General features: G+C 49.2%; 21 protein-coding genes across 23 annotated transcripts; 11 read left to right on the forward strand and 10 right to left on the reverse strand.

The window, feature by feature from the left end:
* Window positions 1–1,576: 1,576 nt before the first annotated feature.
* On the reverse strand, window positions 1,577–2,937 carry L3040_008232 (uncharacterized protein; the record flags this gene model as incomplete). The annotated part of the gene is made up of 6 exons (XM_007295463.2): window positions 1,577–1,617; window positions 1,665–1,793; window positions 1,888–2,010; window positions 2,100–2,591; window positions 2,662–2,739; window positions 2,799–2,937. 6 exons carry the CDS (start codon window positions 2,935–2,937, stop codon window positions 1,577–1,579), a joined length of 1,002 nt encoding a protein of 333 aa, XP_007295525.2.
* A 940-nt stretch (window positions 2,938–3,877) lies between these two features.
* L3040_008233 (uncharacterized protein) lies at window positions 3,878–4,589 on the reverse strand (the record flags this gene model as incomplete). The annotated part of the gene is made up of 3 exons (XM_066153944.1): window positions 3,878–4,178; window positions 4,230–4,277; window positions 4,387–4,589. 3 exons carry the CDS (start codon window positions 4,587–4,589, stop codon window positions 3,878–3,880), a joined length of 552 nt encoding a protein of 183 aa, XP_066010492.1.
* A 2,263-nt stretch (window positions 4,590–6,852) lies between these two features.
* Window positions 6,853–7,851, forward strand: L3040_008234 (uncharacterized protein; the record flags this gene model as incomplete). Its single annotated transcript, XM_007295462.2, has 1 exon — window positions 6,853–7,851. The coding sequence occupies one exon, from the start codon at window positions 6,853–6,855 to the stop codon at window positions 7,849–7,851; it is 999 nt and encodes a 332-aa protein (XP_007295524.1).
* Window positions 7,852–8,577: 726 nt separating this feature from the next.
* L3040_008235 (uncharacterized protein) lies at window positions 8,578–9,047 on the reverse strand (the record flags this gene model as incomplete). The annotated part of the gene is made up of 2 exons (XM_007295461.2): window positions 8,578–8,930; window positions 9,023–9,047. The coding sequence occupies 2 exons, from the start codon at window positions 9,045–9,047 to the stop codon at window positions 8,578–8,580; spliced, it is 378 nt and encodes a 125-aa protein (XP_007295523.2).
* An 811-nt stretch (window positions 9,048–9,858) lies between these two features.
* L3040_008236 (uncharacterized protein) lies at window positions 9,859–12,010 on the forward strand (the record flags this gene model as incomplete). Its single annotated transcript, XM_007295460.2, has 5 exons — window positions 9,859–9,893; window positions 9,976–10,055; window positions 10,105–10,200; window positions 10,249–10,544; window positions 10,592–12,010. 5 exons carry the CDS (start codon window positions 9,859–9,861, stop codon window positions 12,008–12,010), a joined length of 1,926 nt encoding a protein of 641 aa, XP_007295522.2.
* Window positions 12,011–14,038: 2,028 nt separating this feature from the next.
* On the forward strand, window positions 14,039–14,635 carry L3040_008237 (uncharacterized protein; the record flags this gene model as incomplete). The annotated part of the gene is made up of 2 exons (XM_007295459.1): window positions 14,039–14,194; window positions 14,303–14,635. 2 exons carry the CDS (start codon window positions 14,039–14,041, stop codon window positions 14,633–14,635), a joined length of 489 nt encoding a protein of 162 aa, XP_007295521.1.
* Window positions 14,636–17,065: 2,430 nt separating this feature from the next.
* L3040_008238 (uncharacterized protein) lies at window positions 17,066–18,730 on the forward strand (the record flags this gene model as incomplete). The annotated part of the gene is made up of 3 exons (XM_007295458.1): window positions 17,066–17,285; window positions 17,651–17,795; window positions 18,070–18,730. The coding sequence occupies 3 exons, from the start codon at window positions 17,066–17,068 to the stop codon at window positions 18,728–18,730; spliced, it is 1,026 nt and encodes a 341-aa protein (XP_007295520.1).
* Window positions 18,731–19,627: 897 nt separating this feature from the next.
* L3040_008239 (uncharacterized protein) lies at window positions 19,628–21,015 on the reverse strand (the record flags this gene model as incomplete). The annotated part of the gene is made up of 3 exons (XM_066153945.1): window positions 19,628–20,043; window positions 20,141–20,624; window positions 20,839–21,015. The coding sequence occupies 3 exons, from the start codon at window positions 21,013–21,015 to the stop codon at window positions 19,628–19,630; spliced, it is 1,077 nt and encodes a 358-aa protein (XP_066010493.1).
* A 2,787-nt stretch (window positions 21,016–23,802) lies between these two features.
* On the forward strand, window positions 23,803–25,393 carry L3040_008240 (uncharacterized protein; the record flags this gene model as incomplete). Its single annotated transcript, XM_007295456.2, has 2 exons — window positions 23,803–24,919; window positions 24,975–25,393. The coding sequence occupies 2 exons, from the start codon at window positions 23,803–23,805 to the stop codon at window positions 25,391–25,393; spliced, it is 1,536 nt and encodes a 511-aa protein (XP_007295518.2).
* Window positions 25,394–26,311: 918 nt separating this feature from the next.
* Window positions 26,312–27,915, forward strand: L3040_008241 (uncharacterized protein; the record flags this gene model as incomplete). The annotated part of the gene is made up of 4 exons (XM_066153946.1): window positions 26,312–26,386; window positions 26,447–26,502; window positions 26,550–26,708; window positions 26,763–27,915. The coding sequence occupies 4 exons, from the start codon at window positions 26,312–26,314 to the stop codon at window positions 27,913–27,915; spliced, it is 1,443 nt and encodes a 480-aa protein (XP_066010494.1).
* Window positions 27,916–33,672: 5,757 nt separating this feature from the next.
* Window positions 33,673–35,703, forward strand: L3040_008242 (uncharacterized protein; the record flags this gene model as incomplete). The annotated part of the gene is made up of 1 exon (XM_007295454.2): window positions 33,673–35,703. The coding sequence occupies one exon, from the start codon at window positions 33,673–33,675 to the stop codon at window positions 35,701–35,703; it is 2,031 nt and encodes a 676-aa protein (XP_007295516.2).
* A 5,294-nt stretch (window positions 35,704–40,997) lies between these two features.
* On the forward strand, window positions 40,998–41,764 carry L3040_008243 (uncharacterized protein; the record flags this gene model as incomplete). Its single annotated transcript, XM_007295453.2, has 3 exons — window positions 40,998–41,120; window positions 41,188–41,275; window positions 41,331–41,764. The coding sequence occupies 3 exons, from the start codon at window positions 40,998–41,000 to the stop codon at window positions 41,762–41,764; spliced, it is 645 nt and encodes a 214-aa protein (XP_007295515.2).
* Window positions 41,765–41,983: 219 nt separating this feature from the next.
* L3040_008244 (uncharacterized protein) lies at window positions 41,984–42,313 on the reverse strand (the record flags this gene model as incomplete). Its single annotated transcript, XM_066153947.1, has 3 exons — window positions 41,984–42,041; window positions 42,109–42,215; window positions 42,269–42,313. The coding sequence occupies 3 exons, from the start codon at window positions 42,311–42,313 to the stop codon at window positions 41,984–41,986; spliced, it is 210 nt and encodes a 69-aa protein (XP_066010495.1).
* A 1,578-nt stretch (window positions 42,314–43,891) lies between these two features.
* On the forward strand, window positions 43,892–45,686 carry L3040_008245 (uncharacterized protein; the record flags this gene model as incomplete). The annotated part of the gene is made up of 5 exons (XM_066153948.1): window positions 43,892–44,032; window positions 44,110–44,178; window positions 44,237–44,391; window positions 44,435–44,725; window positions 44,774–45,686. The coding sequence occupies 5 exons, from the start codon at window positions 43,892–43,894 to the stop codon at window positions 45,684–45,686; spliced, it is 1,569 nt and encodes a 522-aa protein (XP_066010496.1).
* A 996-nt stretch (window positions 45,687–46,682) lies between these two features.
* Window positions 46,683–48,423, reverse strand: L3040_008246 (uncharacterized protein; the record flags this gene model as incomplete). Its single annotated transcript, XM_007295451.2, has 4 exons — window positions 46,683–46,709; window positions 46,782–47,130; window positions 47,206–47,833; window positions 47,889–48,423. 4 exons carry the CDS (start codon window positions 48,421–48,423, stop codon window positions 46,683–46,685), a joined length of 1,539 nt encoding a protein of 512 aa, XP_007295513.2.
* A 2,258-nt stretch (window positions 48,424–50,681) lies between these two features.
* Window positions 50,682–51,373, forward strand: L3040_008247 (uncharacterized protein; the record flags this gene model as incomplete). Its single annotated transcript, XM_007295450.2, has 2 exons — window positions 50,682–50,819; window positions 50,951–51,373. The coding sequence occupies 2 exons, from the start codon at window positions 50,682–50,684 to the stop codon at window positions 51,371–51,373; spliced, it is 561 nt and encodes a 186-aa protein (XP_007295512.2).
* An 847-nt stretch (window positions 51,374–52,220) lies between these two features.
* Window positions 52,221–52,923, reverse strand: L3040_008248 (uncharacterized protein; the record flags this gene model as incomplete). Its single annotated transcript, XM_007295449.2, has 2 exons — window positions 52,221–52,574; window positions 52,684–52,923. The coding sequence occupies 2 exons, from the start codon at window positions 52,921–52,923 to the stop codon at window positions 52,221–52,223; spliced, it is 594 nt and encodes a 197-aa protein (XP_007295511.2).
* Window positions 52,924–54,486: 1,563 nt separating this feature from the next.
* On the reverse strand, window positions 54,487–55,244 carry L3040_008249 (uncharacterized protein; the record flags this gene model as incomplete). The annotated part of the gene is made up of 2 exons (XM_066153949.1): window positions 54,487–54,551; window positions 54,671–55,244. 2 exons carry the CDS (start codon window positions 55,242–55,244, stop codon window positions 54,487–54,489), a joined length of 639 nt encoding a protein of 212 aa, XP_066010497.1.
* A 2,144-nt stretch (window positions 55,245–57,388) lies between these two features.
* Window positions 57,389–58,876, reverse strand: L3040_008250 (uncharacterized protein; the record flags this gene model as incomplete). 2 transcript variants are annotated; one of them, XM_066153951.1, is made up of 4 exons in its annotated part: window positions 57,389–57,496; window positions 57,554–57,667; window positions 57,760–58,641; window positions 58,802–58,876. In XM_066153951.1, the coding sequence occupies 4 exons, from the start codon at window positions 58,874–58,876 to the stop codon at window positions 57,389–57,391; spliced, it is 1,179 nt and encodes a 392-aa protein (XP_066010499.1). The 2 variants fall into 2 exon arrangements, with proteins under 2 accessions (XP_066010499.1, XP_066010498.1); XM_066153950.1 differs by having other exon boundaries at window positions 57,389–57,499.
* Window positions 58,877–60,927: 2,051 nt separating this feature from the next.
* On the reverse strand, window positions 60,928–63,709 carry L3040_008251 (uncharacterized protein; the record flags this gene model as incomplete). Of its 2 annotated transcripts, none has more annotated exons than XM_066153952.1 (7): window positions 60,928–61,087; window positions 61,148–61,165; window positions 61,334–61,846; window positions 61,902–62,136; window positions 62,187–62,305; window positions 62,359–63,545; window positions 63,620–63,709. In XM_066153952.1, 7 exons carry the CDS (start codon window positions 63,707–63,709, stop codon window positions 60,928–60,930), a joined length of 2,322 nt encoding a protein of 773 aa, XP_066010500.1. The 2 variants fall into 2 exon arrangements, with proteins under 2 accessions (XP_066010500.1, XP_007295508.2); XM_007295446.2 differs by lacking the exon at window positions 63,620–63,709 and adding an exon at window positions 63,597–63,617.
* A 1,553-nt stretch (window positions 63,710–65,262) lies between these two features.
* L3040_008252 (uncharacterized protein) lies at window positions 65,263–65,633 on the forward strand (the record flags this gene model as incomplete). The annotated part of the gene is made up of 2 exons (XM_066153953.1): window positions 65,263–65,548; window positions 65,623–65,633. 2 exons carry the CDS (start codon window positions 65,263–65,265, stop codon window positions 65,631–65,633), a joined length of 297 nt encoding a protein of 98 aa, XP_066010501.1.
* Between the last annotated feature and the right edge of the window lie 745 nt (window positions 65,634–66,378).

Here is a 66,378-nt window from a genome sequence, read left to right on the forward strand (position 1 = left end):
GAGGTAGTTTCCTAGCCTCGATGACCAAGGCCAGCCCGCGCCGCAAGCAGAAGATTGTGAGCCCCAAGATCGCCTCAACTCTTGGTGATCGAACTCAACCTGCTGAATGAGCCATGCTTGTCGAGGCTAGGGTCTTCCGAAAATTGCCCCCGGAGCTCAGATGCATGGTGGTAAGGGATTGGTTTCCCGCACGCAACTCTTTCGAAGCTCTATATCCCTCTTGATCTGCTAAAGAATTTGCTGACTGTGTATTCTTCAGGGGAAAGAAGCATCCTTCGAGACTAGGAACCGCTGATATTAGTAAGTATCCAAGAAGAGCCGCATGCTGCCGCCGGGGCCATACAAGACAGGATACACGGCATCGATCCACATTCCTACCGCAGCCGCACATCCCCGCCGCCGCGACTCCACACATGCCCGCGAGTCGAGAACCGAAGGACTCCGTTGGTTGGGACAGTCTCAGCTTCGGCGTGAGCCTCTCCGCCAACAACATCGTTTTCGATTTGCGCCACCCCTACGAATCTACTTCGACTGGGAGAGCGACCGTGTGTGCTGGATGTCGACCTTGAAGTCCCGTTTGAACGTGGATGGAGCCACCATGAAGTTCCAGGAGTACTGTATCTCGCTTCAAAGAATCTGCGCCGCTTGGCAATCAACAGGCTTCATCGTCGTCTCTTCAATTATTTCCTTCCCGTGATGCATGCATGCATGCGTGCAGTCGCTGTGACCTCTACTCCCCACCCTTAAGCTCTACATACCTCACTTCTCAAACAGCTCTTCCATTTCTTTCCCGTTCCTTCCTCGCCTCACCTTGGCTCGGCTCGCTGGGCTGGGTTCAGAATGGATCCCGTATCCCAGGTGCACACAACAAGGAGTATACTATTGATTTTTTTTTTTTCGCTTAACGACCCAATTGCGTACCAGCATCAGCTGTCTCCTCTCTCTCCTCTTCTTCTACTACATAGGTATCTGCCTTGCAATTTCCAACCAAGATGAGAGAGATGAGAGAGACGCCTGCAGCTCTGAAATGCTGACCTCCTGATAATTCTGCGATGGGCATAGAATTCTCGCCAGAGGAATACCTATACCGAAGAGGGCTGTTGGAGCAACAGATTGCGTGGGTGATCGTCGTTGACGCATACGTATATACATACATACATATACATATATATACATACATATACATACATATACATACATATATCCCATCTAACAAAATAAAAAAACGCACATTTGGAACCGATTACAAAAATAAAACTTCTCTCTCCTCTAGCTGTGAGTGCATAAACAAAGACCACTCGGAAAAGGGAGGAGGGCATGTACGTCTGCCTCCGAGCAAACTATGTCCTCCCTATTGCTCCAAAAGCAGTCCGTGAACGCTCTACTCACAATAGCAAGACCGAGATCTGTGCTATACCTAGGGCGAGATCGGCTGATAGCATACGTGAGACGCATATCGCCAGCGAGTCCCGTGCATCCAGGAGTGATAGTGTTGAAGAGGAGAAGTTCTTGTATTGTGTTTGGACGGGGAGACGTCCACCAAGGCTCTGGAGTCTGGATGGATACAAGGAAGTTCTCAAAGAGGTTTTGCTAGTTGGGTGGTTTGCTCTTGTCTATCTAGTCCATGTTACAGCAGTGTTTGCCTCTTGACGACGCGATCTTACCCCGAGGCTTCACGGTTGGAGAGACGGGGGGTTGGCGAGTATCGGATGGGTGAGCAGGGTTGGTCTCTGACATAGGTGTTGAGGCGTTGTTGTTTGAGAGGAGGTTTCTTGGTTGGTCTTTGGACAGAGCTGTGATGGTCTGTTAGCATGCATCCGTCCATCCATCTTTCCTTAGGGTTCTTAGGAAGAAAGAGAAGGGAAGTTGGGGAAAGTAGGCAGGTACCTTTTGAAGATGAGCCTTTGATGGCGCTAGGTGATGTAGTATCGTCGTTGATCTCGGTATCATCACTTGTCTTCGTAACAACATTTGTCTCCGTATGAATACCATCCGGCACCCGCCCCAGTCCTGAGCGACACACAAGAGACGGTTAGAACCTATTTAACCTCCGGATCGATGCTCGTAACTCAGCAGAACAGAGCAGGAGACCGACTTACCTTCTAGCGACAGCTCCTCGGCCTCGGCCTCGGCCTCAAACCCATAGTAGCCATAGTAATGCGGAGCCCACAGACGCGCCATCGCAGCCCTCTGCGCCCACTCCTCCGCCGACGTGTTGTGCGCATGCGCCAGGACGCGGTCGTGCTCCGAGCGCCGATCGGCCTCCGCACAGCAGTAGCCCGCGGTAAGGGGGTCGACGTCGAACACGGAGTGGCAGGTCCGGCGGACGTGGGAGCGGCCGCAGTTGCCGGGGCAGTCCTCGCGGTAGGGGTTGCAGACGGGCTGGAGGGTGCAGCCGGGGGCGCAGGAGCGGGCGTTACGGGAGTAGGTGCCGTGGAAGGAGATAGGGCAGACTTGGGCGAATTGGCAGGCTTGGGCGAGGTAGTAGGATGTCAGGGCCGGGTCGGTGAGGGGGGGGGTTGGGCCGTGGATTCGGGTGATTTGGTGGACGTTGGGGTAGGTGGTTGTTGGGTTGTAGAAGGGCTGGGCTTCTGGGGTATTTGATGGTCAGTTGCCTAGGCATGTGGAAGTTGGCTTGAGAGAGAGATTGACAACTCTCACCTTGGGATGTGGAGATGGTGCAGGTGTCGATCGTATCCTTTCCCTTCTGGCCTTGGGCTTCTTCGGCCTCCTCCCTTGCTGCGAAGCGTTAGAGTTACGATACGATGAACTAGATTGTTGAAGGTTCGAATGCTTACCACCTTCCGATCTCTCCTCAGAGTACAAATCTTCCTGCTCAAAGCTTCCTGCATTAAAGTCGCAACCGGAATCATTCTCAAGCAAATTGCTCGAAGGAGTTTGGCAGGTCATCTTAGGAGAGGCCGACAAAGACTCCATCTTCAAAATCTGCCTTGTGATACCGAACTACGGCGCTGTGCCGCTCTCAAAGATCGGTGAGGTGTTGACGTTCATTCGTGTGTTTTGTTCGGGCTGCGATATTGATACTGGCAAATGCAGATTAAGCGGTAGCGCCAAATAGAGCCGAACAAAAAGAAACAACCTGATTTTGTATAGAGAACCAGTATCTCGTTGTCAGCTTATGTAGATACTTTTTACAAGATAAAGTATGAGAACAGACATGTATACAATGATTGTAGGAGATCCATTCTCAAAGCCCTTTTTTTTTAAATACCAAATTGACGTTATTAACTTTTATACACTCACCATTACCAAATTGGGTGAATGTTTCTTTGGCGCTGTCGCGCCTATCATCCGCAAAAGACGCGCGAGGAGCTCGATCTTGCGTAACAGTTGACTCCAACTCCAGTTCTGTTTCCAAATCCATATACTCACAATAGTCATTGGAATATATTCCTTGCCGTTCACGAATTCCCTTTTCTAGTTGGAGTGATCATGCCAAAATCCTGTGTCAAGAGGGAAACACGATGTGGTCTCACCAACAGACTAATCAGAGCGGATAGATCCCAGACCTGCAAGTCGGCACACTTTCTTAAAACGAGGTTGACGGCTCGATCTGTGGAGAGCTATTGACAGTTATCCTTCTGACCAAGTTGATCACAGATTGGAGATATTGGATGAATGGATACAAATACAAATAATCTGCGGCTCGCGCTTCCATAACCCGGGCATTTCGTTATAATCATTATCTCCAAAGCACTCCAGAGTACTCCAGAGTACACCAAAGCCCAAAAACTCCAAGGGGAAACCATCCCCCCCCCAAAAAAAAAAAAAAAAAAAAAACTCCCCCAACTCCGTCATCTTCTCCCCACTACCCACAAACAGAAAGACTGACTCCAAGAGACGCCCCTGTTTGAGCTTAAACCATTCCCTCATACGCTCTCACTGGCTTCCTTGCCGTCACCTCAATCTCAATCCTCATCTCGTCGTTCATCAGATCAGCCTGAATCATCGTAGCAGCCGGTCGAATGTTGCCAAACACACTCCTCAGCGTCGGCCATATCAGGGAGAACTCTCGCTTGTCAGGGAGGATGTACCGCACGCGCACGACATCTCGGAGCGAGGAACCTGCCTGTTCGAGCGCTGACGCAATGTTGATGAAAGCTTGTTCTGTTTGCTCGACGACAGAGCCTGAGATGAAGCCGGTGTCGTAGTGAACACTGGAAATGTCAGCTGAAAAGGTCGTTGAAAGCGAGACGTGAGTGGCATACCCTGTGGTTCCGGATACCTCGATCCAAGATCCTGTGACGACGGCCCGACTTTACTTTTCGTTAGAACCGGCTGCTTCTAATGGAGCTTGGCATGTCTTTTCTCGCAGTCTCTGCTTCGAGTGACGGGAAAGGGAGGAGATGAATGGAATCAGCTGACCTGTACCCGATCACGGCTTCAAACTCGGAGTGTGAGGATATAAGCTTCCTCCCGTTATCCGCACTTAGCTCGCCGATCGTTGGACGCGGCAGGTTGTGTGACTCCCGCCGCTTTGCGATGAATGATTTGAATTTGCTGGGTTTGGGAGAGTTCGTCTGCAGCAGGCCATCCTTCATCACATCATCTTTCGGGGAAACAGACATCGGGTCGTGCTTAAGGATGGTGATGATGACTGATGATGACTGATAATGACTGATAATGAAAATAATAATAATAATAATAATATCGCGTTAAGATCTTTTCCTTCGTCGCGGGAGGTTTTTTTTTTTTTTTTGCGGAAGGTCGTTGCCCAGAGAGCCCAAACCAACATATATGGCGCTCTGATGTCTAATGTCTGATGTCTAATACCTGATGCCTGCTGACGGGACGGGTCACGGGACAGTGTGAAACAAGAATGGGAGCGAGTCATCACACGGAGCCCTTGGCGGGTTCCGAGAGCCATATGGAGCGCCGACGATGGGACGAGGCAGATGAGTGAGTGAGTGTCTGGGCACAGCCGTTATTATCAGCCTTGTTCAAGTGTTCAAGTGTTCAAGTGTTCAAGTGTTCAAGTGTTCAAGTGTTCAAGGAGTCTTGATGTCGTCTTATTTGGTGGTTTGGGTAATTGTTGCGGTTTGGGATATTTTATCCTATCTCTTGCAATATCTCTTGCAATATCTCTTGCAAAGCTGCGAATTGACCAGCCCAAAGGAGTGAGTGAATCCGAGTGGCCCATGCATCATCACATATCATGGCAGAGGTTCAGCATCCGGAACAAGCATCGAGCAGGATCCGGGGAAAAGTTGGGGTCGGCAGGGCTGTGGTTTGGAAAAATGAAACTGCATTGCATTTATTGTTTAGGCTTTAGCGAGCGTCCCGAGGCTGAGGAGCTGGGATCGGATTTGAAACTAAAGGACAACCAACGTGACTCGTTAATGAATCATCACCAGAGCCAGAGCCAGAGCCGAAACTTATCCTGTGATATCAACTTTAACTTCGCTTTCCATGTCGATACGTGACTTGTTCCTCTTCTTCTCCTTTACCGGAGATCCGGAAGAAAAGGCAAGCATTTCACTCCTATGCCGGCAGGAGGAATTTGGTCGTCGATAATCATGTGACCAGAGACATGGAGAAGCTTAGGGTGTGTATGGCTCGCAGTTGCACGTCCGTGCAACTAGGCAGTTGAGTTGATCCTAAATAGGATCAACTCAACTTGACAGTTGAAGTTGCACGTTCCAAGGCCTGTATGGCTCGCAACTAGCAAATTTTGCAACTTAAGAATTTTTTTTTTTTTTTTTTTTTGTATAACATTAATTATTTTTTCGTAATAATCGTCGGTTACTTGGAATTTATTTGTAAAAAATCCCGACCTAGCGGGACAGTAGAATTTGCTCCTTTTTAATAAATAAAAAATCAACCAACTATTATATAATAATTATCTTTGTATAAAAAGATGCGCCGTACTAAGTTTGATGTTAATCAATTAATTGAATTTTAATTACAAGTTGTTATTCTTTTATTGTGTTGAGTTAAAGTAATAAAAATAGTACTTTTGATATATACTTTTCGATTTTGATAATGCGTATATATCAGAATTGCCGCGTATATATTAGAATTAGCGAGGAACACGAAAATCGGACTTCTATTTAAATCTATTAAAAAAATACGTGCATCACTACTAACTTTGATTTAATAATTAATACGTTTAGTAATATAATATATTAAATCATTTATTTTCGATCTATATAACGTTTTATTGAATTAAGGTTATGGTTATTAAAATATTTGTAATAAACAAGTAAATTGTATAAATTAAATCCAAGGTAACCGACGATTATTAAGGCGGGATAGTAAATTTTGCTTCTTTTTAATAAATAGAAAATCAATTAATTAATATATCGTAATTATTTTTGTATAAAAAGATGCACCTTACTAAGTTTAATATTAATTAATTAATCGAAATTTAATTTCAATTTTTTATTCTTTTATTATGTTGAGTTAAAGGGGGGTAAGGGGCGAAGGAATAGCTTGCAACTTGAGCTTGCAACTTAGGAGTTAGAGCTTTTTGCTGCAACTTCGATTTGTATGGTGCAACTGCAGTTGCAAGGTCAGATGCACACTTTGCAAGATTTACGTGCACGAGCCATACAGATTGCTCAATTCTTGCATCTTGACGTGCAACTTGGAGATGCAAGAATATTTTGGTGGTGCAACTTGGCTTGCATCTGCGAGCCATACACACCCTTATAGCGACTTGTTCGCGTCCGTCATTCATAATTCAACATCAGAAAACCACAACGGGAACAAATACCCACGACACTACAATACTAAATACAGTATCAAGGTCCTCAATCGCAAGGTCAGGACTCAAAATCGGAATGTACTTTTTAGTGTTCATATAACGCGCCTGTCTCGACCGTATCGACGATGCTCCGCTCCTCGCTGTGGAGGAACGTGACAGCCCGAATCTCCAACCGCATCCCTCCCCAGTCTCCATTCAGGAGATACGCAACACAAGAACACCAAGCGCATCAACCCAGACTTCATCCAGTGAGAATCCTCGGGCCAACGCTCTGGGCCCTTGCTGCATCGGGGTCCATCTACCTAGGCTGCGCAGCCTATGAAGTCTATCAAGATGTCCAGCAATTCAAGGGACAAGTAGGCACAGTCAGCTACAACAGCATTGATGCCACGAGGCAGATTCAGGGAGTGCTTCGATCGCCTGCAACCGCCAGGTTCTCGGTTTCGGACATCTTCACAACCCCATGGGCACGCCTCAACAGCGCAGAGGCGATGCTCGTGACGACCGGTGGACTGAACTTTGCTGCCTTCGGACTCCAGCGCCTCAGCAGCAGTACTTTCATGTTCTTTGCACACGTACCAATGTACGCTCGCAACTTCACCCTCTTGACCTCCATGTTCGGCCACTCCGGGTACCTCCACATCGGCTTCAACATGCTAGCCCTCTCGTCCTTCGGGCCCGCGCTCGCAGCCACGGCGACCTTCCAGTCCAGCGGTGCCCATCTCGCAGCGTTCTACCTCACCGGTGGCCTCTTTTCCAGTCTGGCGCACCATATCAGCTGCGCATCGCCTATAGCTAGGATGGCTGCAGGTCGCATGTCGCCTGGGCTGGGGGCCAGCGGTGCGATTTATGCCATGGTAGCAGCCTATGTGCTCAGCTACCCAAATGTCAAAATCGGTATCATGTTCGTACCGGTGCCTGCTGTTCCCGCGCTCTGGTCCCTTGTTGCATTTGAGACTTGGGGGACATTCTTCGGGTGGGGCGGCTTAAGACTTGCCCATGCAGCGCATCTCGGAGGGCTGCTTCTTGGGGCGGGATATGTGCACTTTGATGGCAGGAAGAGGATCTGGCAGCCGACGAGGAAATTTGCATTCAACGTGATGCGCAGGATGGAGATTGTTTGAGGGCAATCGGAAAAGGAGAGTGTTAACTAGGGACGTGCAAGCTGCGGTTTCGTGTATCTTGAGGTACGTGGAAACGAGAATGCCTTCTTTCACTTAGCCGAGAAGGGAGTTGCTTAGATACCCAAGTACCTACCTACCTAGAAGGCTTGACTTTTTGGTGACGAGCCTGGATGGCTAGCAGTGCCTAGTCCCAAGAAGGACAGTTCCAAGAGCTTCCAAGTTCTCGCTTCTTCGAGAACCGAGTGTTCAGAATTCGAGTACTTGCGGAGGGGAGACCACCCGAGGAAAGTTGATATCTAGGGAAGGGATAGAAAGATGTGCCCGGCAGAATCACTTCTTGAGGCTTACACGCGTGAGGAGAAAATGTCGTCACAAGGAAGCTAGTCACACAGCTCATCAGCTCACTTCACAAGTCTGCAATTCTCGTTTCGATAACGCTCTTCATTCCCATGTCTAGCGAGTGCACCCAAGTGGAAGTCCTGGGGCTCGAATATCGTATCAGTCTTGAGCGGCTAGTCCTATGATATGCGCCCAAACGCCACCCATGCAATGACACCTTCCAAAGCAGGTTCCATAATATACACACCTCATATATCCATTTCTCTCCCCATTCATGGCCATTTCCTGGCTCAATATGCCCTAGGACATCCAGGCACATATCGAGGGCCACAAGGCCGACACCTCCCACCACAATTCCCCCACTCCCTCCCAATCATCCCCAAACCCTCACAGCCCTTTCCTAAACTTCTCATTCTCCACCTCCCTCCAATCTCTCGGCTCCTCCCCATCGCCATCCGTACTCTTGACCGTCCCCGCAAAAGCCGGCTTCCCGGCATACAGCTGGCCCCCGCCCGCACTCTCGCCGCCCTCCAGCTCCTTGCTCACGGAAATGGGCTGGTTGCCCCGGAAGCGCTTGCGCATGTCGACCATGCCGCGCTTGCACTCGCCGAGCCCCTTCTTGAGCTGTTGGCACTTGGTCGGCATGGTGTCGATGAGGGGGGGGCGGAGGCAGTCGCCGGGCTTGTTGCGCTGGATCATGACGCAGTCGGATTCTTGCAGGCATTGCGCGAGCGCTTTTCCTGTTTTGGTTCTCTTGGTTAGTGTTGTTAGAGGAGGGTTTGAGGTGGAGAGAAAAGGGGGAGGGGGGGAGGGGGGGCAAGCAAGGTCGTACGGATATCTTTGCACGAGCTCGGCATCTTTGATTCCGCTCTAAAATATTCTCCAGGGTCAGTCCCTCCCGTCTCAATTCGACAGCAGCGACTGTTGGATATTCGCGCCACCTGTGTCGTGTCTTGTTGCTAGTACATGTCTTTAGCAGTGCTGTTGCGATACTGTTGTCGTTGGCAGGCAAATGAAGCTTCCGTCGGAGCTTGTCTGGGCTTGTATCGGGGAAATGTTCTTCCAGTCCGGGTGTTTACGGTTACGATCAGAAGCTTGTCTGAATTGTTAACGTTCCAGCTGGCTGTGATCGTCACCTGCATTATTTACCTGGCCTAGCATTAGGTAAGTAAATATAGGAAGAAACCTTTCGCAGATCATTTTTATTTCTCATTAGCATATATATATAGATGTATTCGTATATTCATGCCCTTCTTCTGTTTGGCCAAACGCTAATCATACCTGTTTGTTATTTGATACCAACAGTCTGACCCTGGACCCTGAATTTTGTGTTGTTTAGCTTTGCTGCACGGGCAGGCCTGAGCAGCCTGTCAAAGACCCGCACCACATGTGATCTACTGACTATCTGTATTGACATCATCTTGGACAGGACAGCCTCCAGGCCGCCGCCGCAATGATGTGTCGCCACGAGACAAGAAAGCAACGCCGGCACTCTTCATAGATCTAGATATCCGGATGTTAGCGGCGCGATCAAGGGAGTGCCTTTCCTTCAATCTTTCATTCACAGAATCGGTTGGCGCAGGGAAGTCAACAACCAGCACAATCAGAGTCTCGATTCTACATACACCCACCCGCGCCTTTTCCTTACATTGATATTGATCTCGAGAGATGGGGTCGATTCCTTTTCTTGGCCGCTTGGGCATGTGTGTATACTCTCTCTCTCCTCCCTCCTGCGATGCTGCTGGCATGGTCCCTTTCGAATTAGCCACTGACACCGCATTGCAGGGCCGAGTATATTGCGCTGGTGGGATCTTTCTTTCTGGTCGGACTCGAAGCTCTTGCACGGGTCGTAACACTTGCGCTTCGTATGGCTCATCCCCTACCCAGTCTGCAAGGCGTGCTGATAATATGCAGCTTCTTCGGTCATCAACCTCTGCTACCGAGCTTCGAGACGACTGTTCAATCGCTTCGCCTCCCCCGCTACAAAGGAAGCCCAGTCGAAGAAGAGTGGTATGTTGGGAACCAAGGAGAGGGAATGGCAGATGCTGATTGGAATAGATATCTCAAAGAAAATTCGAAATGCCTCCGACTTCGTGGATCTTTGTGCTGTCTTTGGGTATACCGCTGAAGAACATGTCGTGCAGACTAGGGACGGCTACTTGCTAGGTCTACATCGATTGGCATATCGTAAGGGGGAGGAAGACCAGAAGATCAATCGTGGCAATAATTGTGTGCGGAAGCCTGTGGTGTACTTGCATCACGGATTGATGATGAATAGTGAGGTTTGGGTATGCTTGACGGAAGAAGAGAGATGCTTGCCGTTCCAGCTGGTTCAGAAGGGATACGATGTTTGGGTAAGTGTGGAAATCCTTGCTACAGGAAGATGTGCTGACTGTGTAAGCTCGGCAACAATAGAGGAAATAAGTACTCCAAGAAGTCTATCCATCACTCCCCTGCGGATATCTCGTTTTGGAACTTTTCGATGGACGAGTTTGCGTTCCATGACATCCCCGACAGCATCGCATATATCCTCGAAACAACCTCAGCACCCTCATTATCCTATATCGGGTTCTCCCAAGGAACAGCACAAGCTTTCGCTTCTTTGGCAGTCCACCCACGACTCAACGAGCAAGTCAATGTTTTCATCGCCCTAGCACCAGCCATGTCACCTGCCGGCCTCTCAAACGGCATAGTCGATGCTCTCATCAAAGCCTCCCCCCAAGTTCTCTTCCTCATGTTTGGGCGCCACTCCATACTCAGCTCAGTAACAATGTGGGAATCCATCCTCTACCCACCCATCTTCGTCCGCCTCGTCGATACGGGGCTCTCGTTCCTCTTCGGCTGGCACGTCCGCAATATTTCCACGTCCCAGAAGCTGGCCGCTTACCGGCACCTCTACTCATTTTCCAGCGTGAAGAGCGTGGTGCACTGGTTCCAGATCATCCGCACCAAGAGTTTTCAGATGTATGATGATGACGTCCAGCCGGCTCTTTCACTGAGCACTGTCAACAGATACACCAAAGTTGCCAAATTTCCCACCCGCAACATCAAGACCCCCGTGATACTCGTATACGGCGGTTGCGATTCGTTTATGGACATTGATGTTATGCTCCGCGAACTTCCCATGCACACAGTGGCTATCCGAATCCCGCACTTTGAACATCTCGATTTCCTTTGGGCCCGCGAGGTCAACAACCTCGTCTTCCCGCACGTCTTCGACGCATTAGAAAGCTTCTACGACGCAGAGCACTCCAAGGAAGAATACGAGCACTACAGGAGGGTACGACGCGCAAGCTTAGCATCGAACACGCACCAGTTACACACGCGGCCTCTAGGCGAAGATGGCTCTCCAACATACGCCGACAAGGCCGCTACGCTAACAAATGGCGACTCCAACGCTCTCGTCGTCCGGCCAAACGATGATGGCACCGGCAACGGAGTGGTATCAGAAGCAGACGTCTCGCTACCTACAGCGAGTATGCGTAAACGCGCACGAAACCAGCACAAGGCTGTCGAGGATTCCTCTGAAAGGGGGTCTTCGCCTACCCCGAACCGCCACATCAAAACTGTCTCAGTTGACGACGAATCCGGCTCTGGATCAGGAGAAGGAAGATCGAGCCCGAAGCACACGCACGGCAGAAGAAGGAGCAGTATTGGCAGTAACATCAGTTTTGCGAGTCTGACGGGGGATCGGCAGAGAGGGATCAGTCTCGGAGTGGGCAGGGCAGTGAGTGCGGTTAGTAAGGCGGGTATGGAGATCTCGAGGAGCAGTGATGAGGGGAGTCCCGGAGCGAAGAGGAAGGGGAACGGCGTGAGATGATCTTGAGGGGGCTCAGGTGAAGACGGGAAGGGACAGAGTAGCGTGGACAGATTAGCCAATACCCACCAATTGCTTTCTTTAAGTGCAGGCCCGGCGGCAGGTTCATCTGTTGCTGTGCTCACACTTGCACCGTGACCAGCGCGACGCTCGTGCCACGGTCCCGCCAGAACTGTCCGTAGGCTCTCGAACAGATGGCCGACATCCTTTCCATCATGGACCGAACAGCAAGGGTCTCACGCCACCTGTCGTCTGCAGTCGAACGTTTATGACCGACCATTCACATTCAGAATGAGAATGGGAGTAATGACGACGGGGCGATAAGAGGCGATGAATGGATGGGAGAATCACAATCGGTCGGTCGGGTCGGTCGGTGGGTGGGTCGGTGGGTCGGTGGGTACCTTACCTGATTGATCAGCTATTTGAGGAGTTTATATAGGTACGTATATTTATGGATGTTGATATTGACATGTAATGATATTGATGTGTATGTATATGTATGTATATGTGTATGTGTATGTATGTGTATGTGAATGTGTGTGTGTATGTGTTGATATTGATATGCAAGCGCAACAGCGATGGTTTTTCTTTCCGTGTCGTGTCTTGCCTGTGTTGTGATGTGATGGGCTGGGCTGCTGTTGGGAGAGGGTGGAAGGTTTGGTGTAGGGTAGGTGAGGTAGGTTTGTATGGTACCGCCGCTAGGTTTGGAGGTGGTGGGTTTTAGGATGGTGGGGTTTAGGTGGTGGGTTTGGAGATTTGGGATATCCTCTGCTTGGAAGTGATGGGATACTGTATATACATGCGGTACGTATGGGTTGCGAAGAAGAAGAAGGGGAAGAAGAAGGGGGAAAGATAAGAAAGAAGAAAAATGAAGAAGAAAAAAAAAGGATGAATGATTGAATGAATGAATGAATGAATGATTGATTGATTGATTGATTGATTAAATAGATAGAATACGGTAACGGGTCCGGTCGGGGTTTCTACCTACTCTGTCCTTACAGTAGGTACTGTATGAGAGTGAGTAAGGTCAGATTAGATAAGGTAGGTATGAAGTACGCATTTAACTGTTTGGACAGTGGGACTCTCCTCCTCCTCTGGGATGGTTTTGAGGCTGGATCACTCTTATCCGATACTCAGGTGATCAAATCGCGTAGCGTACCTACCTTAAGTACCCGGTACCGTACCGTACCGTACTACTCGGTAGCTGATTGGAGCGTTTGCTTTGGTTTTGGTTTGGTGTGAGAGGGCGACGACGTCATTTGTACGTCGTAGGACCGGTACCTTGGCTAGCGAGCCCCTCCTGCTGTAAGTACTGGAAGTACCGGTACTGGAGTGGAAGGGAAAGTAAGAGTAGAAGTAGAAGGATGTGAGGGAGGGAAATCTTGGGGGGGGAAAAGGCTAAAAAAAAAAACAAAAATAAAAAAAAGATTGAAAAAAAGGAAGATTGGAAGATATGATAGGTGGGTAGGTAGGTACTTATCTGTGAAGAAAGGGGGGGAGGGAAGGCGGGGGTGGGGGTGGGTGGAGTTGAATTGGATTGGATTGAACGAATGGATTGAATGGGTTGAATGGGTTGAATGGGTTGAATGGGTTGAATGGGTTGAATGAATGAATCATCTTTTGTTGACTGGGGTAGGACTGGGTTACCTAGCTACGGACTTTTTATAAGTGAGTGAGTGAGTGAGTGAGTGGGTAGGTGACTGAGGTGATTCAATGCCACAGCAGCATTTCAGCATTTCAGCGTTCAGCAAGCACAATCATAATCACACACACATCCGGTATGCCTACCACACGGGAAGGAGAGGAGGTACCGTCCTACTTACCTTAAATACGCAGCGGGTTGCGCCTCCTGCGAGTCGAGTCAAGTCAAGTCGAGCACGGGAGTAGGGAGAGAAAAGGAAGGCAGCACGTCGCGATAAGTACTTGCCTACCTGAACTCGATACTCGATACTCGATACTCGAGACAACACAACACAGCACAGCCCGCCACCACATCGACGTCCATCCACACGAGCGAGCGAAGATCTAAACATGCCCGTCGTCCGCGGCGTCGAGCTCGCGCCCTCCTACATCGCGCACTCGGTCTTCCGCGTCGTGCAGATGGCCCTCGCGCTGACCGTCTGCGGCCTGTACGGCGTGGACCTGAACCGCGCGCGGCAGGCTGGGAAGTACAGTGATGGGAAATGGGTACGTTTCTTTCTTTCTTTCTTTCTTTCCTCCTCTTTCTTCTCCCTCCTTCTCCTCCTCCCTCCCGCCTCGAGCGTACGCCGCCATCCAGCTAACGGACTCCCGCAGGTCTATGCCGAAGTCACCGGGGCCCTCGCCGCCGCCACGGCCGTCGCCTACCTGATCCCTCTGGCGTCGCGGGTGCCCTTCGCCTTCGTCTGGGACAGCGTGCTCTTCGTGCTGTGGATCGCGCTGTTCGGCCTCTTTGGCAAGATGTACCTCGACGAGGACCCGGAAGGGAACGCCGACCTGCGGCGCATGAAGCATGCCGTGTGGGTGGATCTGGTGAATGCGCTGCTGTGGCTGCTGAGTGCCGTTGGTATGGCGGTGTTCTGGTGGACGGCGCGGAGTGTTGTTGAGTTGGGGCCGCGGACGAGGTGGACTGGGAGGGCGAAGGCTTAGGTGGTGGGGGGAGGCGGGGAAGGGAGGGGAGGCGGGGAGGGGGGGTAACCGATGGTGATGATGATCATGATGATGTTTGCATGAAAGGAAGGGGAAGAAGGACGGGGGTGGTGTTTGGGGGATGATGTGCTTACAGGATGGGCTGGGATGGGACGAGACGAGATGAAATGAGCTTCTCGAGAGGGAGGGAGATCCCCGGCCGCGGAAGAGCGATATCATTTTGCGAGTTTTCTTTTCGGCGACGACGATACCATTATTGCGTTGGTTTGCATGGCTCAGATACCTTTTCTTTTACCGCATCATACCCGCGTCATACTATTCTTTACCAATCAGATTGACCTCACGTTTCGAAAACAGCTAGTTCATCGGAGGATCCAACGCGTGCTAGTCGTAGATGGGTGGAGTTCGATGATCTACAACAACAATGATATATAAGAATCCATTTATAATTGCTCATTCATGCATGCATGCACCTCGCCTTTTCCTTCTCTTTCTCTTCCTCTTCCTCTTTCTCTTCCTCTTCCTTTTCATTTCTTCCGGAGGTAGTGCTCCGGCTTAGCGCCGGTATATATATATATATATCACTTCATATATACTACTAACTACATATATACATGTATATATATAGATATATATAGATATATAGATATATATATCTGGCTCTCTTCATCTCTTCATCTCTCTTGGTACTCGATCCTCCCAAGGCCAATCTCATGTTTCGGTGGTTTCACCTTGATCTTCACCTAGGTCCTCCAATCCTCAGCAACACTCTACTTTTTGATGCTTGCAAAATATGCATGTCTGTCGGCAGTGGCTGGCTGAGAGTTGAGGGAGGGACGGAGTAAGGTGGGAAGGGGAAAGCCGTGGGTCGATCTATCTGTAGGAGATATAGAGAGTGAGATAGAGAAAGAGATAGAGAAAGAGATAGAGAAAGAGAGAGAGAGAGAGATCTGCGTTATGGTGATATGATGGAGCGAGATCCTCCGGGAGTGCGTGTACGTACGTACAAAGACGTGTACCCAACTCCCGTACTGTACGCTCGACTGATTCGTTCTCATTGCGGAAATAATCGACGTCGGATGGTGGTTGGTTGGGTAGTCGGGTTGGGTTGTGCTGGGTTATGCTGTGCTGGGTTGGCTTGGAACGTGGCCTTACGGAATTCTCAGACGCCAGTCTCTCGGCAGATCGGCGCTGAGGAAAGGTGGCATGTCTAGAGTAGGTATGGGATCATCATCGTCTTGGGACGTGGACGGTTGGGAACTTGGGATGTTAGGGGTCTTTAGGTCACGGTCACGGGCACGGTCACGGGAGAATGACGCAGGCCGGTCGGGTGGGGCAGGCAACACAAACTGACACCGATTGCCTGATTAATAGACTGATCGTATCTCGGTCAATCATATCTCCGCGACCCGACCCACTCGCCCCACTCGCCCCACTCCCCCCCGCCCGAGCCGCGCTCTTCTTTTTTGTTATATTACCGTCTGGATAAACAAACAAAACAACACACAAACAAACAAACAAACAAACAAACAAAGACGGGAAGGAACGAGATTGGTTTTCCTCCCCTTCTTCCGATTCGAAACGCAGCTTTTTCCGTACCTGTGAGACCGACTTGCCGAAGGCGGAATCATTTCTTCGTTTCTTCACCTTTCCATCTCTGCATCTTTGCATCTTCGTCTCTTCGTCTCTTCGTCTCTTCGTCTCTTCGTCTCTTGACTTGACCCGTTTCCTGACTTTACCTACCTACCTACTTACCTCTACTTTGCTTACTTCCTACCCCTTCGCTTTCCTCCCTACCCTACTACTACAGTACATCATCGGGGCAAGCAAGGAACGGACCCACCAACGGACCATCAAAGCATCAGCCAGCAGAGCGTCAGTCAGTCGGTTCAGTCGCTATCCAGAGTCACCAGTTTCTAGTCAGCTGTTACTGGTACCTCTCTGTCTCTCTCTCTCTCTCTCTCTCTCTCTCTCTCTCTCTCTCTCTCTCTCTCTCTCTCTCTCTCTCTCTCTTCCCTTTTCCACATCACATCACATCACGGCTTCAACTTCAACTTCAACTCTTCAACTTCCATCTTCAACTTCAACTTCACCTCCATCCCTTCACCCCTTCCACCCCTTCCATCCCTTCCACCCCTTCCATCCCTTCCACCCTCACATCCCACACGCTGCAATCGATCGATCGATCCCAGACCATCTCAACACCTCTCGACCCGGATTCGCTGTCCCCTGTCCCCGCTCCGCCCCCGATCCACTTGGATCGTCGCTGGGTTGCGCGGCGCTGCGCTGTCCAGATCATCCACTCGGTCCCAGATATCCCGACCCCCGATCCCGCCCCCATTACCATCCCCAATTCCCAATCCCCAATCCCCATCATCAATCACCGTCGACGTCGACGTCGACGACCCTCAGCAAGCATCGCCCGCAGCCATGGCAAGCCGATCGCTTAAGCCGGCGTCATACTTGGCCGCCGCCGGCAACCGCAGCCCCAGTCCTAATCGAAGCAATTCTCGTCCGCGTCCACGCCCGCGGTTCTCGAGGACGGCCAGCACCACCAGCACGGCGAGCACGAACAGCGAGGATCACATCTTTGCCATGTTGAAGGGCCTGCATCTGGACAGCGAGGTGCCGTCGCGATCAACCACGCCGGGTAAGTGGAATAATTCTCCCCCCTCTCTCCTTTCGTTGCATCTCGGGGGAATCTCCTTGTCTGCATCTGCATCTGCATCTCCATCTGCATCTCTATCTGCACCTCCATCTGCATCTCCATCTGCACCTCCATCTCCATCTGGATGCATATCCGGTGGGCTGGTGACGAGGACGGCGACGGGAATGGCGTTTTTGGCGGCGGGACACGCTACCGTAGTCTACTACCAAGTGCCAACGGTGGAACTCGAACAATTCGAACACGCACACGCACACGCACACACACACACACACACACACACACATATGAATATGGAATGGAAATGGAATGAAAATGGCTTGCTGACCAACGTGGAATCCTTCATATAGTCCAGTCGTCGCCCACGTTCCCTCCCCCGTCCGACCCCAACACCACCCCCGGACGCAAGCGAAGCCAACCCATTGCTATTGAGATGCCAATATCCCGAGGAACAGCTGCCTATACCCCGTTGAGCGCGCGCGGAGATCTGCCTGGGTATGTTTAACCTTGTTTGCTGTTCTCGCCTCTTCCTTATTCGCCCCTTTCCGCCAGTCCGCGGCCCAACTCCACATATCCTGGGGAACGGGGGTAGGGGGGGCTTTGCGCGACTCGGACGCTCGCTCGTTTGGTCTTGGGCGGGGGGCACCGTTGTTTGTGGCTGCATCGCATCATTACCTGAAATTACACGGCAATGATTGATGTCCTTGCGCGCACGCCATAGCGTCACGATTCGATTGATTATAAAAAGCATTGCTAACCCTCATGGCAGAGGATACTTCCCGCACCACGGCCACGACGAAAACACCAGGCACTACCGCCCACACCCCTTCTCCAACAACTTTGCCCCGTCCTTCAAAGAAGATCATTCGACGAGAATGCCATCGTCCTTCGCGCCCTCTTCCTTCGCGCCCTCTTCCTCTGACACCACCCCCATAGCAATCAGCATGCTCTCCGGCCAGTTCTCCCCCTCCATCCCCGAGACCCTGCGCATCCCCAAGGGAAAGTACTATCCCTCCAACTACCAGTCGCCCAACCCCTCCGAAATCTCAACACCCCCGTCCTCCCTCCCCCGCATCTCTCTCCCACCCACCAATCTCTCTCTGCCACCCACGTCGTCCAAACGCGCCAGCAAAGATCGCGCCGGCCACGAACGCACGTCCTCGGACGTCAAGCGCAAGCTGCAGCAATACCAACGAGACATGATTGCCCAGGCCCAGGAAACGGCTTCCACACTGCGGGCTACGACGTCCAAGGAGCCACTCAGTCCGCGCTTACTGCCGGTGGGAAGCCCGGGCCCCATCACGCCGTTTGAGCTCGAGGAGGCGGATGGGTATCTGGTTGCGGGGAATGCGGCCGTGAGGAAGGAGAATGAGAGACAGATCCAGATGATGCTTGACGAGCCCTATGGAGTTAAGGGTTCCCGCATGTAGGCGGATGCCTGGCGATACACGGATGTGACTTGTGACGGGGACGGGCCAGCCGGTCTGGCTCACTCGCTCGGTGGCTGGCTGGCTGGTCTGGCACCCTCTTACTCACACTCACTCATGGCAACATCGACGTGAAACACACGTCATCGCGAAACGGCCAAACCCCGCTAAAAAAAAAAAAAAAGTCCGGGAGACGATGATACGGCCGCGATGGAATTGGACTCGATCGATTAGAATACGCCAAGTGCTGGTGTTGGCCTTTGCCTTTTTTCCTTCTCTGCATTGCTTTGGTTTATGATGCGGAACATGGTGTTTGGAGTCTGGGTGGACCGGAACGAAATCGGATAGACCGGATTACCCCTTTGCTTTTTGCTTTTTGCTTGCTCTGGACTATGAAAGCGGATAGATTGGGTATGGGGGGTACGGGTTGACTGCGTGGATTGCATGGATTGCATGGATTGGATGGATTGCATGGATTGCATGGATTGGGTCGGTGGGAAGGCACGGGATGGATAAAAAGGTCGGGAGCTTTGGTGCTTTGCCTCAGTAAGGGGGAGGAGAGTTCGATATCTTCTGGCCCTGGTCCCTCCCTGGTGGAGGTGGATATGGGTGTGGATGATGGATGATGGAGAAAAGGATTTTTACAGAAGAGCAAAGTTTAGCAGAGCAGACCTTGGCTTGTGTGCCAGGGAAAACGGTTGATAGATAGAGAGAGGAAAGAAATAAGGATACCAGCAACTGTTCCGTCTGATTTCGCCTGCCCCTTCGGTGTGTCAAGTGTGCCGGTCCCAGCAACGGTCTGACCTCTGACCGGGCGCGGCGAGCCACACGACGGGTGACCGGCTCTGCGCGCACATGTCACGGCACCACCGCCCCCGTCCCGGTCAGCCGGCTCCCCGATCACGAGTGGTGGTTGTGGCCCCCCTCGGCGTCCTCCTCGACCGCCACCCCAAACTCGCAGAGCAAGTTCATCGGTCCCTCCTCCTGCCACAGCCTCACCTCCTCCGGGCCGGTGACCCACACCATGCCGGCCATGGCGGCCGCGTTCGCGGACAAGATGCCCTTGCGGCCCCGCGATCGCGGGATGACCAGCATCCACTCCCGCACCAGCAGGACGTTGTGGCCGGCCGCCTGGGCGACGCGGGCCCGGCGGAGCAGCTGGGCGTACGTCGCGGCGAGGAGTGCGGCGGCCGCGGCGGCGGTGGTGGTGGTGGTGGTGGATGAGGGTGAGGGTGAGGGTGAGGCGGGGAGAGAGAGGGAGGGGGGGAGCCTCTGGACGGCGTGGCGGAAGGGTACGTTTGGGGAGGTGGAGGTTTCTGTTGAACGAAGGGAAGAGGGAAAGGGGGGGTTAGATGGTTTCTGATGATAAGGGGAGGGGGAGGGGGAGGGGGGAGAGTGAGACAAGTCACGTACCGTCATCGATGCCCAGCGCGTCGGGAAAGAAGTCGAACTCCTCCCGCGGCGGGGCCGGCAGGATCTGGAGGTGCTTGTGGCCGAGACTGCTGCCGGCCTCGAAGCCGCAGTTGTAGATGACTAGATACCTGCGGCTGCCTGTCCCAGTGCCAGTGCCAGTGCTGCGACCGCTCTCCAGCCGCTGCAGCACGTCCCACGCGCAGCCTAGGTCGGCCTCCGTCAGCGGATCCGCCTGCGGGACAAAGTCGTTGGTGTGCAGCAGGTACTGCGGGCGCACGACGCAGTACTTGTTGAGGATGAGGCTGTGGCTGGGGCTGTGGCTGTGGCTGGGGCTGGGGCCGGGGCCGGGGCCGGGGCCCAGGCGCGCGAGGAGGAAATCGGGGTCCTCGTCGGCAAAGGGGTTGGTGGTGGGCTTGCTGCGCGCGGGGTCGTCGCGCGGGAGGATGGGTTTGGCGGTCAGGCTTGCCGCGGACCGGAATTGGAACTGCGTGCATGGGGATGCGTCAGTATGCGGGAATTCAACACGTGGTGATCTTCTGTTCTGTTGAAGGGAATCGATGTTGGGAATTTGAGAGAGAGAGAGAGAGAGAGAGATGTATGAAATGAAGGTGTGGATGGATGTCAGATGAGTACAGCTTTCGGTGGTCAGCTGATGTGATGTGACAAGGGAAGCAGAACAGGTGCGAAAGAAAACTTGCGTTGAACGGCTCGCCGGCGATGAGTTGGGGCGTGGTGTCCCGCCAGAGAAGCTGTCCCCGCTCGACGAGCGCGTCGAATTGGCGCAGCGATCTCTGCTCTAGACTTTCTTCTTCTTGTTCTTCTTCTTCCTCTTCCTCTTCCTCTTTTCGAGCGACGGCGGCGGCGGCAGCGTCCATAACGGGCAAGTACGCAAGTTCGTACGTACTACGTAGTACTTGTACGTACGTAAGGACGAAGCGAGACGAAGCGAGGCGAGGCGAGGCGAGGCCAGCAATGTATTTTTCTTCTTGGCGGGATTGGGCTCCTCCTCTGGGTTGTTGTGGGTGGGAAGTTTTGTCTTGTTTTGGGTTTTGGTATGGTCGGATAAAAGTTGGAAGGAGGGGGGGAGGGGGAGGGGGAAGGGGAGGAGGGGTTGAGAGAGTGGACGTTTGGGCTCTTGCTGGTGGTTGGTTGATTGGTTGGTTTTGAACGACGAAGCCCGCGCTTCGACGGCTGAGTGGGGGGGGGGAGGGGGGAGGAAGGAGGCCGCTTACCGGTACTTGTAGAAAGGTCCGCTTAAGTCAGCGCTTGCCACTCCTTCTGGCTTGGGTACCGGTATATACTAGGTAGTACTAGTACGTCGTACTTGCCCGTGGATTCATCCTATTGCCATCTCAAATGATGGGCTCGCGCAGGACCCTGAACTTTGGCAGATACGTAGTACATAGTAGTACTTATCATGGGCATATATGCTCTTACGTAGTACGTTGTACGTGAGAAATAGAGTAAGACGGAACAACCAGGTCCATTTCTTCTTCTTCTTCTTCTTCTTCTTCCTTTTTTAAGACATGTGCATCTGCATGTGAAAGCTGCCATGTTTTCCGGGCTGCAGCTGCGTCGCGGTGCAGCAAACTTATGGAGCCGTCTGTCGCCTTTGCAGTACCGGTACTACCGGTCCCGCAGAGGCCCGAAAAACAACTGTACGCATGCCCGGAAGAAACGAAAAAAAAGAAGAAAGAAAAAAAAAAAAACTAGTCTTCCGTCTCCTGTCCGGCCGATAGTTTCCCATGCCTCCTCGCTCGACACTAGTGGAGTCTGTGCTGTTTTTCTCGCATGCCTTATTACTGTACGTGAACACTTTAAACTGAATGCCGCTCTATGCTGCTGGTACTGTAGTGAGTAAGTGTACTAAGTATAAGTAGCGCAGTCTTCTTCCGCGCGCGGGGCCGCTTGGCCCCTGAAGTACTACTACTACAGTACGCTACGACCTAGGCTGGCCCGCCCCTGGAAGTAAACAAGCGGAGCCGAGCCTACGTGGTGGCTGCTGAACTGAGGCTATTCGCAAGGTTAGTGCAGCTCGCCACGTACTGCTATCCCCCCTTCCTGTCTGAACAAGTACTACTCTCCCCCCCCATGAATAAATGTCGAAAGTATAATTTCGCAAGGGGATCTTACCAAGGCTTAAACCAATCAACTTATAAGGATTCAGCTTTGGAAAGTATCTTTGAGCCAGTATTTAGTCTATACAGTGGAGTTGACAGGGCTTTGAGCCATTAAGAAACCACCGTTCTATGATTTATGGGCCTAAACTGGGTCCGACATTTATTCATGGGGGGGGAGAGTACGTACTACGTACGGTACTTATCGAAAGTATATTTCGCAAGGGTTCTTCTTATCAGGGCTCGAACCAATAAACTTGTAACGATTCGGCCTTGGAAAGCATCTTGGAGCAGATAGTGGTTTCTACTACCGTACGTCGTTTGTCCCGTGGAGTGGGTATGATAGGGCTTGGAGCTGCTGCTGCTATCGAGAAACCACCGCTTGACGATGGGGTTGTTCAGGGCTGAATTGGGTCCGACGTTTAAACTTGAAAGGAGGGGGGGGGGGGGAAGGATAGTAGTGAATCGCGAATTAGTAGTAACTCGGAAATAAGTACTACGTAAAAGGACAGCGGATTAGGTTCAGATGGGATTGATTGCGAGATCTGAGCGGAAAGTGAAGCTAGCACGAGATAAAGTTTCAGCAAAGGTTACAGGAAGCGTGAGAGAGAGAGAGAGAGAGCAATCATCTATACTGTATTAGTAGTACATATAGAGTTTACCGCACAAGACCAATCCTATCATCGTCAACAGATACTGTAGGTACAACGCCGAAAGTTTTTTTTTTTTTTTGGAACTTGAGAGTGCGAAACTGGCTTCCGTTGAATTGGATTAAAGGTTAATAGAAAACCAAAGTCTTGATGATTCCAAAGGTTATGCGGGACGCATTCGGAGAAAGAAAAAAAAAAAAACGCTGCATAGAGCGGCGCTCAGATTTGAGTGTTGAAGTCAGTACCTACTAGTACTACGTAGTAGGTATGCGAAAAACGTGGTCTACCATGTCAACGGGCGAGGCATAGGAAACTATCGGCCCCCCCCCCCTCTATTCGTTCTGCCTTCCTCTCCTCCACAGCACTTACTGCTATGATGGTGAGAGCAGTTTCAGAGATGAATCCATCAGCCTTGTGGAGGAAGGGACGGGAAAGGTCGCTAAGCGGACGAGAAGATCGGCACGACGTAAGCGAGGTCTCACCAGTCCACGTTTTCTCTCTCTCTCTTGAGAATGGAGCCGTGTTGACTTTACTACTACTTATATCCCATCGATATTACTCGATAGTCTTAGCCAGGGCCCTTGAACGTGTTAAACTTCAACATGCCTCCGTCCTTGCTTACAGGAGGTGCGAAGTACGGGGATGGATAATCGATGAGCGGATGCCGAGGCTGCGGACGTGGGGTAGGGCCCAGCTTGTGTGTGAAGGTTACCAGCTCAGCTCAGCTCGTGAGTAATCAGTTTTACATAAAGTGCAAGTGCCGTGAGACAGGCGATCACTCCTTACTTGTACGTAGCACTCATCGCGTCATTTCTCGTTTGCATAAAGACCGACGTCCTCACGACCACTTTTGCATCCCCTCCATTTCTCAATCCCTCCAGATCATACACGCAAGATGTCGACTTTGGCTCTCCTCAACGACCGATCGCCTGTGGCTGTCGGCCTACTCGGTCTCATCGGCTCCTACGTCCTGTACCAGATCGTGCTGTACTTTGAAGCGGTGCGACGACGCAGCGTCATCGCCCGCAAATACGGCTGTAGATCCATACCCTCCTACCCTCACCGGGACCCTATCTTCGGGCTCGATATATTCCTCGAGAATGCCAGACTGGCGAGGATGGGCGGCTTCCTGGAGCGCGTCGCGGCTCGCTACCGCGAGATGGGGACCTACACTTATAAAATCCTTCTGCTGGGCGATCCTGTGATCAGCACGGCCGAGCCCGAGAACGTCAAAGCCTTGCTCGCCACGCAGTTTAAAGACTTCGCGCTCCCGTCCCGCAGGAAGAACGCGCTGAGACCGACTTTCGGCCACGGGATCTTCACGACCGATGGGAAGGAGTGGGAGACAAGCAGGGCGCTGCTGAGACCGAATTTCACGCGGAGTCAGGTGGGCGATTTAGACATCTTCGAGAGCCATATCGGGAAACTGATTGCGAGGATACCGACGGATGGCGAGACGGTGGATTTGCAGGAACTGTTCTTTATGCTGACCATGGATTCGGCGACGGAGTTTTTGTTTGGGACGAGTTCAGATGTGTTGGGTACTGATGCGTCGAGAGAAGGAGGGGTCAAGTTCCAGGATGCCTTCAATTATGTGACCGAGTGTGCAGGGCTGGAGACTAGGGTGGGCAAGTTGGCGGTGCTGCTTCCTAACAAGAAGTTCAGGGAAGCTAAGGCGTTTGTGCATAGTTATATTGGGGACTATATCCAGCGTACTATCGAGCTGCGGAAGAATGGGTTCGAAGGGGAGAAGGATTCCAGCCGGTATGTCTTTTTGGAGGAGTTGGCCAAGGTGGATATTGGAGAGAAGAAGATCCAGGATGAGCTGTTGAACATCCTATTGGCCGGGCGAGATACGACGGCCAGCTTGCTAAGTTATCTGTTCTACATTCTGGCAAGGAGGAAGGACGTACTGGCGAAGTTGCATGATGAGGTACGAGGGCTGGGAAGTGCGGCACCGACGTTCGAACATTTGAAGGCGATGAAGTATCTTCAGTACACCCTGAATGAAGGTAGGTTCCGTTTTCTGCTCTGATCAGTGGAGATGCTGATTGCCGTCTGGTCTAGTGTTGAGACTTCACCCCATTGTTCCGGCCAACGGCCGTTGCGCCGTCAAGGACACCACCCTTCCTGTCGGCGGTGGCCCTGATCACAAGTCTCCCATCTTCGTCAAGAAGGGTACCACGGTCAACTACCAAGTTTATGTAATGCACCGACGAAAAGATCTCTACGGCGAGGACGCCGACGAGTTCAAGCCTGAGAGGTGGGAGAGCCTGAAACCAAGCTGGCAGTACCTGCCATTCAATGGTGGCCCGAGAATATGCATCGGCCAGCAGTTTGCGTTGACCGAAGCTGCCTTTACAACAGTGAGGTTGTTGCAAGCTTTCAAGGGGGTGGAGCCGAGAGACGATGCAGCGTTAACAGATACGCTGACTTTGACGGCGGCGGTGAGAGGGGGTGTCAAAGTCGCTATGATTCCGGCTTGAGTACGGTATGATGAGAAGAAGGGATAGGCTCAGGCTCGGGAATGGCTTTGGGATTGGCGTTTAGAGCTCCAGTAGCGATGTTGATGTCGAATCAGCTTCGGTTAGACAGTAGGATATATTAGCTCGCTTCGGCTTGTTATGGCAACTGCTGCTTACCTTCCCATTTCCTCCGTAATTAGTATCAACTACTCGCAGAGCTTGTCATGCAAGCCACATAACATACCTAATACAATTCTAGGCATAGTCGGCATACCGTTCTGAAGCACTTGTCCAATCTTACCAGAACATGAGTCTATTCCCAACCCTCTCTATCTATCACCTCGGCATCCCCCCGGTCCGGCAGTTGATAACCTCCCCCATCCACCTAATCTGTCCAACCCAATCATAATGCCTTCAAACATAAACATCCGCATCTTTGATCCGAGAATGAATTCCGAATGAATTCCTACATGTAGCATATGCGGGGCAGATCATGGTCGTCATTTTGCGCGGTGCAGGGATCAAACAATGCTCCGTCCGTATGCAACCCAGAGGCAGAATCCGAAGACACGAAGACACGAAGACAAGAAGACAAGAACACAAAAAGACAAGAAGACGAGAGAAAGCACCGCCGACGACGGATAAGAACAAACTCCGAACCGCTCTACAGAGTATAGCGCCGCCATCAGACACGCTGGCATCAACCGTCTCTACTACATCGATTAAGAGCTGGACTTTGCTCTATTGTTTGCGCACAGACTGCACGCTTCACGGAGAACCCTCCCTCTACCGGAACCTGACCCGGCATCGCGATACATGCAAAGAGCTCAGTCCAAGCTCGCCTCTGCCTCGAATTACATCCTTTTGGGACGCGGCGACGACTAGGAATTGGGTTTGAAGTGGGATCAGATCCCAGAGTCGCAGATTGGCTAGACAGCGATGGCGGCTCCTGTTGATCCAGCGACGCGCAAGAGGGTGCTGAAGGTGGTTTTTGTCTCTTTGCTGCTGGACCTGGTATGGCTCTCTCTCTCTGGGCGGTTGGAATTGTGCTTTCCCAGCTAACGCACGCTGTAGATCAGCTTCACATTCATCCTACCGCTGTTTCCATCTCTGCTGGCATACTATCGAGAGTAAGAGCCCTATCCAAGCACACAGCGCATTCACTGATCTGGTACAGCCTTGAAGCGCCCGCCCAGTTCCGCAGCTCGAATCAAAAGCCCTCTATCCTCGCGCACATCCTCACATACCTGAATACATACAAGGCTTCGTTTGCAAAGCCGATCGACTCGAGATATGATATTGTACTGTTGGGAGGAGCTCTGGGTAGTTTGTTCTCGTGAGTGCCATGCTGTATCAACCTCCCGGCTGGCAGGACTAATGAGCCCGGCAGCCTCCTCCAAGCCCTCTCATCTCCAATCATCGGCACACTCTCCGACCGCTATGGCCGGCGAACTGCCCTCTTGGCCAGTATGAGCGGCAACATCCTCAGTGTCCTTCTCTGGGTCTGCGCCACAGATTTCAGCACCTTCTTGCTCTCGCGCGTTGTCGGCGGCCTCTCCGAAGGCAATGTTCAACTCGCTATTGCCATCGCAACCGATATCTCGGATGAGAAGCAGAGAGGGGCCACGATGGCATTGGTGGGCGTATGCTTCAGTATCGCGTTTACCTTTGGACCGGCTTTGGGCGCTTGGTTGAGCTCCATCAGTTCCGTCAGAGCGAATCCATTTGCGACTGCAGCCGGGTTCTCGCTATTCTTGATCGTCACCGAGACCCTCTACTTGTATTTCTGCTTGCCAGAGACTTTGCCCAGCATGGTCGCTTCGGCTAAGCTCGACGGGACTCCAGCTGCGCCAAACGGGTCTACGGAACCGATGAGCCGATCAGCTCCGGCTACGCAAGCTCGAAAGGTCTCTTCCGAGACTCCCAAAGTAGCGGGGAAGCACGTGAGGACGAACTCGCATTTCCTGCTCAACCTCACTCATCTCGGCTTCATCCTGTTCTTTTCGGGCATGGAATTCTCCCTTCCGTTCATGACCTACGACTTATTCGGCTACACATCTGCGAAAAATGGACGACTACTCGGCTACATGGGCCTTGTAGCATCGCTCCTCCAAGGTGGCGTGACTCGCCGTCTCCCGCCTCTCATGTCAGTTAAGATCGGTGTGGTATCCTGCCTGCTGGCGCTTCTCCTACTCGGGCGCATCGACACTATACTCGGCTTATACACTGCGACCACTTTGCTCGCTGTAACTACGGCTACCGTTGTCACAGGCCTGAACGCGCTTAGCAGTTTCGAGGCAGGCGAAGACGAGAGGGGGGGTAAGCTAGGAAACCTGCGCAGTTGGGGACAACTGGGACGCGGTATTGGGCCACTGCTGTTCACGAGCGTCTACTGGTGGGCGGGTCGCGAGGTCGCATACACCATTGGGGGCATGGGTGTGCTCGGTGTCAGCATGGTTGTATTTTTCGGACTGAAGACACCAGCTGGGACGGAGGGGAAGAAGATCAAGGATCTCAAGAATGCAGAGGCTGTGCAGCTGTAAGGAGTGAGTGTATGAGAATGTATATATATGTGAGAGGGACTTTTGACAATGGGAGCCGGCTGGTTGTATGCTGATACGGGTAATGGGTTTGGGACATTGTAGCTAGCTAGCTGGGCGATGGGGTTTGTGGAGCTCTGGGATTTTGCCGTCGTAGTTCTGTACGGAGTCACATACAGAGTGTGTAGGTCTAACAAGGATAAAGCGCCAAACGTTCTTCGTCTTACTTACTCTTACACTTAGGGTGTGTATGGCTCGCAGTTGCACGTTCTAAGGCCTGTATGGCTCGCAACTAGCAAATTTTGCAACTTAAGATTAAAATTTTTTTTTTTTTTTTTTTTTTTTTTTGGTATAATAGTCAGTGCACTGACTATTAATTATTAATTATTTTTTCGTAATAGATTCAATATCCACAACTTTACTGTATTATATCAATTTTTGATTTTTTTATAAATGGCTTGCAAAGCCTTCTTTTATTCTTTACAGACTTATTCTCTCGGAGGTGATCGTCGGTTTCTTTAAATCTAATTCGAAAAAAATTGACCGATTTGCTATCATCGTCGGTTTCCTTAAATTTCCATTCGAAAGAATTGACCGACTTGCTACAGCAAGTCGGCACTACGAAAGCGGGACAGTAAAATCGGCTCCTTTTTAATAAATAGAAAATCAACCAACGATTATATAATAATTATCTTTTGTGTAAAAAGATGCGCCGTACTGAGTTTGCTATTAATCAATGAAATGAGTTTTAATTACAAGTTGTTATTCTTTTATTGTGTTGAGTTAAAGTAATAAAAATAGTACTTTTGTTGTATATTTTTCGATTTTGGTAATGCGTACTTTAGGTACCTTATATATCAGAATCGCCGCGTATATATTAGAATAAGCGAGGAACACTAAAATCGGACTTTTATTCAAACTTATTAAAAGAATACGTGCATTATTGCTAAATCTGATTTAATAATTAATACTTTTAGTAATACAATATATTAAATTATTAATTTTCTATCTATGTGACGTTTTTTTTTTTTTTTTTTTTTTTTTTTTTTGAATTAAGGTTGTGGTTATTAAGATATTTGCAATAAACAAGTAAATTCGAATTATTCAAGACGGTTTTTTAGCTATATTTTCATTACATTTTATTGTATTTTATCATCAAAAATAAATGCATTTTTATGTTTCTCATCTACATTTATAAGGCAAAGTTTTGTAAGCATATTGATATTTTTTTTTTATACTAATAGTTGTTATTTAATAAGGGGTATACCGTTACTGTCCCCCCTTGCTGGGTGTCCCGCCTTGGTGGTACCGACCTGGCGCATTTTTACAAATTAAATTCAAGGTAACCGACGATTATTACAATATTTTTTTTAAAAAAAAAATTTCACGGAGAGAAAGCCGCTTTGTCTGCTGCTGGGGAAGTGGGAGTGGGAGTGGGAGTGGGAGTGGGAAGAGGTACGTACTACTGGCTGGGGGGAGGGGGGAGGGGGGAGGGGGAGAAGGCTCTGTAGTAGTAGTAGTAGTATATGTAGTATATGTAGTATAGGGTCTGTAATGGGTGATGGGATATGGTATGATGTGATATGATATGATATGATGTATATGCTTGAAAATTCAAAAAGGGAAAAAAGGGAAAAAAGGGAAAAAAGGGAAAAAAGGGAAAAAAGGGAAAAAAGGGAAAAAAGGGAAAAAAGGGAAAAAAGGGAAAAAAGGGAAAAAAGGGAAAAAAGGGAAAAAAGGGAAAAAAGGGAAAAAAGGGAAAAAAGGGAAAAAAGGGAAAAAAGAGAAAAAAGAAGAAAAGAGAAAAAGAAAAGATAAAAAGAAAAGAAAAGAAGAAAAGGGAAGAAAAAAGAAAGAAAAAAAGAGGAAAAGGGAAGAAAAAAGAAAGAAAAAAAGAGGAATAAGGAAAAAGAAGACAAAAAGAAAGAAAGAAAAAAGAGAAAATGAAAATGAAAAAAAAGAGAAAAAAAGAAAAAGGAAAAAGAAATAAAAAAGGAAAAGAAAGAAAAAAGAAAAAGGAAAAAAGAAAAAAGGAAGAGAAAAGAGAAAAAAAGATGAGAAAAAGGAAAAGAAAAGCATATAAAGAAAAAAAGGAAAAAAGAAGATAAAAAAATAAAGAAAAAAAGATAAGAAAAGAAAAGAAAAAAGAAGAAAAAAGAAGAAGAGAAAAAGGGAAAAAAAAGAAGAGAAAAGGAAAGGAAAAGAGCATATAAAAAAAGAGGAAAAAAAGGGGAAAGGGGGGGGGGGGGGGGGGGGGGGGGAGAAAAGAAAAAGGAAAAAAAAAAAAAAAAAAAAAAAAGAGAGAAAAAAAGGGGGAAATAGGAAGAAAAAAGGAAAGGAAAAGAGCACATAAAAAAGGGGGGGGAAAGGGAAAAAAAAGAGAAACAAAGAAAAAAGAAAGCAAAGATAAAGAAAAATAAAAAAGAAAAGAAGAAAAGAAAAAAGAAGAAAAGGAAAAAAAAGAAAAAAAAGAGAAAAAGAAGAAAAAAAAAGAAAAAAAAAGAAAAAAAGAAAAAAAAGAAAATAACAACGAAAAGAAAGAAAAAGAAGCAGAGAAAAATAAAGAAAAAAAAGAAAAGAAGAAAAATAGAAAGAAAAAAAGAAAAAAAAAAAGAAAAGAGAATAAAGAAAAAAGAAAAAAAAGAAAAAAAAAGATTAAAAAGAATAAGAAGGATAAGAAGGATAAGAAGACAAAGAAGACAAAGGAAAAAAAAAAGGAAAAAAAAAGAGAGAGAAAAGAAGAAAAAAGAAAAAAAGGAAAAAAAGAAGAAAAAAAAAAGAAGACACAGAAAAAAAGGAAAAAGGGAAAAAAAAAAGAATAAAAAAAGAAAATAAAAAGAAAAAAGAAAAGGAAAAAAGAAGAAGAGAAAAAGGGGGGGAAAAAAAGAGAAAAAAAAAGGGGGGGGGGGAAAGAAAGAAAAGAAAAAAAAAAGAAAAGGAAAGGAAAAGAGCACATAAAAAAAAGGGGAAGAGGGGGGGGGGGAAAGAAGAGAAAAGAAAAAGGAGAAAAAAAAGGACATAAAAAAGGAAAGGAAAAAGAAAAAGAAGAAAAAAAGGAGAAAAGGGGGGGGAAAGAAGAAAAAAGAGAAAAAAAAAAAAAGGGAAAAAGAAGAAAAAATAAGAGAGGATACCAAAAAAGAAAAAAGGAAAAATAGAAAAAAAGAAGAAAAAAGAAAAAAAAAAGGAAAAAGAAAGAAAAAAGAGAAAAAGAGAAAAGAAGAAAAAAAAGAGAAAAAAAGGAGAAAAAAGAAAAAAGAAAAGGAAAAAAAGGGGGGGAAAAGAAAGAGAAAAAGAAAAAAAAAAAAAAAAAAAAAAAGAAGAAGAAGAAGAAAGGAAAAAAAAAAAGGAAGAAGAAAAAAAAAAAAAAAAAAAAAAAAAAGATTGAATAAAATAAGAGGAATAAGAAGATAAAGGAGACAAAGAAGACAAAAGAGAAAAAGAGGAAAAAAGAAAGAAAAAAGAAAGAAAAAAAAAAGAAAAAAAAAGAGAAAAAAAAGAAGAAAAAAGATAAAAGAGAAAGAAAAGAAAAGAAAGAAAAGAAAGAAAAGAAAGAAAAGAAAGAAAAGAAAGAAAAGAAAGAAAAGAAAGAAAAGAAAGAAAAGAAAGAAAAGAAAGAAAAGAAAGAAAAGAAAGAAAAGAAAGAAAAGAAAGAAAAGAAAGAAAAGAAAGAAAAGAAAGAAAAGAAAGAAAAAGAAAGAAAGAGAAAGAGAAAAGGAAATAAAAAAAGCATATAAAAAAAGGGGGAAAAAAAGGGGGAAAAAGAAAGGAAAAGAAAAGAAAAAAAAGGAAAAAAAAAAGGACCAAAAAAAAAGGGTAAAAAAGAAAAAGAAAAAAAGAAGAAAAAAGAAAAAAAAAGAAGAAAAAAGAAGAAGAAGAAAATAGAAGAAAAAACAAGAAAAAAGAAGAAAGAAAGAAAAAAATAAAAATAATAAAAATAAAAAAATGGGTAGAATAAAGAAAAAAAGGAAAAGAAAAGAGCACACAAAAGGGGGGGGAAAGGAAGGGGAAAGAAGAGAAAGGGGAAAGGGAAGAGAAGAAAAAAGAAAAGAGGACACAAAAAAAGAAGAAGAAAAAGGGGGAAAAAGAAGAGAAAAGAAAAAGAAAAATAAAGAAAAAGAAAAAAGAAAAAAAAGAAGAAAAAAAGAAGAAAAGAAAGAAGAAAAGAAAGAAGAAAAGAAAGAAGAAAAGAAAGAAGAAGAAAAGAAAAGGAAAAGAAAAAAAAGAAAAGAAAGAAAAAAAAAGAAAAAAAAGAGAGAAAAAAAGAAGAAAAAGGCTATTACTTCGTACCGAATGCTTTTAGAGTAAGTAAGTACACTCACTCACCTACTTGTCATTGGTGCTTGTGTAGTCTGTACATATTCGAGAAGGAAAAGGGTATTCCGTGTACGGTCAACGATATCGAATCAAGGGAGGAAACGGAAAGGGAGCGAGTAGAGGTCTCTGCGATAGCGGTACATGGTGACTGATGAAAGACTGTCGCCCGGCGATCGTCAGTCGTTGACTGACTGTTTTGGAGCTGCACCTTCGCTGCAAGGCGTGCAGAGCTTCAATAAGTAGAGTAGGTACCGGTAGATAGGTACAGTGCATGAGTACCGGTACCAGCAATACGGCCTTTTTACGTAGAACCCTTGACGAAGAAGCATCTATACTAAGCACACCGTAATCTCAGTTGGCGCCTTGGCCGACCTACGGATTTAAGGTTTCCAGCGAGGAAACGGGCAGTGATTCGCCGAGAAGCGTCGCGTTGACTTTTATTAATACTGTATCGAGGCTTCATCTGAACGCATTTAGATACCGGTGATCCTTCTTTGTTAATATTGGAACATCTCGTTTCCTCAAGTAGCGAAAACCCTTCTGGGAAATGCTGCAGATGCAATAAGTGTAAAAATACAACGATAGTAGTATTTGTAGAGTATCTACCGTGAATTTGCCCGGCTGGTCCAATAATCCTCCGTAAGCGTGTTGCCTTCTTGCGGCTTTGGGTTAGAAAAAGATCCTGCACGGAATTGGGCGTCATTTCACCTCGTATCTTCCATGAGAGGATGGGAGGGACGGAGGGAGTTCGTTCGTAGTACCGGTACCGTACACGGCTGCCAGTGTCGTAGCAACACCGACGAACAACGTTCAGGCTCCTGCGGATTCTTTCGGAGCGCTGAACTTCTTCCGCTCAGTATAGAAGTCATCCTCATTCCATATACCGGTACACGACTAAATTTGGTTTAGAGGATTGGACAAATTCTGCAATGCCGGCCGCGCAGCCTTGCTTGCGGGTTGAGCTCCCAGCTTGCTAAGTTCGTCATGTAAAAGGCATGGCTTAGACTGTTTGTTGACCACGAACAGCTACGATATGGTTGCAATCTAGACACACTACATATGTTCTCGCAAATCATATGTCAAATCGTAGCGACAGTGTGGTTGCTGGATGGCTTAAAATCTCTCCAGTGATCAATTAGAAAGATGTATATTGACACAAGTATCACTCAGGCCCCTCTTCCATCGCTTCAAGACTTTGTTGACGGTCGCGTATTCATTCATCGAAGCTTGTTGGTGTGTTTGTTTGGATGAGCAGAGTAGTCGGAATGGACAGCCAAATTGATGCCATGGCCAACCAAGGCCGCTCGTGATGTCATCAGCGTTCAACCTCGTTTTCGTATATCAAGCAAGGCCGGATGATCATGAGTTTCTTCAGATGCCCCGACTCCGAGACAACGACAACCACAACCACCCAAACCACAGTATGGGAACAGGCAGACCGACACGATGACAACAGAGCAGCTGTCGCCTACGCAAGCGCGGGCTCTTCTCGATATCCTCAGTCACCATGAGGCATACGCGGAGCTTCGCGACCTGCGCCAGCCGGGGTTCCTGGCCCGCAGCGGACCCCCATTCAAGACCGATGGCAGCCAGCCCAACGAGATGCCCCTGATGCATGCCCTCTTTTCCTCCTTCATAGTACCTCTGCCCGGGCTGAAGGATGTATCCTTGGACTTCTACCAAGCCAAATGTCAAGAGCTTGTGGATGAGCTCGCCCAGGCCGATCTCAGCGAGTCTTATTGCGCCGGATACATAGGTATTCGGAAGACGTTGGCGACCGCAACGGCAGCCTTGGTGGGAGCACCAGCCAGGGGCTACTATGGGGGATTCCCCCAGAGAGCGCTGAGTAGGACCGACCCGGTCTACGATACATCCAAACCGGAAGATGTCGTTGCTGCATTCCAGGATCTCCTCCAGCGCTTGGTCTACGACACCCTCCTCGATGAGACGTTCGCCAAGACTGCAGCGACGGACAAGCTCGAAGATCACAGTTCTCTTGTCCAGGCTGCTCACGAATATATACTTGTCATCATGGCCTCTTTTCTCCATTACATTCTCATAATCACCCCAGAAGGACAAACGATGCTTCAGATGATGAAGCAAGCGAATGCTCTCGTACCTTACACGGCCATCCGGTCGACACTCAAGATTGGGAATGCAGCGACGATGATCAACGGCGTAATGAAGATTCTGCTGACGAAGATGACCTTGAACAGCGTGACGTCGTTTTTCGGGATCACCAACTCAAGTGACGCCGGTTGGAACTTGCTGCAAACGATCATCTGGACAGTGGTGAATTGGGACACGAACACCCTGAAGTCGAGAGCGACTGAGATTGAAAAGAGCGCTGACGGGCCCAGCAAAGCTCAATGTGACCTGTTGAAGTCTTATGTTGAGAAGGACCGCTTGGAGCACGAGAAGTGCCGGACGATGAGTGAGGCGAAAGCAGAGCCCATCGTGGTCACGATCCTGGAGGAGTATTGTGGAAATGCGCTCAGCGAGAAACAGATCCCGCTTGCTCTCGATTACCTTTCGGTTCTGGTGTCCCTTCGAGACCGGAGACAGGTTACGGCAATTATCTGTCAGAGGCAACCAGATCTGCTTACGCAAGCAGTTCGAGAATGCGTCGCAGCCTATGATCCAGTCATACGAGCTTTGCACAAAGCAGTCGACTTGAGCGGCACAATTAGTGATTTCCAATCATTCCTTGACGATTTACTGGCGTTGGCACCTTCGAACAAAAATTCTGCTGCGGCCAGCGTGGGAGACTTCGTTCGGCTTTTGAGAAAGCACCAAAACTCATGCCACAAATTCATGCACCAGGTGTGCAGAAATGGCCCCGAACTGAGCACTTGGTACAAGGAGTATGCGAGGTCCTCAGCAGCACAGTTCAGGGTCGACGATCAGAAAGGAGAGGCCACTTCCGAGATGGGTGGAGCGGGCAAGCTCACCGCACAGCTGGAAAACGCCATCTCGCAGCTTCCCGAGAAGGAAAGAGCCCAGGTCCTCGAGGAATGCGACGCGTACGCTTCATACCACGCAGATATCTCATCCGTGTCCTTATCCGACATGATCTTTGAAGTCGAGCACAAGCCGGCACCCAAGAAGCTGACAAAGGCATCACTCACTAGCCTACACTCGAAATCTGAGACCCGAGAGCCCTTCACGCCAAGACCTAGCCCGGGCCCGGGGATATTTCTACGGCGATGGCAAGCGTATGTGAACGCTACTCCCATCACGGCTGCGAAGCTGGGAGGGCCGGTGCGATTCGGTGGCGATGTGGACGTGGTTACCGCGGGCCGGGTGCCGAGGATGGGAGCGGCTATTAAGGATGCGCACCTGGTCCAGGCTGCTCAGCCTGGGGATAGGGGGGTTGCTGCAGATGCCCCGAAGTGTGCAACGACGGTCGAGTTGTTGGCGGGGAAGTTCAGAGAAATCTTGAGAGGAGCGGGAAAGACACTTCCATCGGGCCTCTGATCGGAAGGGTGAAGTGGATAGTGTGCCAGACAGGGACAGTTTTTTTTTTTCAAGATGGGCGTCTATATACTAAGAGACATGGCGGAGTAATTGGGTAAATCTAAATTCGTTGAGCTTGCCCTATGAAGGATATGGGACAGACAGAGCTCCATGATGGGCTGACCAAGTGATGTAAATATGTTAGAGTTAGATGAACCTCGCAGCAAACTGAAGCCTTTCTACAAACCAAGCGCCTCTACACAGCTAGGTAGCTAGCACTCAAGCTAGCCTCTTCACATCGCAGGCTCATTTTCCACAACAGCCAGTCCACACCCAATTTTTTTTTTTTTTTTTGCATGACCAACTTAAAAGCCTCACTCGCAGGGTTCCAGATGACACATAGTTACGACTACAGTATAGACGGAGGAGAAATCGGACATCCCGTTCGCTCTGCCGTACACAAATAAGAATCAGATTGGCGGGTTAGTAGGTAGGTAGTCAGCAGCGGATACCTGCTGTTGTATGTAGGTAATCATTTATTTATTCCCGCCATGATCTATCTGTTTTGTATCCGCCCGCACCGAGAGAGGGAGATCCTGGTGGCGAAAAGATGCTTCGGTCGTCCGGGACGTTATCCGGGAGGGAAAGATGTACGGAGTATAAGTATACCTATCCTGAACATCATCTATCCAACCTTCGCTAAAGAAGACAATAGGTAGACCCCCCTCCCCTGTTCGGGGAGTTCCTCAAACCAAACCCGGCCGCAAGAGCAAAAGACAAATGGACCGCAAAAGACAAAACTTTGACGACGAGTGATCACTACGAGGGTCGAACTCGCGACCTTGGCGTTGCACGCCTCACCCCTCCCTATCTGTCGCAGGAGAAGAGTAAGAGTGATATTAGCACCACGCTCTAACCAACTGAGCTAAGCGATCTTGCATGATTTAATTCCATGTCCGTGGCGCGCTGCAGTGAAACTATGTTGGGAAATAATTTTTTGTCCCGCGGAGTGCCGAGGTCGTGGCGGGCTTTACTGTTCTGTAGTGGGGTGGGGTGGGGTGGGGTGGGGATTTATTAAGTGGGTCTTTTGCTTCCGTCATGATCAGCTCCGAGTTAATCGCTTCCTTGCGATACATACATACCTTAAAGGCAGGTAGGGGGTCATTTAAACCGTCAGCTGACAATCCGATGACAGTCTCTTTAAGAGACGATTCCAAGAGGTTAGCATAGTTAGTGGATCACCCTAGGCCGATATTTAAAATTGAGTAGAATCTGAAAACAAACGATTTAAATTATTTAAATCGTAGCTAAAATAAAACTATTTCAATCGATTGAATCGTTTTTTATAAGAGCTCGTCTTTTCGTGAAAATATTATTACTAAAATAAGACGGTTTTAATCGATTAAATAATCGTTTATAAAGGTCGGTCTTTTTATAAAAAGACCGTTTTAAGACCGTTTTGTGGCCGTCCCAAAGCCGTCCCAAGGCCGTCCCCGAACTTGAAACCGTCCCGGAAAACGTTGATTAATAAGCAAACAATTTTTTATTTTTTTTCAATTACTTAGCAGTCTACCCTCTGCTAGATATACCACCCCTTTATCATTGCCCCCCCCCCCCTCAAGTGCTTTAAGGGCGCATCAACGCGGGTGAACTTTTACTGAATCGATCGATTCCGATTATTAAAAATTTAAAGCGTTGATATATAAGCCGTAGCAGCGATACCGAGAAATATCTTGGCATCGAATTTTTTAAATCATTACAAAAACGATTCTATTTAAGAAATAGTTTTTATTTACAATTATATCTTATTTAAAACAGTTATCGAACTATTGCAATTTTTTAAAACGAGCTTATTAATAAGCCTATTTTAAAAATATAGACGGGGACGGCTATAAGACGGCCGTGGGACGGTCCCAAGCTCGGGGACGATCAAAAAGGTGAACTATTTTTGATTTGTAACTAGTACTGATTTTAAACGGTCCAATAATCGTCTTTTATAAAAGAAGGTCAGAGGACCGCTCAAATGACCCCCTACCTGCCTTTAAGGTACATACAGACACAGATACAGATACAGACACGCTTGATACGTGGGATCGGGAAACCTTTCGTTCACGTTACCTCGAGCGTGTTATAGATCACGGCTGAGATCGTAGACTGTTGAAAAAAAAAGGCGGTCACCTGGCTTTAAGTCGCGACGCTGACTGGGTGCGTCCTTTAATCGTCGGTTTCCTTAAAATTCAATTCGAAAGCAATTCGGCACCACCAAGGCGGGACAGTAAAATTTGCTCCTTTCCAATGAATAGAAAATCGACAACTATTATATAATAATTAATTTTTGTATCAAAAGATGCACCGTATTGAGTTTAATATTAATTAATTAATTGAATCTTAATTACAAATTGTTATTCCTTTCTTGTAAAGGAATAAAAATAGTACTTTTAATATATACTTTGCGATTTTGGTAATGCGGACCTGTCACGGTACAGGCCTAAGTATTACCCCTCGAGGGTGCCTTGAAAGTTTAGTTTCCACTTTAAACCCCCTGTTTTCCATACCCTCGAGGGGTAATACTTAGGCCTGCGACGTAGTATATATCAGGATTGCCGCGTATATACTAGAATAAGCGAAGAACACGAAAATCAAACTTTTATTCAAACCTATCAAAAGAATACGTGCATCACTACCAACTTTGATTTAATAATTGATACCTTTAGTAATATAATATATCAAATCATTTATTTTCGATTTATGTGACGTTTTTTTGAATTAAGGTTATAATTGTTAAGATATTTGCAATAAAGAGGTAAATTTGAATTATTTAAGATAGTTTTTGACTATCTTTTCACTGCATTTCAATGTATTAGATTACTACAAATGAATGCATCTTTATAATTTTAATTCACGTTTGTAAAGCAAAAACTCCTGAGCATATAAAGACCTTTTTTTATCTTCTTTGTATTGGTAGTTGTTGTTTAATAAGTGGTATACCGTTACTGTCCCGCTTTGGTGGTGCCGACCTGGCCGCGCCAGGTCGGGATTTTTTACAAATTAAATTCAAGGTAACCGACGATCAACGCTTAAGCTGCGGGGGGCTACGATTCTTTACTTGTACGAGGTGCCCCTTACGAACCTTCAGCTCTTTCTCTTTCTTTTTCTTGCGGTAAAAAGAGAGATAAAGAGTCTAAAGAGCCGAAATTAAATCATCGATATGCGACGTCTCTTCGAAGAATTCTCCTTTACCGGCGATTCCGAACCTTCCTCTTCTTTTTTCTCGAATACTACGCCGATTACGATTTATACTTGACGGGCATACCGATTGAAAAGATTAAAAGGATTTGCGATAGAAAGGGAACGTATATAAGAGATAAAATAAGAAAAGCTTAGTTCGATTGATCGAAAACACGATATTGCGCCTTCGAAAGAGCGTTTTGCAAACATATCGGCTTTATTTAAGAGCTACGAACGCGAGCCATTTTAGCTTTACGACGAAAGAAAACGATGTTTGTATTATACGGATCGAGGCCGCTCGTAAGGCTATACGTATTCGATAGTTGTCGAAAGAAAACTCGACGAACAGCACTATAACTTGCTCTTAAAGGGCTTACAAGTGTTTGGCTATTTGACGAGAGGTTTTCTTTAACGTAGTTTTTAATCTCGATTAAATAGTACTTTGTATATAATTCTTTTACTTAGCACGTCGCCGTACTTTATAAGAGGTTTTTAAGGTTCAAGCATTGCGTTTTGAATACCCGCCCGACGTTAATGAATATAATAACAACAACAATAACAACAACGCTTAAGCTGCAGTATAAGATGTCGTGCGGGAATATAAGGTTATAAGACTGGTTACTGCAATGTGCATTGCAGGTCTGCTTTTGCACATCATAAGAGAATACCAAAAAAAAGAAAAAAAAAGGGAAGAGAAAGACTCCATTGGTAGCTTATTGGTAATAGGGAAGGAAATGCTCGAGAGACAGCTGCTTCCATCGCACTGAAGGGCTTTTATTAGGAATGAAATGCTAAGAAGATAGTTGCTTGCAATGTTTCTAAAAAGGCTACTGCTCAGAGTAATAGTACGGTAGGAGTTGACCCTCACAGCTCTTGGGGCCCTTTCTTAGAGTACCTTAGGCGATGTAGAGTCGGTCCCCCCGTCATATTGCTGATTTACCATTGCTCCTCTCTTCACTCCTCTCTTCACTTCTCTCTTCGCTTCTCTCTTCACTTCTCTCTTCATCGTCTCCGGAACCGATTCCGGTAGCTATTTTTAAAAAAAAGCTTTAGCGAGCGCACGGACCTGTAATATCAAATAGGTAGTACGCCAAAGCAATTGCTACCGGTACTTTTAACCCGGCACAATACAGTAATAGAACACTTGCAGATGATTGGAATTGTATTGATTGATTGTTACTACACTCAGAACGGTTACATCTCTTCCGTACAGAACTAATTACGATATTACGTGTGGTTCATTTCCTACCGATTTGCTAGTGACGAAGATACATGTCGGACCCAGTTTAGGCCCATAAATCATAGAGCGGTGGTTTCTGAATAGCCCAAAGCCCTGTCAACTCCATTATACAGACTAAAAACTGACCTAAATATACTTCTTAATGCTGGATTCTTATAAGTTGATTGGCTTAAGCCCTGGTAAGATCCCTTGCGGAATTATACTTTCGACATGTATTCATGGGGGGGGCAGTAGGTGTCCCGCCTCACTGGGTGTGTCCGCCTTGGTGGTGCCGACTTGGTACAGCAAGTTGGTCATCTTTTTCCGAATTAGATTCAAGATAACCGGCGATTGGTCCGGAAAAAACATTCACATCCCCTTGTGATGAAATCTTGATGAGCATGTCCTACATACGTAGTACGTAGTAAAAGCTTTGATTACCAGAGCCTCGGAAGGCAGCCTTAGGCACACTCGCGACCGTTGCCGCCAAGGAGAGATGATTTCGAATACGAAGTACAAGCAACTACGTTGATCCTTGTAAATTAGAAATGAAGATTCCAATAGGTACTATGCATAGTAATCTACAGATAAGCGTAAACTCGACGCGGCTTTCAGGATGGTGTTCAATATCAAAACGATAAAGATTAATTTATTAACCAAGTGCGCTGCTTGTTACTCGTCGTACGATTGTTCAATAGCGCGCTGGTTATTCTTAGCCGGGCGGATATTTAAAGACGGCGTAGCAATCTCGAGGACGGTGCAAGAGAGAGATATATAATTCTTTATGCACTCGCATGAGGATTGCTTCATCAACCTTCCTACACAACCTTGTTTTCCCCTTCCTCAACTCGCACCACAGCTAAACACGATGTTACGAACGAAGTCTATCTTGGCGACATTGCTAGCCTTAAACTTTCTCTTCGACGGAGCCTACGGGGTTCTCGGAATGTTCCAGCAAAAGAGAGCCATAGGCTATGCCACCATTCCCGAAGTAAGTTTCGTTTGATTTGCCAAGTATATCCATTAGCATAAGCTTATACTAATTACGCAAACTATAGGAAGTGGCTCTGCGCATCAATGAAGATAACAAGCTACTTGAAGTACCATCCGGATCAAAGACTCAATTAGGACCTGGTCTTTACCTGGGTGAGTTACTTCATAGAGGTCGGCATATGTTCCGCGGCGCTGCTAATCTCCACAGTAAACCATTTTCGTCGCTTGACGCCTAAACAAGGGGATTGGTATTGTGCTGTCAAAGCGGATGCGGAAAAGGTACAATCTATCAGCAAAGTCTACATCCCGAAATCTTATGTTGCACACCCTGGGAAAAGGCCACAACCATTATGGTACGCAGGCGAAGATGTCATCATGGATTACCTCATGACGTTAGAATTGATGAACGAGCCCCGGCCTTCCCAAGCGCTGCGCTTCTCGTGGGTTTCGGATAAGTATGCGCAGATGCAAATGCTTATCCCAGATAGCGCGATAGATAACCAGGAGGCTTTGGAACTGTGGGCCGAATGCTTTGAGACGGAAGAAGAGCTAACACATTTTGCGCAAGATGAAGACTTCATCAATTGGGAGAATAGGGAAGAATGGAATATCATGGGAGATCGTGGACTACCGGAGCTCTGATCCTTTTCTCAAGTAGCACAGCCAAGAGAGAGTTGGCTCGTATGAGAGGACTTGGAATCATTGCCTGCAGGTGGTTTGGTATGGGATGTGAGAGGACCTAATATATATGTATATATATATATGTATGCCTATGTATGATAATGTTTGATAAGATCAGAAGAAATTTTCAAATGCGATGTCTAGGCGGCTTTTCTTTCGCTGCGCCTCCAAATCAAACCACTAAACAATGAAACTCATTCCTTCATTATTGACCAGGCCGGGCGGCAGGAGACGAGCACTTAAAAGTTGACCTTTCAGCTTTTTTCGTGCCAGCACAGCAACAACATCATCCGGATAATACGCACGTCGAGCCTAGACCATCGTACACATCAACTGGCCCTAATAAAGCCGTCCCTTCCTTCCTGTGTGAATAAACACTTCGCTTTTCGATGATGAAAATCGTGATCTGCAGCTTAATTCAAAATTAGATGAAGAGTTGCTAGCAAGCTGTAGTTGAAGACTAACGAGTAATGTAAGGCTTTGCGTCAGGCCTTGATTACCATCGATCATATCCCATCTTGCAACTTTTCACGAATACAAAGAAATTATCCGGGAGAATACGTATACATTTGGGGCTTCAAGTCCCGGGGACTAAATCGACTATTGATTGTTGGAATATAATTTAACGGCGTATCCAGTGATCGTGGCCTAGGTACGCTCGTGAGGCGAGACATTTGATGAGATTGTTGATTTTGGCAAGTTCGCGAATTGCCCGCTTGTTCTTAGCAACATCCGGATGACCTTGCATGTTACAAACGTGCTCTGTGTTTGCGTTGCATTCGATTTTCCTTCATACAATGCCCGAGGGCTATCTTTTCCCCCAGTAGGTGCGTGTAAGTCCAGCCATGAGAATCCATTTTGCCGTGCGAACATATTCACCGGTGGATTTCCCTTGCGGCGGAAGCACGATGCCACTATTTTTCGACGGCTTTGAATTGGAGAGGGTCCGTATTAGGGGTTTAAGATACCCGGATCTGGGATTCGGAGTCTCTACGCTGCCAGAGGCTATCGAGAAGCTCGGAATATCGAAATGTGAAGTCGCTAGGCCGCACGCTAGCTTTTTTGGAGGTGCCGGATCACATCTTTATCATCATGTGTCAGACACCAAGTCTTTCTTGCGTAGAAAGGATTCGAAGGACCAGGCTCGAGATGGTTAGCTTCTTATCAATACGCGGGGAAAGGGGGGGGGGGAGTCCAGATACATTGTAGAAAAATACGGTAGAGTTGACATAGCATCTGGATGCGTTAATGAGATGGTTGTGGATCAAGCAACTGACTTGTCAAATTCCCATAGATAATCTTCTAACTCTCGATCGCCTGCCTGAAGTCATCAACATTTTTGACATAGTTTCCAGTTAACACCGGCTTCACAGGAGCTCGGCACCGTTTGCTGTCCATGGTTAGTGATAAAAAAGCTCAATCTCATCCAGTCCGTCAATCGTCTGAGGTTTGATACCCACGCTTTTCCTCACACGCCTTTTACTCTTCTTCGAAGCTGCCAGAACACACTTGGTAACGCAAGCATTCGTCTCATCAGTAATTGATCTTTCTCCTGACCACCCCCGGGCATCATGATGGTGACTTATTACGAATCATGAAACTCTGGGGAAGTGAGGTTCCCTACAGCCAGCGCCGGCTACCATCGATATGCATATGTTGTGACGAGAACCGCTACCATGGCCGTCGCGGGGTCCATGTCGTGTCAATAGCAATAGCCGAGACTTTTGCCGAATGCACGTGCACTCAGCTCGTCACGCCCCCAGGCCGGTTTCCACATTTCTCTCGTCTCAATAGACTGGCGACTAGATTTTATCACCCGAATAAATCCATCGCCGACCACGACAAATGCTGTCAGACTCGTCAGACGCGCGGGGTGCCGCTATGGGGTAGTCGGATCGGCAAGGTCGTGACGAGGCTGGCAGACTACAAACAAGCATACGAGTTTTTTTTTTTTTTTTTTTTTTTTTTTTTTTTTTTTCATATCATATCAACCAACCCTTGTCCCAGAATATGGCGTCCAACTCATCGCCATTTGTTTCCTCATCCTCTCTCTCAAATAGCTTTTCAACCGAGCCTTCCGATAGACCAATGGCGAGTTCTTCGAGAGAGTTGATTGAGTCCGGGACTGTGAAGGCGCCATTGGAAGAACACACGGAAGATGCTGGGGCCTCAAGGATATCCAGCAAGGATAGCCACAACATTGAATCTGTGTTCCTGACAGAGGAGGATGTACGTTTCACCAAATGGTCAAGACTCGAGTAGCCCCTCGGATCACTGGCAAAGCTGACGGGTAAATTTTTCATCAGAACAAGAAAATCTGTCGCAAGACGGATAAAGTGATCTTGTCCATACTTGTATGGGTGTATTTCCTCCAAGTTAGTATCCCCTTTCGTCAATCGGCGCGACGGAGTTTTTCCTGATATGCTGTACCAGATCTTAGACAAGTCAGTGCTAGGATATGGAAGTATATTTGGCCTACAGCAGGATACGCATCTCAAAGGGAACGAATATTCCTTGGTGGGCTCGATCGCTCCAATCGCGACACTTGTTTGGCAGCCCTTTTCTTCTATTTTGATCGTAAAAATGCCGTAAGTTATTTTTTGCCTGATTGACTCAGCTAACATCTCATAGCCACCGTATATTGATGCCAGCAATGATCTTGGGATGGGGCATTGCTCAGACCGCCATGGCTGCATGCCACAGCTATTCAGGACTCCTTGCCACTCGTTTCTTCCTTGGCCTGTTCGAGGGAGGCTGTCTTCCTTTATTTAGTGTCATCACAAATCAATGGTATCGCCGAGCTGAGCAGCCAATCCGAGTCGCGGCATGGTACGGGACCAACGGGTCAGCTACAATCGTTGCATCGGCGCTATCTTTTGGTCTGGGACACATTCCTTCAGAGACTCTTAAGTCTTGGCAAATGTACGTCGGTCTCGACCTCTACTGGGAGCTTTTACTTACCCGAAACAGTATCTTCCTCTTCGTTGGAATGATCACGATCGTTACAGCGCCTGCTGTCTACTGGAAACTCGACAATGATGTGGCATCAGCCCGCTTTTTGGACGAGACCGAGCGAGCCCAAGCCGTCGAGCGACTCCGCGCGAACCAGACCGGAATCGGCTCCCGCGAATTCAAATGGAGCCAGGTATGGGAAGTTTTCCTAGAGCCCAAGACATACCTCTGGTTTTCCATGTCCCTCCTCCTGAACGTCGGCGCTTCCGTCACCAACATCTTCGGTCCCCTCATCCTCAAAGGTCTCGGCTTTGACAAGTACATCACTTCGCTCCTCAACATGCCGTTCGGTGCTATGCAGCTAATCATCATCCTGGTCGCATCCTACGCGGCGGAGAAAGCCCGGCTCAAGGCCCCTATCCTGGTAGCCCTGGTCGCGCCCGTCGTCGCCGGTTCCGCAATGCTCTACGCCATACCGCGAGGGGATACTGCTGCCCTCCTCGGAGGCTACTACCTGCTCGCCTTCCTCTTCGGCAGCAACCCCCTCATCGTATCATGGATTGTCGGCAACACCGCGGGGACGACCAAGAAATCAATCATCATGTCCCTCTACGCAGCCGGGTCGGCCGCAGGCAACATCATCGGGCCCCTGCTGTTCGACGCCGCCGATGCACCGCAGTACCTCCCCGGTCTGCGCGCCGTCCTCGGGGTCTTCGTGGCGCTCGCCGCCGTCATCCTGATCCAGCTTGCGAACCTGATCTTTCTGAACAAGATGCAGGCGAGAGCCAGAGTCCGGAACGGCAAGCGAGCGGTTATCCACGACGCGTCGATGGAGGATCACTACGTTGCTGTTGATGCTTCGACGGGTGTGGGAGAACATGCGTTCGATTTGACGGACCGCATGAATGACGAGTTTGTGTACATCTACTGAAGATTTGGGGCGGGACAAACGTATAGCGCTCTGTGTTATTCTGTGGATCGATGAATTATGATGATACCCTGGAGTTTACGTCCCTCCTTGATTACAGTATGTTCGGAATCATTCCCAGGTGCCTTGTATTTATTACTGACACTGAGTCGCTGACCTAGCTGGCAATTTTGTAGCATACATTACGAAGGTAAAATCCAGAGAGGAAAAGCCCGTCTAAGGGAATTGGCTGGGAGGGTTTGGAATCTTAGTGACGCCGAGCGAGATGGATTTGGTCTTCGGCTATCTAGTAGTAGTAGTAGTAGTAGTAGTTGTAGTAGTAACAGCAGCAGCAGCAGCAGCAGCAGCATTGATCCACATCGGGCAGGTAGCATGTTTTTGCCTGCCGCCCTGGGACCTCCCTCCCATGGGGTACGGGCGACGTGCTAAGGAAGCTAAGGAGTTAACATACTACGTCCCAGGCGTAAGTATTACCCCTCGAGGGTAGGGTAACGAGGTGGTTTAGAGTGGAAACTAAATCTTGGAGGCACCCTCGAGGGGTAATACTTAGGCCTGTACCGTGGTACAAGATAGCCCTCAAGAGCATTTTCTAGATAGAGCAGCGGCGCTGCTGCTATTCGACTGCGCCCTTCCCTTTAAGATAGGATAGGATAGGATGGATCACAGAGTTCGGGGTGGAAATCTAGAGGAGCAAGCAAGGCAGGGTGTTACCGTATGCTATCTATCGCAGGCTGAGAAAGCCTAGCGAGATAATGTGAGTCGTGGAACGAGGTGTGTCGAGGTGAGGCCGGACTGAGGTTAGCTAGATGTAGGTACGTCCCCAAGGACCCCCCGATCCTCGGCTAGCTATTTAGATGAGAGAAAGTAGACGGGGTCACTAGTCTCAGGAGCAAGACACTCTGCTTAAACGCTATAGAGCATTATATTGGGGGGGTTTTTTTAAGCATATAGTTCGGCTAAAAATGGTCGTAGCGTTCATTCGGTTATCATAAAAATCAATCAATACACATATCTAAAGTTGGGATTCTGCGTCTTGGTCAGCCTTCCTTCTTCTCCCCTTTTTTCTTTTCGTCCCGCAATGTTACAAGAAGAATGTACCTCGAAGTCCGTAAGATCGTGACCGGCCTCCTCTACGGCAGTAGAGTCCGTATTACTCCCCGCCGGCGCTGCAGCGTCTCTCGTCTTGTTCCTCGCAACCAGCAAGAGCCGCAGCCCGAAGGCGAGGGCGAATTGGCTGACCGAGCACGCAAGGATGACTTTGCAGCCGGTGGGGTAGCGGGGGGACTCCCTCGCGATGAAGGCGTGAGGACCGATGATGTTGCCGAGGCAGTAGGTCATGAACACGATCGCGACGCCGGTGGTGCGCTTGGTGTAGCCGCCGAGGTTCGTGGCTGGCATCTGGAGCGCGAGGACGAGGGACGCCACGTAGGAGCCAACGATGTAGTATCTGCAACGGTGTCAGTCAGTCAGTAAGCCGTATCAAAGCGGAAAACGGCGACGGCTACGGCGACGGGGATCCTACCCGAAGAGAACCCCAATCTTCTCCCTCTGACTGTTCCGGCCCATCTTCCACATGAGCGTGACGCCGATGATAGTGGGCAGCAGGTACATCATCATGACGATGGTACGTATGTTCTTGAAGCGTGAGGCTAGGTACGTCCCGGTCAGAATCCAGAAGACCTGAAAAGCTCCTTGGGGAATCCCGAGGGCGGTAGTCAGGAGGGGCTTCTTCACCAGGCCCTTGATAATGAGCTTTCCGAAGTTCGCGATGCCCCCGTTGATAACCTCGTTGAGAAACATGTAGAGTGCCAGGAGCCAGACTTGGGGATCGAGAAGAGCTTCCTTGATCTGGTACCACTTGATGGTTCGGTTAAGGACACCCGTGCGTGAAAGCTTTGCTCGGCCAATGAGGACGGCCTTGTCTTGAGCACTGAATCGCCTGGCGGAGATGATGCTGTCTGGGAGCAGCCAGAGCATCAGACAACCCCAGAGGACCGTAACGCCGCCGCAGATGAGAAAGATCGTCTTCCAGACTGGGAAAGAGTCGATCTGGCCAATGCCGTATGTGATGACTCCTCCCACCATAGACCCAATGCCGTTGCAGCTGTAAAACACGCCGGCTCGGAATGGCTGTTCTTGACGAGTGTACCCTGGGTAACATGTTAGCTCTGCTCGTGAAGATAGATCTTCAGCAGCTTTACTAACACATTCCAACAATCATCATGAAGCAAGGTGTGATGGGAGCTTCAAAGACACCCAACAGGAAACGACAAATCGCAAGCCCGGTGAAGTTGCTGCAAGAGGCTGTGATCATCAAGATACTTCCCCACGAGATCACACAGCTAGACACGACCTTGGCCATCAAAGTCTTTTGCGCCAGGTACGACCATGGGTACTCGGCAAACAGGTAAGCGAAGTAGAATATGCTACCAAGCCAACTGTACTCATCGAGTGTTGTCTTGGTGTCTGTCAACAAGTCGAAAACTGCCGAGTAGGCCAGCGCGGACTTGTCGATGTACTGAAGCACATATGTCCCGGCGAGCAGCGGCAGGAGCACCATATCGACCCTCCGGACCAATTTCCGGTTGAGTTCCTTGTCTGCGAGCAGTTCCTGGACATAGCGAGGGCCGAAGTTGTTGTCGCGAAGGAAAATGTCGGCCTCGTCTAGGCCAGAGCTCTCCCCGGCGCCAAAGTCCTCCACTTTAGAGTCCGACGGGGATTCCTCGATTTTTTCATCCATGACGAACAATTGGAAAGAGTAACAGTCAAAAATACAGGAGCGCAAGACTGATCAGACCGAATCTCAAAGCATCTTGCGTTCTTGTATAATTACTTCCAACATCATCCAAGATACCAAAGATAAGTACAGAGGAGCCCTGATAGCGATAGGGATGGTCCCGAGCAAATGGCTCGGATAATCCGAGAATTACACCCTGTTGTTCACGATAAGGCTCATGCTATACATCACAATCCACATTGATAGCCGTTATTGCTCCATTAATGCTGACTGCGGAGAGGAGCCCATTCGATGTGCTGCGCCAAGAGGTGGGTAAATGCTTGTAGAGCTGCAGGAAACTCACAGTTCTGTAAGATAAGAGCGGGCCTGCGTAGCCTGGCAGTAAAGATTGTTCTCATCTCTTACTGGCGTCATTTTATAGAGGACCATAACATAGCCTAAGCAACTTGAAGATTTCTTTGAAGAGTTCGGATAGTCTCAACAGGGTTCGGAAACTAAATATCGCAGCCGAGCTTGACGATCCTTTTAGTATGCCGATAAGTATTTTCTTATCATTCCTTCTTCCTTCTTAGCATCCCGGAAGGCATATTTCAGAGAGCCGAGTGGGAACCAAGTTCCAAGTGGCGACCGCACGAGAGAGTTGCCACCTTCCTCCAAGAATGGGGTAGCATGGCAAGCATGCAGGAAAGGGCTTGAAGTGATCAAGACTCTCGAGATCTCGTAGAAAGTTACCCGTATCGGGTTTGCAATAAGCATAACATTGGCCTCTGCGCACTAGCATTGGAAAGATGCATGTTTTCGCTAGATACCATGGTACAGGCCTAAGTATTACCCCTCGAGGGTGCCTCAAAAGTTTAGTTTCCACTTTAAACCCCCTGGTTACCCTACCCTCGAGGGTAATACTTACGCCTGGGACGTAGTATCTTGTCCATGTTAGGCAGATTTCGCAGAGACCCAAGTATCCACGACTCCTGGCTCTTATAGCTTCAGAATCAAGTACTGTGGAATACAGTACTGTACAGAACTGAGCCCTCGCTTTCGACTTGTGTGCAAATAGGTAGTGGGCAGGACAGTTTTCGGCTATTGTCCTCGAAGCTCGAGTCCCCTTCTCGGCGCTCGATTTGTCTCTTAGCTGTAGATAAAATTCCCCTTTCGTTTCGAGCGAAATTAACAGCTTTGCCTGTGTCAATTCGTAGATACAACGCTCGCTAGCTCATATGGTCGCATGAATGTCTCTCGTTTGCAAAAAGTCAGCAGGAATTCTCCGAACCTCCCGGTGCATATACGATACCACGAAACGGGAAGATTCCCATGTATTAATCCGGGTTCGGATCAGTATCGGAACGAACGTTCGTAGAGACTCTCGCATTCAGATATCTCAATTTGACATTGTCAGTCAACAGTTTGAAATGTAATGTATACTTGTTTGACATCTGTTGATGACGTTTGAGATTCCTTTGGCAAACCTGCAACCTGTAGTCAGGATGGTGCCTAGAATGTTCTCGTCAGATCAATTCATCCTGGTTGTGGTTAGCAAGTGTTATGAATCCGGCTAGATCACTAGTAGCTGTAACCTGTAGTCAGGATAGTGCCCAGAATGTTCTAGTTAGAGCGATTCATCCTCGTTATGGTTAGCAAGTGCTATGAATCCGACCAGACATCACTAGCAGCTTCAATTCAAACGACTTTGGGCAAAAGGCGATCGCGCTTCTCATTCAATCCAGTGACGTATAGAAGCACCCTTGTTATATTAGTCTACTCGGGGCATTCTCTTCGTCAGAAGTACTTCCTATGTGTGTGTGGCGGTCATCAAACTAAGATTCTAGTTTATCTAACTCCAAGACGGAAGTAGAATCATGAATGAACTATTGCATATTAAATGAACTATTACATACCAAATAAACTATTGCATATTACTATGCCATGCAGGGCTGGCTACGTGGTACCTTCTTCGCTAGCTGCGTGGTTTTTTTTTCTAGCTCTCCCACTGTTGGAAATAAAGCGTGTTTTTGTTAGTCTAAATCCCCAATACTTGATTAGCACCTCAACATCCATTTTCTGTATATATAAGCCCTCCTCCCGTACTCTGGAGTCTACATCTTTGATTATACCAACCACAGCGATCACCCATTCCCTCTCTCTCCCAATCTTATGTCCTCCTTCTTGAACGGCCTCTGTACTTTCATCGAAACATCCATAGGCAGCCATCGATCGTTGCCACCAACAAACTGCTCAACATTCTTCTCAATCAACCTCTCACAATGAAAAGATATATCACGACCGTCATCATACCTTCTACTCGTCGACTTCTCATCGGCCTCGGGCTCAAGAAGGCTCAGAAGCCCATCTACCAAGCACGGACCTACCACTACAACAGTGCATCCACCAGAAACTTCGGAGTATGTATCAACCGTCGCTCCCCTTTGCCAGTATCTGGGTAATTGGCTCTGAAAACATGTCTTTGGGGTCTGAGATTTTCAAGGCATTGCGAATCACGACATTCTAAAGCTCCAGCGCTGATCTTGTGAAGCACGCCAGAAACCACTATCCACAAATACCAAAATCGCCATCATCGACCGTCACTCAACTCAAGGCTGCCCCTGAACTGACTAAAGGGGCACAATACCAATACGAGACAGACTTCAACCTAATGCCAGGATCGTGGGTTGATGACGAAGATGACGCTAACAACAACTCCAACAAAGAATACACCAATGACAGATACACCACCGCAACTCCTAGTCCGCCATACCGAGAAGCCAGGCGCCGACCACTACCTCACTACCAAAACATCAAGTATCAAACGGCAAAATCCGCACCCGTTGCGAAGAATATTAAATACAAGCAACTTAATTCAGAACCGAAAAACACCATGATCGTCAAACGCCATGTACGCTCAGCAGGCGACATGTTTACTGTCCACCACCCTTCACCCCAAGATGTGTACGGCTGATTATATATATCATATTTTTTCTGGAAACTGACGTCAGCCATTCCAATATACCGACCGCACCATGTAAGGCCACCCGGATAAGGCCACTCAATGGGTCAATACTGCTAAACAATTAACATCACGGATTTGATCGCACCAGAATAATAATGTATCCAACTATGGAAGTCATCTGAAAAGGAGCTATTGCCAAAGTCTCCTCTCGATATCATGTGGATAAATCCAATAAGAAATTGATACGAATAAGCAACCAGCACAGACCTCACTCGGTACCACAAGGTAGCTCACATCCAAAGCCAACGACTGCTTTACACAGACTATATCAATAGCGCGGCCTCGGGCAGCTATTATCATCAATGATCCTCGGAAACCCAAACAGAGAAGGCCAAACAGCCCCCAAAAGTAATTTGAAAACCAACGCCATAAAAAAACCTTCTACCACTACTTAGAACCCCGGAAACCTTCGACACGCGGCCTCTTTGAAGAGATTTTCCTTTACCGACGGTTCCGAACGCTCCTATCTGGACTACTACTACACCGACTACGATCTCTACTTGACGGGCACACCGAGGGAAGATATGAAGAGGATTTGCACGGTCTTGAAGTTTACTTTGCTCTTGCTTTTGCTTAGCCTACGGGGGATTTTATTCGAATGCAAACATCATCTACAACTCGGCAGTGTTCTCGACAAGCGAGGAATTGATGCGTATCGGTCAATATCAGCAACAATCACAAGAGAAGATTGTATGTAAGTCGACCAAGAAGATTTATATTATTAGAGACCGATGGTGATGTGTTCGTCTGTCAATACTCTCGCAAAGACAGGCCTACAACTATTAACCGGCCGTGTCTAGTCTTCACTGGCCGTCGGTCCGCAAGCAGCAGCATTCAACTGGGCCGCCCTGAGACCCTTCGCCCGGCCCGAGTCCGCGCTCGCCAAGGCCTCGAACTGCACCGCCATGCTGTCGCTCCCGGCCACGGCCTTGTCGGCCGCGACGTTGAGGTTGAGATTCGCCGTCTCGTCCGCCAGGCGCTGCGTCACGTTCTGGCCCTGCGCGGCCTGGATGTTGAGCGTCATGATGGTGGCGGTGAGCTTCAGCACCTTGTTCTTGGTCTTGCCGGCTTGCAGGGCGGCCTGCTGGGGGCTGTTCGGGGCAGCGGCCATGATGGCTGGGTTGAAGGCTCCGAGTTCGGCTTGGTTGCACTTTGAGAAAGCGAAGAAGAGGACAGTGTCAGCGGGTTCCCTCTCTCTCTCTCTCTCTCTCTCTTTCTCACGCGGGAGGGGTCTGTGTGTGTGTTGGGGGGCTACGTACAATGTCATTCACGGAGGTGAGGAAGTCGAGGTCGGCTGGGTTCACGGATGCGGCATCGGTCATGTTGACAGCGGCTAGTCTGGCTTGTGCTTCGGCTTGCGCCTGGCCGGCCACGCCACCGGAGATGCTGATGTTGTTGTAGCTCGTTGCGGTGAAGACGGCGGGGCGGCCGGTTGGAGGGGTAGGGGCGCCGAGAGCGGAGGTGGCGAAGAGGACGGCGACGACGGCTGAGAATTGCATGGTGATATTTATTTGCGGATTAATTTGATGAGGATCGATGGAGGAGTTATTTGGATTTGTGATAGTGGGTGGAGAGTAGAGAGTATGCTAATAAGGTGTAGTCGTTTCTTTCTATTTCGAATATGGAAATGAAAAAAAAAAAAGAGTGGCAGCGCAGCTGTTTCTGACGATGACGATAGTAGGAGGAAGTGAAGTTGATCTTGGTTTTCTGGGATTCTAGAAAGAGAATGACAGCTCCGCTGTGTCGGATTAGAAATTGGATAAAGATTGTATAGAGATCGAATGACTAAAGGAAGAAGGAAGGTATGGTATGGCCCGAAGCAAAACGTGGTCGTCCTCTGGTGATTTTATACCTGACCGATCAGCTAGCTGGCCGCGAGCCGTACGATGCGGCTCCGCCCAATCCACCTAGTCTCAGGATGCATCGCGAGAAACAGCGCCACCGGAATCGGGGACGCAGCCAATCGTATATCCGGACCACGGTTTTATCCGTCCCGTCTCAGGATGGTCCTCAGACACGGGGTAGAGAGATGGAACCGGACGAAAACCAAGGTCACGCAAATGTGACGCTCGCGGTGAAAGAAGATATACAAAAGTAGACCAGCCGGCGGGGTAACGTTGGCAGGCAGTCTTTTGGGGGCGGGGGTGATCGACCGGGGCGAGCTGAGATGCGCGTGGGAGTGGAAGCTACTCTGACCTTTCACCTTTCAGGGCGTCCCGGTTCCGGATCGGTTGCAGATCGCCGAAGCGAGTCTGACGCGCTGCAACCGCACGACGCCTCGGTGATAGAGTCGTGCCGCCACCAGAATCACTTGTTCAGAATATGGTTTGGTTCTGGTTTCTGTCCGCTGGAAGATCGGCGGATCTTTATTAGGAAATGTCCCGAGGCGTGTAACTCTGTTGGCAGGGCTATCACGACTCATGTATTTACGATATTTCACTTGATGGCAAAAGGTCGGTAAAAAGCGCCATGAAGTTCATGAATTCTTTATTCATGGCTTCAAAAATTAAAACTGGGCTGGTGGGGGGGGGGGGGGGGGGGGGGGGGCAGAAGGGCCGGCAGATAAAAAAGATGAAAGTCGACGTAAACAGGAAATATAAAAAAAAAAACTCGCTTACCGGCTTTACCGACTTACCGACTTCACTCCATAAGCTCACTACATCTCAACTCTCGCCCCGATCCTTTAGTACCTGCGTCTCTCCTTCTCCTCGCCCATCCTCCGTTTCATCTCGTCCATTTCCCTACTCATATCCTCGTACCGATATCTATCCCAACCCTGCCCTCCCCTCTCCCTCGGCACACTCTCCCGTGGAGGCTCGTACCAAGACGCGCCCTGATATCTTGGAGCACCAGGCTCCCGAGGACGGGAAGAAGCAGACGACGAAGAAAAAGACGACTCGTAGTAATCGTATCTCGGTCGCGGGGGCGGAGATGCATCGTGGTAAGAAGACACAGGAGGAGGAGGAGGAGGAGGAGGACGAGGAGGACGAGAGCAGTCTCGCTGTCTCCGCGAGCGGCTGCTATTGCTACTCTGGCCCTGGCCCTGGCTCTGGCCCTGGCTCTCATGTTCGCGTCGCGTGTAAGCAGATGCCGGCGGCGGAGAAGGCGCTCTCGGCATTCGCCGTGGCTGGTAGGCGGGACTTGCATCCCTCTCCCTCTCCCTCTCCCTCTCTGTCCTCCTCCTCTCCTTCTTCGTCCCCCTCCTCTCCCCCTCCCCTCCATCTCCATCTCCATCTCCAGGCTCACGACTGGCCTCGAACCTCCTACTCCTCGGCGGATCGCGCACCCCGTGCTCGCTCCTCGACAAGAACGGGTCGGCGCGTCCCGCAACCCACTGCACGGCATGGGCGGAGAACTCGCGGTCGACCTGTGCCGCGGCTCGCTTCGGGTGACAGCCCTGATCGACGAGGAAGGCGATGAGCGCTTCTTTCGTGATGGACGAGCGGTGCCCGTTCCAAGGCGCCGGCGCGATGGGGATGCTGGCTGGCTCGTCCTCTTCGTAGGTGTATGCTACTGCGGAAGTGTCGCGCACAGGGTCGTGCGGGAGAGAACCTTCGGGGGCGGGGGAGTGTGCGCGTCTCTGTGAGCGGGAGCGAGCGCGAAAGTATCGCCGGGAGCGGGAGTGAGGGCGTCCGTCGGCGCGTCTGTAGGGCTCGTCGGGCTCGTCGGGCTCGTCAAACTCGGTGTCGTAGGCCGCGTAGTTGTGTGCTTTTCGGCCTCTTCGTTCTTCGGGCTCATCGCAGGACCTGCCTGCTTGACGGGGAGGCCGAGACGTTCCGTAGGGGGCTGGACGTGGAATCTCCGAATCGTAATACGCCATGATGCCTATTTGTATATATACGCGGCAGATCAATCGACCGAATGTATGCGAACAGGATAGGTTGTGATCTCTTCAGAACTTCGGCGAGTATATACGGTAACTTATGTGCTTGACAGTAAACGCTGCGGTCGGACGCTGGGACGACTTTATACCCACGGGCATGGCTGTCTGTCCAGGTCGCAGACAAAGGAGTCTGGTTGAGAGAGAGAGATGCCCTTTATATCTCCTTTCGGACGACCCCAGAAAGAGTCCAAGGTCCTTTCTGTCCTGCTCGACGACTCCGTACAAAGAAGGGACATCTGAAAATACCACAAAGGACACAAAGCTGCGCAGTCGAAACAATGCCATTTATCAACCCTTTCACCGCCCCCAGGATCTAGACTATCCGTATCTCTCATTCTCATTCCTCAGAAGTCAATCGATTCCCCCCCTTCTACCCATGGTAGCAAGTACCAGATCCAACCCCCAGCAACCATCTCTCCCCCAAAAGAAGAGAAAGAAACATATAATACCTCAGGCCGAGAAAGACATCGGATCATAATAACAAACACCCAAACAACCAAATAAGCGAGACGAGAAATCAAGATTATTCATTTTAACGAAAACATCTCCATCACCAAAATCCAGCACCAGAACCCCTTCACCGTCTTCTATCTTCTTTCCTCTCCTCCTCTCCTCCCCTCCTCCTCTCCCTCCCCCTCTTCCCCCCTCACTCACCCCCTTCCCCCTCCCCCCCTTCCCCCCCTCCCTCCCTATAAAAACAACTTTCCAACAGCGACTTCCCTCACGTACCCCTTCTCCATCTCCATCTCCATCTCCATCTCCTTCTCCTTCTCCTTCTTCATCCACCCACCCACCCACACACACACACACACACACATACCACGGTACAGGCCTAAGTATTACCCCTCGAGGGTGCCTTAAAAGTTTAGTTTCCACTTGGAACCCCCTGTTTTCCCTACCCTCGAGGGGTAATACTTACGCCTGCGACGTAGTACATCCATCCACCCACACACACACACACACACACACAAATATATAAAACCCCACCCAAAACATCCAAACCCCCACCACCCCGCCGCATCCCCTCTTCCTCATACCATGACCGTGACCACGCAGCCAGAGATGAAGAGAGGTCTCGAGATGGGGGGGAAGGAAAGAAAGAAAACGAAAAGAGGGAAAGGAAAAAAGGAGGGCACAAAAGGGAAAAAGGGCACAAAAGGGAAAAAATGAGGGCACAAAAGGGAAAAATAGAGGGAAATATACACACATATACACACACACATATAAAAGATCAGACTCAAATTCAAACTCAAACCCAAATTCAAACCCAAACCCAAACCCAAACTCAGATACGGATAAAAGATCAAGGCCAAGACCAAGACCAAGGCCACGAACGAGAGGGCGAGGGCGAGGGCCGAGGGCGAGGGCGAGGGAGCTGCTGCTGCTGCTGCTGCTAATTTGCAAGTATGTATGCAACCCGACCGACACCCTTCTCTTCTTCTTTCCTCTCCCGCTTTCACTCTCGTTCACTCTCGTTCACTCCCGCGTTCACTCCCGCGTTCACTTTGAGGGGTATGACGCAGCTGTGAGCTGCTAAGTGCAAGTGCAAGTGCAGTAATCAAGTGGAAGGGCAGGTGCAAGTGGAAGTGCAGGTGCAGGTGCATGTGGAAGTGCAATAATCAAGTGGAAGTGCAAGTGCAAGTACAAGTATAATGAAAATCTCAGCCGCGAAATATATATATATATATATATAGAAAAAAACAGCCTGGACACATACGTATCTTATATTCTTCACCCCTTTTGATGTCGTGGATGTCTTTGATTTCGTTGATTTCGTTGATTTCTTTAATTTCTTTGATTTTTTGGATTCGTAAGTGGCGACGGCTTGGTACTTTGGAATCTCCTTTATGTATACACACACACACACACACACACACATACACACACACACACAAGCTTATTGAGACCGTACATACGATCATAAAATTATACCCATCCCCCCCCCCCCCCCCCCCTTCTCCATTTCCATCTCCAGCTCGAGCTTTTCGTGCGACATCTTTCACAACGATCCAAGCAAAGCAGATATCCCAACTGCGAAACGAGCGAGCGCCGGTCCCAGGACTCTCTCGTCCAGCCGTCTTCTACTTGCACATGGAGGTGTCGAAGCCATCTATGGGATACTGCCGCCTGGTCATGCCCATCTGGTGTCTCCCCGCGATTGGGTGTCGTTGCAGGCGCTGCTGCTGCTGCTGCTGCTGTTGGTTAGCCAGATGGTTCTGTTGCTGCGGTTGTGATCTGGACACGACCATGATCTCGAAGGCGTCCAGGCGGGACTTCAGCGACGCGTTGTCTTTCGCGAGGTGCTTGTTGCGTCTTTCGAGGTGGGTGATGTACTCTGTCGCTTTGGAGAGGACCGTGGCCTTTTTTCTGGTTGTTAGCCGAAGTTCGCTTCCCGAAAGAGAGGATGCAAGTAAGGAGGGGGCAGGAGAGGGGAGAGGAGGAGGTGGCGCACCTTGTTCAATTTATGAGCGGGCGTCAGGCCTTGCAGGTCCTCCTGCAAGTCCTCACGGCGCGAGTCCTTCTTACTCATCACCCGCAACGAAGGCACAGAGTCCCGCAGCGCGGCGATCTTTTCGTTGAGGTTCGTACGGTAGCGCTTCTCGATCATATTGTGCGCCATCTTCTTCATGGGCGGGTGGCAACCATCGGCAGCGGGCTCGGGGCTCTCACCGTCCTCGTCTTTTTCGACGCTGGAATTTCTCTTGCGACTTCCGGCGTGGGAGGGTGAGGAGGGTGAGGAGGGCGGGGAGGCGGAACATCGGGCTTTGGGAGACATCATGGCGATGCTGCAGACCTTGGACTCTCCGTGAGGTGGGAGGCGGCCGTCTTCTTCTTGGCTTGGTCTAGTACTCCCTGCGGCTGGGTCTTTCCATGAGGGTGGTGTTAGATAGGGACCTTCGCGGGCAGGTGTATCATTTCGAGCATTTGGAGTCGGGAAGAGTAGCTGCTCTTCGACCATTGAGTCTTTGATGAAGATAGCCGAGTCGTCTGCTACGGCTGATCCCTCCTCGGTTGCATTGCCGTGCCCGCTCTCTGGAAACTCGAGGCCCGACATGGTGGGGGACACAGGCTCTGTCTTAAAATCCGGGAAGTATAATGTTGGTGATAGGGCTACGTCACTAGAATCGTCCCAGCGCATCCAGTCTTCAAAGGTACCAAAGTTAGAGGCTTGTTCAGACTTGACGTCTGGATTCTTTGGCGGAGTGTAACCAGCTGGTGCGAAGGCTGGAGGCACTGGTGAGGTTGGAGACGGCAAGGTGGAGTTGCACGAGTCTGATGTTTGTTCTGAGTCGTTATAAGAGCTGCTCTCCTTGCCGTATGATCCTATCCAGCTCTGTGTTGAAAGAATATCAGTTTATGTTGCGATCAGGTGAGGGTGATGGGGTGAAGGCCCGGGGCCCCCACGACGACTCGTCAGGCTTTTGTAGGCCAACGACAAGACTCACGGTAGGGCGATGATGGCTATCAAGCCAGGAGGGAGACTTTGAACGTACTAGAGACCTCTTCTCTGTCGAGAAGTAGTCAACGCTGGACGCTTGCATTTGTTTCATAGCAGTGCGAGCGGCCATCTGACTGACTTGGGAAGCCAACCTGAAAGAATGGTCCTATTAATCTTGGTCGAGGGTGCAGCCGGTATTGTATGTAGCTGGATCTATCGAAGGTCCGGTTGGATATCGAGATAGAGCCGAGTGGGGGTATCAACCAGTCGATGAATGCGGGAGTGGTAAAAGTTGTCGACGAGGAGGATTATCAATATGATGAGCTTGAAGCTTTGATTATCAATTGCAAGTGGAAAATGCCCATCGGCATGCCTGGGCCTTCGTAATCCCTCTGCAGTATGGAAAGCGCGTGATCGTACGAGATGGGTGGAACGATGCATATATGTAACTAGGGAGGAGGCTCTGCCTGCAATAAATATTGCACTTGACCATCGGCCAGGTGGCATCCAGCAGATCAATCCGAGACTCGAATGTTCGAGGATCGAGGATCGAGGATCGAGGTTCGAGGTTCGAGGTTCGAGGTTCGAGGTTCGAGGCTCTTGAATCCCCATCACGGGCTTGACACAACCTCAACTGTTTGCCTTCCTACGGTATGCCTGGGCTGTTGGCCGTTGGTTGTTGGCTGGAGACAGCGGCAGCAAGAGGGCAGCTAGCCATTGGGCATTGCATTGGGCATTGCCTTGGGTATTGCATTGGCCAATTGCTGAAGCCCACGGCACTGGGAGGTGGTCTGATCTCGTCTCACGCACACACGCTCTCTCTCTCTCTCTCTCTCTCTCTCTCTCTCTCTCACGACCAAGCGAGAATGTACATACCATCAATCCCAAGTCAACAATTACTCGCAGCCTGTCGCCTCTCGCACGCGCTCCCCACATCCGCCCGGGGTTTTGGAATAGCAAGAAGACATATACATATACATATACAGATACATATACATAAATATAATTTCCAATACATAACGAAAGCAAACCCTCTCATCACGACCGCCCATCCCCCACGTGGACCCGGTCCGCCACCATCACGCCACCCCAAAGCAGCCCACGAACGAGAACGGACGCTCCTTTCAGACTCACCTTACTTACTTACCCTTACCCTTACCCTTACCCTTACCCTCCTTACCCTTACCAGTCTCCTTGCTACACGACAGCATTCTCAAGCCTGCATATCAAGGCATCTATACATACAACTTACGTACCTTATTCACCTGTTTGTCTGCTCGCTTCATCAAATAATATATACATAGGCGCCCATACATACATCCGTCCACTGTAACAAAATGAAAAAAAAAAAAAAAAAAAAAGTATAAAAAAGACACAAAGTATGACAAAGGAAAAAATTATAGAAAAGAAAAGAAAAATAAAACCACTCAAGAAGCAAAAAGCAGTATCAAGAATATAACCCAAAAAACATCAGTCGCATACCTACACATATAAACATCAATCACACACTCCCATCATGTAAACCCCCGACTTTCCGAATCCAAATCCAAAGCCAGCAACAGAAAATGGGGAAATCCCCATTTTCCAGAGGCTGACTCATCTACCCATCTAACCAGCTCCAACCACCACATGTTTTGGAGCCGGGAGAGAACGATTACTTAATATATATATAATGATAGTAATAATGATAATAAGACTAGTAGTCGTTGATAGTGTGAGCCGGCGCATAGCACAAGGTGATCCTGCATGTTGTAGAAGATAAGAGACTCCGTGATAAAACTATAGCACCAAACACCAGCATGGCTCGTAAGCCGCAGACATGCAATGAAAAATCTGCAAAGCAAAGCGGATGAACCGATCTTCCCCCCCCCCCCCTACCTTCTCCCAGGTACACATTATATATTTCGCATCGGGAATCCGGCTCGGAAGGCTGAGCCAAGCCCACCATCCACTCCGACCTCTCGCGCTGTACCGCAGCAGTACAGGCATAACAATCACATCCTCAAGGAGGTCCCAAAGGGTAGATTCCCACTCGAAAACCCTGGTTACCCATCCCTCAAGGGGTAATTGTTATGCCTGGGAGGTAGTACAACTATACATTATTTAATATACTAATAAATATTGATAAGTCCGTGGCTCAAGCCGCCAGCTTCCTAGGTATGCGCGCGCATAGTCTCCTACCTAGGTATGCTGCCTATTGACGATGACGGAAAGCAAGCTCTGTAAGCACTGCAGTCGGGCCTCTGCGATGGCTTTCTTCTCGTCCGATTCTGCCGCTTGATCGCGGGGTCGGGATTTCGTGTAATGTATAGCTCGTGGTAGACGAGTCGGTCGTATCATGCTGTAAAAGAAACTTATTCTGGCCCAAGAGATTAGGGCTTCCAGCGCCGGGGTATCTTACCTGGTATCGGAACCGAGACTGTGTTCGTTTATGAATCAATGTGGTTGAGCGTCCAACGTTAAACATTCCCATGCGATCTCCCATTCGTGACCCCCCAATAACTCAATCGCTTCTCATCCCTTCAAAATTTCAAATCCCGCCGCCGATAACTCCGCTCCAGACTCCAGCAACGGTCTTCCCTGTAACGGGAACGGCCAAAACAGCGGGTTCGCCCCCTCAGCCACGGGCCCAATCGTACTCATAGAATCGGAACACTTCATGTTCGGACAGAAGAAGTTATTGCTCACCGTACTACACAAACAGCTCCTATTTGGATCACCCCTATCCTCGTCATCCCCCATCTCATAATCGACACCCCAATGCTTGATCAAAAACCTCAAGATCTGGACAGCACGGATGGCAAAACCATGGCAGTGTGACATTTCACGGAGGTCGACGATGGCTTGGCGGAGAGTCGAGGAGTCGGGAGAGGCTCTGAGACTGAGGGAGGCGATGTGCGTGATACCAGAAGCGAGGATGAAGTATGGGACGAAAGAAGGCGTGCGGCGGAGCGTGTAGAGGTCGGCGTAGGATTTGAGGAGGATGGAGAGGGTGGAGGCGGCTTGGTTGCAGAGGTCGCGGGGGGAGACGCCAGAGCCTATTATAGAGAGCTTGATGAAGGGGCGGAAGAGAAAGAGGATGGCTGAGTGGTAGTACATACTGAATTCTTGTCAGAGACGAACGACATGAGAGCGTAGGTGGGAGAGAGGCTTACTGAGAGAACAGCACTGATGGGGTGAAATTGTAGCCAAGGCGTAGCGTGCACGGAAGGTTGGAGTACCATTGTATGTACTCTGTGTAGATCTGGTTGAGCCTTTTGGCTGTTACGGGCTGGCCGGGTGTATACAGCATGTACAATGACCGGTGGACGACTTCAGATAGTTCGCAGAATGTTTTATACACACTTCGGACATTGGAAGGTTGTGTGCATGCGGTCTCCAAAGGCGTACCTGAGTTCAAATCAGTAAGCGCCTGGTTCAAAGTGCTAGATAAGACATACCATCGTCGGTATAAGCAACCCAGATCGTGGCTTCAACGTGATCCACGATGGGAGGCTTGAGTACCAACTTGGCGTTCTGAGAGAAATGAGGCAGTCGACCGATGCTCATAGACCATACTCTGGGCTAGGTTAGACCAGGAGACTCTTCGACACGGGGGAATGTGGCACTCACTGATCTAACGAGAACGCCCCCCAGAAAGTTGCAGAACGTACTGCATGGTCTAACTTAGCACTGTCGCTAGCGCCATCTTGAACATCAAAATGCAACTTCATCTCAATGGCAAGGCGTATTGACTGGCCCGAGAGGAAAATGCTATGGCTGGAGCGCCCGCAGCTTGCTTCTCGGATAGACATCAGCCCTAGAGCTTGAATAGTAGTCAAGGTATGCAGGTCTGACTCCAGTTCCAGTAGGCGTTCCGCCTCGGCAAAGAAAGCGTCACCGGCTGTATTGCTATCATTTGGATCTGTCCGGGCTTGAGGTTGAGTTGAGAATCTACTTCCAACAGCCAACAGTGCGTTGACTAGCAGGGACGAGCAATATCTTAGATTCCCTGCTCGCATATCTTCTAGAAAATGTTCCTTGCTAAGCGACGCAAAAGTCGGATATTCCCAGCAAAAATATAGAGCCATCAAGTGCTCCACGAATGCTCCATCGCCGGTGATTTTCGTCCAGCTTTCATTGTAGTTCAGATGAGGTATATCTGGATGTTCTTCCTTGCCGAAGCTCGGTCCTAGTATTGTCTCTTGCCCCCGACACCGGGCGTGATGAAGGATGCTCAGCGAGTTGGGATCCGAGTCGGAGCCGTGATGCCAAGTTCCGATGAGAGAATTGGGCATACCATCGTCAAGGAAGGGAAATGCCTCAGCTTCCCATATCATTGTGTCATCCACCTGATTCGGAGCTGATGCATCCGCCTTGATGAACGGACCAGAACCCCATGGTGGCCAAGCTGTCCCTTCCAGTCTGCTTTGGCCGTATGTGGAGCTCTCGCTGGACGCTATCAGTGACAGCGGCGAGCTGATGACACTCCTGGCCCTCTTCAGCGCACCCCCGATAGCTTGATGGTCGCTGGGCCGAGCGAAGCTGGTGATCTTGCCTTCTGCCGCTGACGACTGTGATCCTGAGTCCAACCTGTCGACAATTTGCTCGACCGTCTCTCCATTCCGCAGTTGTTCCAGCACAAGTTCAGATGCTTCGATCGAAATCAAAGCAGCCAGAACTCTTTCGGTCTGCCGCTGTTGTGCTCGTGAGGCCTCGAGTTCGGACCGCATCTGCTCCTTTGACTGGCGGACTGGGAGCTCATACTGGCACTCGACGCTTTGCAACACGCATCTTGCACAGGGTGTCTGGCCATTGCACTGAAGACAGCTTGTTAGCTACAGTTCCAACAGGAAGTTCATGTCAGGTACCGCTCTCGATCCGCCGAACATGCCTTTGCTCGCTTCTTGCGGCACTCGGTGCAAGCATTGGCGGTGACTATTCCCAGGCCTCGGCGCCTCTTTAAATTACTCGCGCTGTCCATCGCGGCGGACGCTGGATAGGTAGGTTGGCCGTGTGTCGATGATGCTTTGTCGCACACCCTCTGCGGCTTGCAGATCATTGATACCGAGGGAGAGGGCGAGTGCGGAACGGAGCGTGCAGAGACAAATGGATGGCGTTGGTGTATCTAGAGCTGGGGTCCCCGAACTTTTCGGATCGGGGTTATGGTGGAGTCCAGTGCTTGCTTACTAGCCATATGACGTACCGTGCCTGACTACTTACTCGTACTCGTAGAGGACTTCGTACTCGTACTCGAACTCGAACTCGTACACTCGTACACTCGTACTTATCAAGGACTCTGGGCGAGTCAGCCCACCTTCAGAGCGAAGGGAGAGGAAGAAGAGGAAGAAGAGGAAGAAGAGGAAGAAGAGGAAGAAGAGGAAGAAGAGGAAGAAGAGGAAGAAGAGGAAGAAGAGGAAGAAGAGGAAGAAGAGGAAGAAGAGGAAGAAGAGGAAGAAGAGGAAGAAGAGGAAGAAGAGATAGAAGAGTAAGAAGAGATAGAAGAGCAAGAGGAGATAGAAGAGTAAGAAGAGATAGAAGAGCAAGAAGAGATAGAAGAGTAAGAAAAGATAGAAGATAAAAGAGAGAAGCGCGGGTGGCAGAAACATAGGTAAACAGGAGAAAAACGGATTACATGACCAACACTCGCCTCCGTTGCCCCAGGACAGAGAGACCTCAGGCATTGTTTTGTCGTGAAACAGTGAGCATATACACATCTTGAAACATAGAAATAAGTGAGAGATGGAAGAGCGAGAACGCTTCGTGAGGAACAGAAAGCATCTCAACAGGCATCCGAGCCGAGCAGCCCAAGCAGAGCCCACCTTCCACCTCCTCCAATGTCAACAAACCCCCCTTGAAGTGCTCGCCCAACCTGGAAACATCCGCTCATCTCAGCGGTAGTACCACCTGCAATGTCGTTACTTCCGAACCCCTCCACAACTCAACACCTCAACACACCCACTCTCCACAAAGATCGACCAGCAATAATGCATCTCCCAACTCCAGATTCGGCTATCCTGCGACGCTTTGCTAAACCAATCGTGCTCAATGACCTCACCACCACCCGACCCTCATCCTCAAGAAGATGGGAGAGCCAGGACTCTTGCTCATAGTTTCGAAAAACTCCCAGGGACGGACCTCGGCCGATGTCAACAAGATGCTAGATTCCGAGCCGCTTCAGTAGACATGGATGATCAGGAGAGTTGCGTTGTGGATAGGGATTGTGAACTTGCTGTTAACAGACTTCGGGAGCTATCCCGGCTTACGCCTTTCCGGAAGATGGGGTGGTAGGTACCTAGCATTTCCACCTTCTTCAGCAAAGTCCATACTGAACTCCGGTGATACTCACAGTCATCGCGCTCGAAAGCTGGGCTTACCTCACTGACTGACACCCACCAGTATACTATTTCGACAACGCCGGCAATTTCATGACATGGAGCAGGCTCTGATTCTTCTTCAATGATGCCCCTTCTGTAGCGGCAGTCGTCGCCTTCGATCTCTCTTCTGACACCAGACCCGATTTTCCTGTCATGGTCCATGGCACCGGCAAGCACCGAAATCACTTCCTGCCTCGTGATAGTGAAATCCCACATCCTGCACACATACGACGATCCCCTCCTCGGGGAAAACTTCGTCTTGCCGGGCCACGTTGACTACGAAGCCGGTCCAGCAGTTGTAGCTCACATCCGAGCCTTGGGGTTCCTGAAGAAGCGCCTCGGAGGTCCGTATTTTGATCTCGAGGCCATCCGGGATGGGCACTGTCGCTTGGCTTTTGCGGAGAGGGATGTGAAGAAGACCATGGTTACGATAGTGTTGAAGAGCCGTACGTAAACTATGCTTCCGACGATATGTCTTACAAAGACCCTCACCCAAGATGCTCGCTCATGGATGATGCAGATGACCGGTAGCATTGGCCGCGCAGCTCGCACTGCTTTCTACCACGACCGACCAATTCATCTTCGCCAATCCAAAAGACACTGCCCACTCGAGCTGCTTAGCCGCACGACAGGCACCGATCGCGTGATTGACGAGTTCACATTTAGCTCCACCCATAACCGACTTATTGACTGGCGGTGCGTCTCCTTGCCTTTGCCTTCTCACATCACCGTCCACCACATCTACGTGAGGGACACACACAGTATCCCAGGCAGCACCCTCCCCCCCCCCATCCCCGACAGGCCCCCACTTTCGCAATTCCGTTTCCCTCCGTTTACCTCCGTGGTCCTCCGTGGTCCTCCGTGGTCCTCCGTGGTCAACATCCGCGGCGACCGTCTCTACCACGAGCACATCGCGTGGGACCAAGCGTCCACCCTCCGCCAGCTGGCGACTCCTCCCCGATTATCTCCCATACCCGTATTCTCTGTCCAGAGGGAGGGTTCCGGAGAAGGGAAAAAGATTCGAGTACCGGGTGGTGCCGACAGCTGATGTCGAGAAACGGCGGTGAAAATGCTGGACGCAAGCGCGGTGGTAAGCAACGAGATGCCTTGGCTGTGGGATCCGAGAGGTGGATGATCGTCAAGGTCTAAGGAGAGGGTCGTTCATTGCGCGACGTCTGAGGCATGAGGCGTGAGGAGAAGAAAAAGGTTACTCGATATGCCGTGAATTTCCGTTACGAAATCAAATCGGTAGGTCAGAATTAGGGGTTTTCCTTTG

Source organism: Drepanopeziza brunnea, assembly GCF_022702325.1.
Source record: "Drepanopeziza brunnea f. sp. 'multigermtubi' strain 214-2 chromosome Unknown ctg15, whole genome shotgun sequence".
In the NCBI taxonomy this organism is placed as follows: domain Eukaryota; kingdom Fungi; phylum Ascomycota; class Leotiomycetes; order Helotiales; family Drepanopezizaceae; genus Drepanopeziza; species Drepanopeziza brunnea.